General features: G+C 33.4%; 8 protein-coding genes and 2 non-coding genes across 11 annotated transcripts in view; 7 read left to right on the top strand and 3 right to left on the bottom strand.

The window, feature by feature from the left end:
- LOC114743472 (polyubiquitin) overlaps positions 1–22721 on the top strand; it is a 26936-nt gene extending 4215 nt beyond the window's left edge. The window contains exons 3-5 of one of the 2 annotated variants that reach the window (XM_028931685.1): positions 17082–17092; positions 20432–20458; positions 21141–22721. In XM_028931685.1, coding sequence (XP_028787518.1) covers positions 21141–22514 — 1374 coding nt within the window. In that variant the 5' untranslated portion in view covers positions 17082–17092; positions 20432–20458 and the 3' untranslated portion in view covers positions 22515–22721. Of the gene's footprint in view, positions 1–9424; positions 9430–17081; positions 17093–20431; positions 20459–21140 lie in introns of those variants that run through there. The other variant, XM_028931686.1, reaches the window with a different exon arrangement.
- Positions 115–937, bottom strand: LOC114743477 (NDR1/HIN1-like protein 26). The gene has a single exon (XM_028931690.1). It carries the CDS (start codon positions 836–838, stop codon positions 152–154), a length of 687 nt encoding a protein of 228 aa, XP_028787523.1. The 5' UTR covers positions 839–937; the 3' UTR covers positions 115–151.
- LOC114743470 (uncharacterized) lies at positions 8175–11823 on the top strand. The gene is made up of 5 exons (XM_028931683.1): positions 8175–8195; positions 8310–8490; positions 9116–9226; positions 11383–11605; positions 11730–11823. The coding sequence occupies exons 1-5, from the start codon at positions 8175–8177 to the stop codon at positions 11785–11787; spliced, it is 594 nt and encodes a 197-aa protein (XP_028787516.1). The 3' UTR covers positions 11788–11823.
- On the bottom strand, positions 15509–15582 carry TRNAV-CAC (transfer RNA valine (anticodon CAC)). Its single transcript has one exon. It is a non-coding gene; the product is annotated as a tRNA-Val (tRNA).
- A 1885-nt stretch (positions 22722–24606) lies between the features above and the next one.
- Positions 24607–26002, bottom strand: LOC114743476 (probable xyloglucan endotransglucosylase/hydrolase protein 8). The gene is made up of 4 exons (XM_028931689.1): positions 25664–26002; positions 25490–25590; positions 25183–25385; positions 24607–25098 (listed from the first exon to the last, which is right to left on the bottom strand). The coding sequence occupies exons 1-4, from the start codon at positions 25854–25856 to the stop codon at positions 24696–24698; spliced, it is 900 nt and encodes a 299-aa protein (XP_028787522.1). The 5' UTR covers positions 25857–26002; the 3' UTR covers positions 24607–24695.
- A 1461-nt stretch (positions 26003–27463) lies between these two features.
- On the top strand, positions 27464–27543 carry TRNAL-UAG (transfer RNA leucine (anticodon UAG)). Its single transcript has one exon. It is a non-coding gene; the product is annotated as a tRNA-Leu (tRNA).
- A 925-nt stretch (positions 27544–28468) lies between these two features.
- On the top strand, positions 28469–29963 carry LOC114743474 (thiamine thiazole synthase 2, chloroplastic-like). The gene is made up of 2 exons (XM_028931687.1): positions 28469–29434; positions 29539–29963. Exons 1-2 carry the CDS (start codon positions 28529–28531, stop codon positions 29704–29706), a joined length of 1074 nt encoding a protein of 357 aa, XP_028787520.1. The 5' UTR covers positions 28469–28528; the 3' UTR covers positions 29707–29963.
- A 4318-nt stretch (positions 29964–34281) lies between these two features.
- LOC114743475 (probable dolichyl-diphosphooligosaccharide--protein glycosyltransferase subunit 3B) lies at positions 34282–35673 on the top strand. The gene has a single exon (XM_028931688.1). The coding sequence runs from the start codon at positions 34342–34344 to the stop codon at positions 35374–35376; it is 1035 nt and encodes a 344-aa protein (XP_028787521.1). The 5' UTR covers positions 34282–34341; the 3' UTR covers positions 35377–35673.
- Positions 35674–41953: 6280 nt separating this feature from the next.
- On the top strand, positions 41954–45336 carry LOC114743480 (CRIB domain-containing protein RIC10-like). The gene is made up of 5 exons (XM_028931692.1): positions 41954–42092; positions 42263–42393; positions 42661–42758; positions 42896–42998; positions 44656–45336. The coding sequence occupies exons 2-5, from the start codon at positions 42336–42338 to the stop codon at positions 44877–44879; spliced, it is 483 nt and encodes a 160-aa protein (XP_028787525.1). The 5' UTR covers positions 41954–42092; positions 42263–42335; the 3' UTR covers positions 44880–45336.
- Positions 45337–48397: 3061 nt separating this feature from the next.
- Positions 48398–49203, top strand: LOC114743479 (late embryogenesis abundant protein At1g64065-like). Its single transcript, XM_028931691.1, has one exon. It carries the CDS (start codon positions 48529–48531, stop codon positions 49111–49113), a length of 585 nt encoding a protein of 194 aa, XP_028787524.1. The 5' UTR covers positions 48398–48528; the 3' UTR covers positions 49114–49203.
- Positions 49204–71630: the final 22427 nt, after the last annotated feature.

Below are 71630 nucleotides of genomic sequence, written 5' to 3'. Positions count from 1 at the left end.
ACAATACAAACAGACTAATGAACTGAAAATTCAAGTCAATAATCAATACATAATTACGAGCAAATGTAAAATTGACAAAATAATTTTAAAAAAATAAAAGGAAAGAAAGAAGATGCTCTCTCTCACGTGCAAACCAACGCCCCCAAACATGTCAAGAGAAATAAACGGGACATCTCTTATCTTTGTACGTACTCAATATGTTCCCGTCGGGGCCCACACCCACGTCACAATTTGCATGCATCCGATGGGTCTTACTTTGCCACGTTGCCACCTTAAACTTAATCGTGGACGTCAATTCCACACGGAAGACCACACTCCCGTGAGCCCTATCGTTCAGAAACTCCGCCCAGCGCTGGCTAGTCACCGTCAACGTTGCTCCGCTCAAAACGCCGTGCACCTCCGTCGTGTTCTTCGGCTCCTGGGAAAACGGAAACAGCAACGGCATCGTTCCGATATTCTGATCCCTGTAATACACCGTCCCGTCCATGGCCTCATACTCAATCTCCATACGCTGGTTGGAGTTTCGGGCCGTGACGAAGAACGTTATCTCGGCGTTCTGGAATCCGGATTCTTGACCCAGACCCGGAACAGAGAAGTCGTGGATATAGAATCTGGGTCGGTGCGGGCGGAGGCTTAGCCATAAGATGAAGGCGATGAGACCTACAATGGCGAGAAGGCTTAAGAAAATACTGCAGAGGACTTTGGAGACGCGCGTGGTGAGGCTGTCTTGGACGCGCTGCACGTAGTAGCGGGCCGTATGGTGGCGGCGAAGGGGTTTGGATTGGTTGGCGGGGGTTTGTTGGTAGTGAATGGGTACGTGGGTGTCGTCGCCGCGCATTGTACCTTCCGGCGAGGGGCGTCGGGAAGCTTAGAAGTTGCAATGTTGGATTGGAACAGAAGCATCTGGTGGAACATTATATTTATGTAGTGAAGATTGAAGAAGAAGAAGAAGAAGGTGGGGGAGGAGAGTGAAGATGAAGTTGAGAACTTTAAGGATGTTTGAAGAAGAAAGAAAAGAATAAGCTTTGTTGGAGATTAAAGCGGTGTATTCTGGGTAATGAGCTGCATGCTTTGCTAAGACAACTCTCTTTTCCAATCCAATAGTTGCACGAATCCACAGGGTCGGGCCTGCAAATACCAGACAGATTAGTTTGCTTTTCTGTCAAAATAGTTTTGACTAATACACTTGATTAGAAAAGATAACACATATTTATTATAAATAACTAATTTAATTTATTTTCTTAATCTCTTTAAATTTACCAACCAACTTTTATAATTAGGACTGGAGGTAGTATTATAAATTAAATCTTATATTTAAGATTGAATGGAGTATTTTTTTTTTTTTATTACTCAAGTCAAAATAAAACTTCTATCATTTTTAAAATTATGAATTTTGTCTTTCACCTAGACACTCCTAAATCCATATAGCTTTTTGGTCGCGATAATTTGATTTTAGAAAGAAGAGGTAGTTGGGGAATTCGTGTTTAGGTGTATTATTTTTCTCCCAATTATTGATATTAGTTATCCCTATTAAAGGGAGCTTTGTTTATATACCTAAATCATAGATAGGTTAACAGTAGCGACACTAGGTTATTAATTGTGACTTTATGCAATATTTATCTATTTAACTATGAACCTAGACCTACGAAAATGCTTATAGTTCTAGCTCTATAAACCCAAAAAAAAACAGAGAGAGAGAGAGAACAAAGAGAAGTAAAGTGGGATGGAATAAGGTATAAAGGTTTCGCACCATGTCTGCTGGGAAAAGCATATACGAATACTCAATAAACAGGGCATGTATTTTCTGTTTTTTTGGTGACAACAGGGCATGCACTTTTAGCATTATCGTTCATTTTTTAAACCTCATATACCACCTTGACGATTTTTTTTGTTTAAAGACACATGCACCTTTATATTAGAATTAATCTCGATAAAGACACTAAATACATGTACATCTTTTAATAAAAATTTAAATTTTAATTTGTCAAGTTGTGAAAGATTAGCTTTGAACCCAACCTTCATTAGTTTCCAACTTTACAAGTTATCACCTAAACTGGACCCAAAACTGATTGGGCTGAACCCAGCATTAAGACCCAATTCATAAAAACCCAGTCGTTTACTTCCAGTTAAAATAAAAAAAAATTATAGCCGGAAAATTGTTTAAAAAAATTTCTTGACTTGAAAGGGGAAAAAAGGAAACATATACCAGATGATAAAAAAATACTGGTTGCAAATCCTGTGTCGTGGGCGTCTTTCGACCATGTAGTTTTTTGTACTAAATATTTAATTTCTAGTAATTGAAATGATAATTAGTGAATTATAACTTAAAGTAAAAAAATTTAATTCAAATTTTAGATGGCTAAACTTGATTGAGATTTATATTTCTCAAAAAGAAAATAATTCAAAATGTATCTTTTAGGCCAATCTGTTGTGCTGGCCTGTTTAAATCTATATAAATTGAGGGTTAGGCCTCTCAAAAATATATTCTTTCGGTCCTTAATGTTGAACTTAATTGATAAGTTAATATTGGTATTACATGTAATATCTATTTTTCATATTTATTAATTTTTTAAATTATTTTAATTGATACTCTCTTAACTATAATCAAGTAGAAGTGAGAGAGAAGATCTTAAAAAAGATGGTTATGATGTTTTAAAAAAATATGCCATATTTCTTATAATTAACTAATTTATCTAACTTTCTTAATCTAATTAAATTAATTAAATAAATTTTATATTAAGGAATGGAGGAATAATATGTTTTTTTTCTCGGTCATAACAATACTAAGTAGATTTTTAGGTCCAGTCCTTTTAAAAGGCCATTAAGGGCCAACCCTCATTTAAACAGAACCAATTACAGTGCTTATCATTTTAATAAGCAATCTAAACTTATCAAATCTAGACCTTTCAGATTTCACTTGAATCATCTAGATTTAATTTTTTTTATTTTTATTCATTCAAAATAATTATTTTAATAGGTATAGAATATAAAATAAAAATAATCTCTTAACTTTCATTTTTTTTAAAAAAAAATGTTTCTATGTAAAAATAATTAATTAAAAACTTAAAACCTAGATCATTCAAATAATATGTTGTCATTTTTATAGATTATTTTATTTAAAATTGTTTTAGTTTATCAAAAACATTGTTTTAATTAATCTTTTATAAAGTACATGCAAAATTACCAAGATACATATGCAATAATAAATTATTTTTTATTGACAAGTCTTCACTAAAAAGTTATATGGAACATAGATCAATTTTCAATTCTTTCAAGAATTATAACTAGTATTATTACTATTTTAATTGATGAATAAAAAATCAGACTAAATACTAAACCGATTGAGGTATTTAAGGGTTAATTGGTCAGACTAGAATCAGTTAGGAGTCAAACTGGTCATATCAAAATAATATAATTTAATTAAAAATAACAAAATATAATAACATTAATAATCACTAATAAAATCACTAATAAAAAATACAAAGAAATATAATAATAATTTGACTGTAATAATAATAAAGTACAACAACATTGAAAACTTTGATCTTTAACATTTATCCATAACTAAATTAATAATTATTGATATTAAAATTATCATTAAAATTCATTTAAATTTACAGTGAGTAAGATATTCATCACAGGTTCATACCAATTTTTGTAGGTTCAATACCAATTTAATGACAAAACCAAACTAGTGAACCAACTAATTTGGTCCGGTTTTTTTTACTGAGATTTTAATCACTACCATATTTAATGATTAGCTTTTAACATTGTTTGATGCATCGAAGGAAGTATATAAATTCCCTTCTTCCGACTAGTATTTAGGCTATCATTTGTGCCCGTAACTAGTGGCATGATTTTACATATATGGATAATCTATATTTATTTTCTTATTACTCTTATTTATGCTTTTTTTTTTCCACAAACACATAATAATTATATTTGTTTATATTTTCAGTCTAAGATATCCGTATGACTCTTTTGTAAACAGGAAGTAATCAAAACGATAGCTGAATGTAGATGAAATATAAAATCAAACGAAAAATCTAAAATTTAAATTTAAGATACTTATTATGAATTATTTTTAAATAATTGATATCGATATTATGTTAAATTCAAGTAAGATTTAAATTTTGAAAAGGGAAGTTACTGATAACCTATCTTGTCTTTTTCATAGATTCCAGATCGTGCATTTGAGTTTGAGGATTCTAAAAATTAGACATATATAAATATATAAATATATATATCAGACCTTGCCTAAAACCTCCGAAAATTCAAGTAAGTTTTTTCTAATATTCTGCTAATTTAATTTACTATTGAAAATATTTATGTCACTTTGAAGTTTATTTGAGAAATAAATATATATTCAATAAGTCATATATTTTCAAATTAATTGCCGATCAATCCAATTTAAAAAAGCATACAATTCAGATTAATTGTTCTATCGAGATCAGTTCCAAATATATAATGGACATTGAATTTGGACGATGATCATGAACCCACAAAAATCTACCATGTAAAAGAGCAGTTCATTCAACAATCTTCTGATCAGCAAACTACATTTTTGTATGGAAATAATCAATATATGAAACCTACGGTAACCTTATAAATTCATGAAATATATTATATATACTGAACTATTTCATTTGTATTGTCATAGTATTTATTGGTGATATATATATATACTCCTTCTGTTTTTAATATAAAATCTAATTTGAGAGTTTATGCTGATCTTATATGTAAAACCTATTTCAAGTGTTTATCAATTTTTTTCAAATTAACCCCATTGATATTCCTTCAATAATAATCAAGTCAGAGAAGGAAAAAGCAAATTAAGTAGTATGATTAGGGTCTTTTATAAAAAAAAATATATTACATTAACTAATTTAATTAACTAACATCTTTAATCTACTGAGAGTAGTTAATTAGGTCTTAGATTAACAATCCAAAGAGTATATTCTATGGTTGCTTTTCCACACGAATTGAACTTTCTTTTCTTTTTGTGAAAAAAGGATTTCTCTTGTTTTGTTATTGAGACTTATTTACTTGAATGCGCAATTCAAAGAATAAGCTAAAATAGCAGCGATAAATTATAAGATTCTTCATATAAAATGACTAAATGGGTGTTTGCAATAGGAAAAAGGTATAAAAATACCATTAAATATACTAAATATCATATCAGTACCAGTGAAAAGTAAAAACCCAAATCAGAACAGGAGTACTAATTTGACATTTCCAAATGTAGCCAAAAGACAAGTTTGCCCTCATAAATTGACAAAAAGAAAAACAATACAGAAAGCAAGTTAGTGTAATTTATTTATATAAAAATGTTGTTAATTGATATGAAAGAGTTGTCAATACATCAAACAAGAGGGTAGCATGGGATTTGACTAAGTTTTCTAATTGGTTTGTTATGTAATGAAGTTCACTGATTACTTGTTGTCAATATATATAAAATTATTGTCAATCTATTTGGAAGAGCTCTCGATGGCCATAACTAGTTAGCAGCGCCAGCATGTGATATGCCTAATTATGCCAATTGGTTTGCCTTGTAATAAATTTTTCTAATTACTTATAAAAGTAGTGTTAATCTAGTTAGAAAAATTGTCAATAAATAGAAAAGTATTGTTAATGTAACTAACAAAGTTGTAATGAATTTTCCTTATTATTTATTGTCAATACATATAAAAGTAATGTTAATCTAGTTAGAAAAATTGTCAACACGACTAATTAAAATACCAACAAGTTGTTGGTTGAGGTGGTAACGGCCTCACCCTTGTAAGGAAGAGAGCACAAGTTTAAATCTCAGAAGCGTATTTGTTTGAAGGACTATTCCTTAACCGCTCTAAACCTGAAAGGAATTAGTCTCGAGTCCAATATGACCTAGGGATCCCTTGTTTCATCTAGAAAAAATAAATGAATGAGACCATTCCTTCAAAGCTATTTACAACTTTTGCTTGTTTACAATGCTGTATAACAATTCACTGCATCCCATTATTTACTCACCATCACAATCTTGCAGCTGATAAACACTTTTTCCAATTATAAAAATTGTTAAAATGAATTAATAGAGTCGCTCCTCTATTTCGGATGGTAGAAAGCCAGGTAGATTCCCCATCCATTATTGTGATACTTGGACTTTTGGTCCATTACCAGTAGCAGTGGCATGGGATGCTTGTGGGAGAGAGAAATAGAGCGGGCGATGAAAAGAGAGAATAGAAGGAAGAATCAGAGAGGACACTATAGTAATTCAACAACATTCAAAAATCCCAATTTGATATCTGGATACTGATTTGGGATAAGTGGAACTGGAGTCACTGATATGGGATGTTCATATTTTAAAATTGTTTATTTGAAATTTTCCCTTTGTAATATCCTAAAAGCATTTTAAAATATTTTCATCCAAATCAAGATAAAAATCATAATTTAGTTTCTATCCAAACACCTCTAAATTAGATAAAACTATATTTTTTAGGAGATTCTCATTAATTTTAAAAACTTAACAAATATTATGGCAAAGAAAAAAAACTTTACAAATAATTCTGCCAAACGTTTTTATGAAGATAACTTATCATTTTGAGTTATTTCGTTACTTCATTAACGGAGCATAATATATTATTAATAAAAAGGAATCCTTAAGCTTTATTTAAGGTTATATATATAAATCAATAAATAGCAAATCAATAACGAGCGAGCTATTTTCGTAGAAATATAAAAATTTAAGAGAGTATATTGTAAATTTTTTAAAAATAAAAAATTATATCCACACAGCACGAGTCAAAAGAAATATGAAGAGCCAAACAATAATACTCCTCCGGTCCTAATTATAAGACCCAATTGACTTATTTGAGGAGATTAAGGAAGTAAGTTAAGTTGGTTATTTATAATAAATAAGTGTTGTCATTCCTAAAATATCCTTGCTAATTAAGTATATTGGCTAAAACTATCATTATTAGAAGGATTATCTTGGAAAAAAATGCATAAATATAAGAGACAAAATGGATTGGGATCTTATAATTAGGACCAAATAAAAAGTCAAATGGGGTCTTATAATAAGGACCAGAGGAGTACTACCTATGGTTCTTAATATTATAAAAATTAGTTGATGGCTAAATTTGATTCTAAATATAAGATCTTAATTTACTATCTTTCTTTCTTTCTTTCTTTTCCAAAATATCTATGTTAGTTATAGGAGATTCTCATCAAAGGATATTATTCTATTGTACATGATTAAAGAGAATAGTTTAGATATACTAACCCATATTAGTAATAAATAACCAATATAACTAATTTTTTTTAATATTCTCAAATATATTATCTAATTTTTACATTAAATATAGCAGGTAATCTTCCTGTTCTTAACATGAGATCTAATTGAGAAATTGCTGTTGGTCCTATATATATAAAACATATTTCATATGTTTATCAATTTTTTTTCAATTAATCTTATTGATATTCTCCCAACAGTAATCAAGTAGAAAAATGGAGAGAAAGAATTAAGAAAGATGGTTATGTTAGCTAATTCAACTAACATCCTTAATTTATTCAAATTAGTTAATTACATTTTATATCAAGATTAAGGAGATTATTGCTTAATTATTACATAAGCTTCAAACTTCCTACGATATATGGGTATATATTTTTGCCGAATATATGGGTATCTTATCGAGAGAGAGAGAGAGAGAGAGGGGGGGGTGGTTAAGGTCAATATAATAGCTGGATTTTCTTGAGCACAGGGCTGAAAACATATCTAAAAAAATCATATAAAAGGGAAAGCCATCATCAGCATCTGAAACTTCCAACCTTGTGCCGCAGATCTTTTTGTTTCTTTGTGAACCTCACATGATGATGCTTTGCCCTCTCTTTGCCTACCTTCCATATTTCCCTCTCCTCTCTTTGTTTCTTCTGATTTGAAGACTCAGAGAGAGCAACGAAGCAGACGAAGCAGAGAGATTATCCTCTGTAAGCCCATTTTCAGTTTTATATTCCATGTTCCACTTTGATTCTAGTGTTTGTTTATTCCTATGTTAATTTCTGTCTTTCTTTTTTTGCCTGAATTTTCACAAAGCTTTGACCTTTCGGGTGGGGTCTAATCAGGTGGTGGGTAGTCTCTGCCCCATTCGGTACGCAACGACATTGGCACTAAACCCTCCAAAGACTCATCTCCTTTCTAAATGGCTGGAATTCCAGTATTGGTAAGAATTCCATTTCTGGGTTTGTTATTTTTATTCTTTCTTATTCTGGGTGGTTTAGCTTCTTCTTCTTCTTCCACTCTTCTCATCCAATCTTTCCTTTGATTTGTTTTCCAGAACATGAATTCTGGATCTGAACCATTTGATGAATCAGAACCAAAAATATCGATTTTAGACAGCGACAGCTTCGTGATAGATATGGAAGCATTTTCTTCTGCCAACACCAACAAAGATAGTAATTCAAATCCCAGAATCACAGTGAGTTCTTCCTCTTTGATTTCTCAGAAGCCAAAGTTCTGTGATTATTTTTGTTTTTGACAGATGTTCAAACAGAATTCTGTTGTGTTACAGTGAGGCAAACCTCGTCAGTTCTATTATTAGTAGCATTTATTACTGCAAACTTGAAGCTTCAGCGTCACTTCAATGGCATTTATTAAACACATACTGCACATAGAGATTTCAGAGCATGAATGAATTGATGTGGAGTATTCCATTAGGAACTGGGCCTACTTAATTATTCATAGTATCATATTTCAAGTATAATACTCCCTCCGTTCCTTATTATAAGAGACATTTGATGCTTATGGCATGTTCCTATATATAAGAGACACTTACAAGTTGTCTCTACTTTTTTGTGTTGATTTACTATTTTACCCATATTTATTATCTCCAACTCACACTCTCTCTCCCTCCCACTTCTCTTTCTTTTAATAATTTAATTGTTCTCTCTCCTTATTAATGAGGGTATTTTTGGAAAAAAAATTATACTTTCTACACATTAATTGTTCTTAACTAATTTTAACTGTTTTTTTGATCAACGTACTTCGGTTATTTGTCTCTTATAATAAGGAACGGAGGGAGTAATATATTTGTGGTAATCATTGTAATTCAGAATAAATTTGGGTTATTTACAATGAAATCAGTTGCAAGGAGTGTTTCGAGGAAAGGGTGGAGCGACAAGAAGGTTAATGTCCCAGCTGCTGCGCTTCTTGATTGGGATGCTGTCCCTTCTGCATGCTCTTCATCACCCAAAGGTTCGATTTTGCTTATGCAAACTCATAGGAGCTAATTGAAGTTTTAAATTTATTCCGTGTCTTATATTTATTATTTTTGAGATAAGGTGCTTAAATATAATTAAGGGTTAAGGTACACCCAACACCCCCAAGTATTTTGCCAGGTGCACCCAGTGGCCTAAAGTAATTTATAGTGCAAGTTTGCCCTCAAAGTAATTAAAATGGTACACTGGTATCCCATGCTAACAGATCTGTTAGTTTAACCGTTAAATTGATGAGTCAGCACAAGTTTGATCAGAAAATTTGACATGGCATGTCCAATAAGCAGGTGATGTGGAAATTTTTTCGAGGTTAAGGTGCATCCAGCACCCCCAAGTATTTTTTCAGGTGCACCCAATGGCCTAAAGTAATTTATGGTGCAATTTTGCCCTCAAGGTAATTAAAATGGTGCACCGATATCCCATGCTAACAGATCTGTTACTTTGACTGTGAAATTGATGAGTTAGCACAAGTTTGACTAAAATAATCTGACCCAGCATGTCTCATTAGCAGGTGACATGACTTTTCTTGTTAATTCTATTGTTTTGTCTGAATATTACTCCTCTGGTCTTATTTATAAGACACTTCCAGCATGTTTCACACAGACCAAGAAAAACCCTAAATTTCATTAACTCTCATTTAAATTTTAATAACTTTACAACTTTATCCCTATTTAATATACATTATACCTCATATAAACAAAGTCAATACAATAATAAATGAGGGGTAAATTTGTACATCCATACAAAAAATTTCTCTCAGTGCCTTATAAATAGGACCAAAAAATATCTTTTCTCTCTACCCTATAAATAGGACTAGAGGAGTATCTCTGAAAAAATTTCTTACTCTAAAAAAAATTCCAAGAGCCAAAGAGAGCATTTACTGAACAGAGAAAACAAAGTAGTGGCAGACGAAAAAAATTCCACATCACCTGTTTATTAGACATGCCAGGTCAGATTATTTTGGTCAAACTTGTGCTGACTCATCAATTTCACAGTCAAAGTAAGAGATCTATTAGCATAGATTACCGGTGCACCATTTTAATTACTTTGAGGGCAAAATTGCACTATAAATTACTTTAGGCCACTGGGTGCACCTGGAAAAATACTTGGGGGTGCTGGATGCACCTTAACCCCGAAAAAATTTCCACATCACCTGTTTATTAGACATGCCACGTCAAATTTTCTGGTCAAACTTGTGCTGACTCATCAATTTAACGGTCAAACTAACAGAACTATTAGCATGGGATACCGGTGCACCATTTTAATTACTTTGAGGGTAAAATTGCACCATAAATTACTTTAGGCCACTGGGTGCACCTGGCAAAATACTTGGGGGTGTTGGGTGCACCTTAACCCTATAATTAAAGTATCACGAAGGCGCATTCAAGACCTATAGGTTTTTCTCGCTCTTATTTGTCTTAAAAGTTTATATTTTTAGCATAAATACTCTAGTAGTTCTCTGCTAATAAGTTGACTATTAAATTATGTAGTTTGACTGGTATTTTTAGTGGTCAAACTTAATAGGGATAATGGTTTAAAATAAAAATGCTGGGAAATAAGATTTTTAGAATATATAAGAGTAAAAAAAAAATCCTAAATGTCTGACATTCCTTCATAAATACTTTCAGGAGATTTAAGCAATTTATCCCATTATTTTTTTGGGACTAATTTTTTTAATTTATATATAGATATATAGTCTAATGTTACATGTAGATATTTTAAAGAGATCAGGTCACATTTATTATAATTAACAAATATAATTGAATTTTTTAATCTACTTAAATTAGTTTAGTTGCCTTTGTATTATTGATGAGAAGGAGTATATTATTGTTGTTAATGTTAGTATTTGAAATTCAAGAGTAAAATGGAAGGTAGCTTGGAGAAGGAAGGAAACCTATAAGGCCAGGGCCAGGTGAGAGGCAGGTGGTTGAAGTTAGTTAGTCTGGGGTTGAAAAATAGAGAACCCAGACACTTGAACTTAAGGAAGGAACCTACCATTTGAATGTATCATTTATACAGAACAGTTTAGCTGTCTGACATTGGAATATGATCATCCACGAGCATAAATGAATTACTTTGGCGACAGTTTGGAATAGTTTATTGATATGTATCGGCTTGTAAATGTTTGTGGTATAGGGTGTTCTAATGTGGCCGGCACGCCGGAAAAGATGGTGGCTCCGGTGGTGGGGTCGGCCAATAATTACGGCAGCCCACGGTTTCATCATCAGATTACGGTAATGACGGCCACCGCCATGATGGGTGAAGCCAAAAGCAAAAGCATGGATCGCAGAAACAGTTTCAAACGCTCTTCCAACTGGGGCCTTGATCCCAAGAAGGTTCTTCTTTTCTTTGCCACTTTGTAAGTTTCAATACCTTTTGTAAGTTTTAATACCCGTGATCAATAATTAATAATTAATTAATCAATTGAGTCGTTATTAATGTTAATTATTCTGCGTGTTTAACTTAATTTCTGGAATTAATAGGTCAAGCATCGGATCAATTTTGCTGATATACTTAACCTTCATGGTGAGCTATGACTGAGATTATATGCTTAATTATGCTATGGAGCTTCTTCAACTTGAGGTGCTGCTTCTTATATTCCAACTTACAACGGTTGGGTTATTGCTAACATTCTTGTAATTATTTTGATATTTTGAGTAGGGACGTGTTAAAGCTGGTGTCAAGATCCATTATTTAACTTTTTTACAAACTTGTCTAATATTTTCTCTTTTTCTGATCTAATTATTTATATTTTTTATGTAGTAAAAGCCCTTTAATTTTCACTATGATCAACGCCGATTAATTTTTCTGATCTAATTATTATATTATATGCAACCAAATTGTAATTTCAAAAGTCAACAACAAGTGCTTTTGTGACATCAAAAATAATTAAATGAAGTTAACCCATAGGTTTTGAAAAATTCTCTGAAATGAGGAAGTTAGAACTTACAATTTAGAGCAACATGCTGAGCTAAGATTCACCTCATCTCCTCATCTAATATTTCATTAAAAATAGGAAAAGATTATGCCAATGGCCTTATAGCCTAGTCGCATATAAGCCTTCCCATCCATTTCTTACATAAAAATCAATATCCTTAAAGTGATTCTCTTCCATGTCATCTTTTTTCCATTCATATGTAGATGTTTGTTGTAGGTCTCTCCTATAAGTTGGACCTTACCTTCCATGGCCTCTGTAAATCATTGTCTTTGTATAGAACGCTTTGCTGATATATGGAGGTTTTAGGCCAAATGAAGTTATAATGAAAATATAGTGTAAGTGCCATTCATGTGGGAAAAGAAGAACCAGAATCATGAGAGAGCTATATATATATATATAGTGTAAAAAGTGATATATTGCGTAGACAATAGGCAAAAATGCATGCGTGGTTTAAAGCTTCCATTACTTTCTGCTAAAAATGGTGCAGCTAAGTCCATGAGTGCTTTCTCTAGACATCGAGTGTTACTGTGTTTGGAACCCTTTCGGAGTAGACTAGGTTTTCAAGGATTTAGGTTAATTAATTTTTCATATACACATTTCCAATGTAAAGCTGTGTTCTGTGATTGAAACCCGCAGTTTTGTTTTGGATTTCTTCCTATACCTTACTGCGTTTCAAATCTAATACAATAGTACTACCTTCCTCCTTAATATAAAAATTTGCCTGGGATCTGATTTGGTGTTAAATATAAAATCTTCGGTTTATTTTATCTCTTAAATTTATAATTTTCCCTCTCAAAATATCTCTTATTAATTTTAAGAGATACTCACGAATGAAGAGTTCTAATAAACATGATTAAATATAGTAGTTTAGTGAAGTCAACATATATTATTATAAATAACAAATTTAATTATTTTTTTAATATTCCTAAATTGTTTATTTATCTTTTATATTGAGGATCGAAAGTAGCGTTTCACGTTATAACAATTGACTTAATTTAAATTTCTAAAAGGACAGTATAATAATCTTATGGAATGAGTATATCAATATTTAATACAAAGAATTACAATTAGGTCATAAGGAAGGAATTTGATTGCTCTAAAATTCATTGACAACTAAAGAATGCAAAGACAAATTTTAGGGTAGGAAATGATAATAGGTTTATGCTGATTACTTATTATTAGGATTTCTTGATAATTAAATTTTTGGATTGGATCATGATAATTCTCCTTATTCAATACTTTTACTAGTAGCTGTGTTGTTTATATGAATATGTTTAATAAAGATTTATAAAAAGTCTCACTTACAGACACATGTTTTGATCTCCACACAAGTGCTACTATTTTGCCAGCTTACACTATTACGTAGGGTGGGCACCTCCATCTAAACTAATGTTCTAAATTTTTGTTGGAAAAGCGTCATGTTTTGGGCTCATTGAAACAAGAGGGGGCTCGAATAGAAAGAAAATTATATACCTGTTCAAATTTGTTCAAAGTAAGTGGTTAAATTATAATAAGATAAGGTGTTTAAATATTCCGAAAATATCCTTAAAAGAGTATCCAGCTCCTATAATTGTTTTTTCCCCCCTCTATGTCTTGAAATTTATTTTCACAGCATTTCTATCATGATTAAATTTGATCATTAAAAACACTAATTAATAGTTTAATTGGTGTTTTTATGATCAAATTTAATAACAAATAACGGTTCATGACAGAAATACTACAAAAATAAATTCTTAAGGCATATAAGAGCAACAAAACTTCAATTGTTGGGCGCTCCTCTGTGAATGTTTTTTAGATATTTAAGCATTTTATCCCTATTATAATTTATCTATGGTGTGTGTGTTGCATTCTATTAGGTACTTTAATTTGATTTTTAATTACGAAACAAGTTGTGGTGAATTTAATAACAGACTGACATTACATGGCACTTCGCAAACCATTGATTAAAATTAATGGTGAACATTTTGGTCAAACTACAGTACGCCAAAGTAAAATAAAAATGGAAAATTTTCGTTGGCCTCCTCTAAAAAGATTTAATTTTCAACGGCCTCATAAGATTCTGAAACTTCATTTCAACACTTTTGGCCAAAATAAAATTAAATGTCATAGGTGAAAATATAATTATACCCTTACATTATGCTTTTTCCCCAAAAAGATGAACCTTGCCAGAACTCCGATGGCTAGCCGGCCGGCTAGAGCTCCAACCCGCCAGACCTTTAGCCATTGGTGGCTAGTCACTGAGCTCCTTTGGTCAATTTTTTTTTTTATAAATAAGGTGGCTAGGGGGGTTTTGTGCCTATGACCCCTTAGCACACTAAAATAAGCCATCCAATCTATTTAGTTAAATTATATAAAAAAATATATGTAACAAAATAAATGTGAATGTCTATGGGCAAATCAACAACTGAAATAACCATAATTTGCGTTTAGCTCATCGCCATCACAAGGTTTTTGGACCACGGCTCAGAAATATGGGTATGGGCCAACGCTCTCTTATGGAAAAATCACCTCACTCCTTTTGGAAAAACTACTAATGGGCAAAATGATTAGTTACGAATCTTTGCATTGCCACCTTTCTGCAAGGCGTTGGGCCAGAAAATGAACGGAAGGAAAACTGTCCTAAACTTTGATTGCTCAAAGACTGTCCATTATTTTTCTTAGAAAGAAACATTTTCCAGCCATGATGAAACTCTATTAAAAAGGTGTTTAGATAGCATGAAAAGTATTTCTAAAAAGTATTTTTTCACAAATCGAGATAAACTCTTTCATATATTTACTTTGTATACCATAAAATGACTTTTGAAATCTTTCTATCGGAATACCTCCCAAAACTAATTGGGAACTTGGTGGTTTTGTTATCCCATGGATTCATGGCCATAAAGCCTTGATCGCTCAAAGACACGAATCATCATAACCAAGCTTTCGTTATAAAAACTCTATTAGAACCTGGTGGTTTTGTTATCTAATTAATCGTGTAATTAGCCCACTTACACCTCTCTTAATTAATCAAATTGAGGGCATCATAAATGGTCTAGAATTATGCTGGAAACTTGGTTATTAGAAACATGCAGAGGCACATATTAAGTGACAGTGACAGTTTGTCAGTTGATTAATGATGGTATCTTTTTTCATTTGTTTTTCAAAAAAGGTATTTGAAACAAGCCACCAACGTTGACTAAAACTTAGTCAGCCCAGCTTCAGTAAAGATGAGCAAAGCCTGAGATAACAAAACCCCACGGGGCAGGCTGGTTCAAGCATGTTCGAGAAGCACCAAAGTGTCAACCCAAAAATAAAAAAAAATAAAAAAAAAATGACATGGACCCTTGTCTGAGCCCGGGTTCGAACCGGGGACCTCTAGTGTGTGAGACTAGCGTGATAACCAACTACACCACCCAGACACATTGGTAAAAAATTCTTCCGAACCAAATAAGATACGAGATTATCCGGCCATTTTTTCCCCCCATCCGTTGTTTGAGTTTCTCGATTCTGTTCGAGTTATTGTTTTTTAATTAATTTAACTACGTTTATTGAATGACCAGGAATTTAATTAAGTTATTGAAAAAAAGGGAAAATAGACCAAGGTAGTATAACCATCAAGTTACGAAAATTCATTGGTTTTTTTTTTTTTTTATATTTAACATATCTTCCTCGTCGCATGAAAAGTTTGTTGAGTTAGCAATATTTTACATACATATCATGCCTAAAGCATAGACTCTCTCTCTCTCTCTCTCTAAGTAAAATTATCATGATCTTTTCCCCATAAAAAATTATCACGATATTGAAATCAATTTTACTCATCAGGGCTTTAATTTATAACTCAAATGATACTGAGCTCTATTTGGTACGAGGAAAATGGAGAGAAAGAAAGGGAAAAGAGGAAAAATTTTAATGACTTCAATTTTTTACTAAAAAGAAAATATAAGATAAAAAAGTAATTAAAATTAATAAAAAAGGTTAACTCCGCTTCTCAATTTTTTTAAAATGAGTTTATTGAAATTTTTTCTCCCCTTCTTTTCCCTCTATTTCCTTCACAACAAACACACCCTAAACATGTTTTAAAGAAATTTATTAAACGTGATATTATGAGTTTAAATTAGTGAGAAGTACGAGTTATGATTAAAAGAACATTTTTTCTGCTTCGAAGTCACTTTTATTCAACTCAAATACTACCTACAGTCTTTAATATAAGACCCTGTTTGATTTTTATTTTGATCCTAAATATAAGACCTCAATCCACTTTGCCTCTCATATTTATGCATATTTTTCCAAGATAGTCCTTTTAATAATTGTAGTCCTACCCAATATAGTTGATTAGTAAGGATATTTTAGTAAAGACAACACCTATTTATTACAAATAACTAACTTAACTTCTTTTCTTAATCTCCTTAAATTAGTCAACTGGGTGTTATAATTAGGATCGGAAGTAGTACTACTCCTCCGGTCCTAATTATAAGACCCAATTGACTTATTTGAGGAGATTAAGGAAGTAAGTTAAATTGGTTATTTATAATAAATAAGTGTTGTCATTCCTAAAATATCCTTGCTAATTAAGTATATTGGCTAAAAACTATCATTATTAGAAAGATTATCTTGGAAAAAAATGCATAAATATAAGAGACAAAATGGATTGGGTTTTATAATTAGGACCAAATAAAAAGTCAAATTGGGTCTTATAATAAGGACCGGAGGAGTATTTAATGTTTATCCAAATGTAATTTTTCTAGAGCTACAAGGTATTTAAATAATTAAAACACCCAGATGAATTTACTTTTTCTTTGTCTCCCAGTATTTGGAGGCGCATTATTTTTTTTTTTTGTCGTCTGCTGGGAATTTTTCTGGGCTTTCAGACGGCCGGTGACGTTTTCATTTTCTGTATTTAAGTTTGGCTTTCAAAAACGAGAAGGAAAAAAACCGGGGGGGGGGGGGAAGGCTGATTGATTCTATGTATATAGATATTTTAAGCTTAAATCATTCTTGCATTATTATTATATTTATTATCATCTTATGTTTAATATAAGAGTTAAATAATTTTTTTACATATATTTAAGAAAATTTATTATATCAGTCGTTTGTAATAGATATGATGTGTTTTTTTAGATTACTTTTCTTTTTCTTTTCAACAAGAAATTTCATTCCAAAAAGAAAGTAAGAAACACAGTCCCAAAAAGAACAATACAAGGGCCAATAGCAACAGAAACAAAACAAGAGCAAACAAAAAAAAAAATTCCAGCTCGGGCATTATGATTAGCATTTTATATCCTTATTAATTATATATATTAAAATTATTTTTTTATAAAGATTTTTTAACATGCACAATCACTATAAAAATTACTTTAAAAAATAAATAAACATAATAGATAAAATAAATTAAGATATTATATTTAAAATCAGTTTTTATATTAAATACCATATTGTAATACTTATTTTAAAACGATGCGTGCACGAAGCAGAACCTACCAAATAGATTTATTATTATGACTTGTTCCCATCCACACGCTCAGTGTAGGGCTAGAAGCTGCGGAGATAACGGTGCGCCAAGAAAAAAAACCAAAAAAAAGAAGAAAAGAGGAGAAAAAGATTTCCCACCTCACCCTAATTTACCCATGAATGTTTACTACCGTCCAGTGTGTGGTAATGATGTCAATTGGACGGCTGCGGTAGATTTGATCATTAAGTTTGAAATGATTATTGATTCATAAGAGAATTACAATGAAATCTTAAAAAAATAAAACAAAACGAGTTTTAGAAATTATCATTTTTTATTTTAAAACTTGTTATTAAAAACTGTTCAAGTTGTTATTAAATTTTTGTAATAATTATTTTTCTTTTTTCACATTTGATTATAATTTTTCCTTGGTTCACTGTCCGCTGGTTCTTCTCCATCTTATCAATACGTTTGGACGGTGGACACGGCTGGGTGGTCCTGGGTCACCGTCGGGAGATACAGGACATGGAGTCGGTGTCTGGGTGTTATGATTATTTTTTTGGCCAAAAAAGGTTATTATTATTTTTCTATTATTATCAATTTTTTTTGACGATACACCTAACATTTTAGTGTTATTTTCTTAATGTATTTAATATTTTGATATTATTTTTTTAATTATATTTAACACTCTAATTACCAAGTTATGGCGCACACATATATTTAACGGTCCGTCCGTCACCCTTTGTTCTGTTAAAAATTTTTTGAAGTTTTTTTTTAATACCACTCAATATTTTGAAATATTTTTTTAACAACATATTTTAAAATAATTTTTAGTCTATTTATCACGTTAAAATATTTTTTATTACTACCCAATATCTAACATCTCAAATCATAAAGTGTTTTTCAATAAAATTTAGTATCCTACACTAATTTTTAATATATCCAGCACTCAAAATATTTTTTAGTAACACTCGATATTTTAAAATAATTCATAGTGTGATATTCTAGAATACTTAATGCATTAAAAATTAATTTATGGGATAATCTCATATCAAAGTAGCTCTTAGATTGGGATCCACAAAATTGATACCAGATGGATGATGACAAGTGACTTTGGCTCACAGTGAATTTTTATTGGATGATTTTTTCCCCTTAGTAAGTGATTTCAATGGATTTGATTTTGTTTAGATATTATTTATCAAATCATTTCTAGATGTGCGATTGCCAGAAAGAGTATGCTCATAATTAGAGAGATTAAGTTAGATTTTGATGATCGCTAGAATCGGACCCATTTCATTGGAAGTGAAGGTGAATATTTATAAATGCATCATGAAATGAGAGATTTGGTTAGATTATATTGGGAGTGAATTTGAATACGTACATCAATATCATAATTAGAAAGATATGTTTAGATATTTTTTCTATTAATGAGTTAGGATTGTCTAACACAATTAGATACGTTTTTAGACTAAAATATACATTTAGTTCCTTAATTTTATAGCGAGTTTCAATTTGGTTTATTAACTTTAAAAAATATACTTTTAATCCTTTAACTCTAAAATTGTTAATAAAAAATGATGATATTGAGATTTTAAATCTTGATAAAACATTCTTAAATGCTAATAAATTAAGTTTAATATTCAAAATAACCGTAATTATTACAAAAAATATCATTTAAACCTAACAATTTTAAGATTAAGGGACTAAATGTATGTTTTTTAAAGTTAATGGACCAAATTAAAATGTTGTATACAGTTAAATGACCAAACGTATGCTTTAGTTTTGTTCTTAAATATAATATTTCAATCAATTTTTTGTCTTTTTTATTTGTCACTTGTTGCCAAATTAATTTACCTAATTTAAAATTATCATGCAATCCCACATAATTAATAGCTTTCTAAGTTTTCAATATATGCTATGGTCTATTCTCATTTATTCCAATGGATTTTGTCCTAGTGATTAATTGGATGTGGGTGACTGCATAATATTTATTTTCTAATTAGCATATTTACATTAAATAATAGTGACATAATAACAAATAAAAGAATTCAAAATCTTACATGTTTATTTTTATTAATTATTTTTTGTGTGGATTTCGGCCTAAACATACTCCTTGTGGATAAAAAAATTAAGTTACAAAATCTCTCTTCAATTAAGGAGAAGTGGAAATCATTCTCTCCCTTCCTCTGCTTTTAAAAATTGTATCTTCGTCTTTTATCTAAGATTCTTTAATTCTTTAATAGGAGTCGGCCTAAAAAATAATCCGGGGTGGGTGGACGAACTTAATAATATTTTTATAAACTAATAATGAAATCTATGGCCAAAAGATAACAACGAAATCATCATCATTAATATATAATTAAATCCTGCCATTATTATATACTTTTTTAAGGATTAGGGCTCCTAAATTCCCTCGTGTATTTTTTTAATCCCAAATTCATTGGTCAGAAAAATCGGGGAAGCAACCTGCAAGTGCAACTACCACTGGGCCATCCAATAATGGACTGTGGGCCCAGGAATGCCCGCTTGCTATTAAAATATCATTTCCCGTGGGCCCCACATGATAAAGAAGAGTCTCCGTCTCTTAAAGATAACGTCGTCCCAACGGTAACCCCGCGGAGAATGCAATGAATAGATTCCGAAAACGTTGCCGCGTCTTCAGCCACTTGTGACACGTCATTGGCACGCGTTATCATATGATTGGCCCAATGTTCACGCTCGCCGTTGCCGTAACGAAGTCGTTCACCTCCTTTTGTTATAAAAGCAGGCTCAAGCCCCCTTCTATCTTTGCATTTCAATTTCCTTCTCTTACGTTTCTTCTCTGAGAAAGCCTTCTATACTCCTTCAAGGTATTCTTCGAGTTTCCTTCTCTTTTCCGTTGTTCTTTAGTTCGGTCCTTTTTTTTTTTTTTTTTAATTTTCAGTTCCCGCGGTTGTTTGGGACTATCTTGTGTTTGTTTAATCTGTGGTGTATCTGGATCGTTTTGGTCTTTTCTTCTGAATTAGTTGACCTAGTTTTTTATATACGAGAGATCGTTTTATATATGATATTTTGAATCAATCGAGTCAAGTTTGATTCGGATTTGCCGCGGAGTACTTTCGGCGTAAGCGGATTAATGCGTTAACGCGGTTTCGATGTTTTGCCGATTATTCTGTGGTTGATTCGCGTCCTTTATTCGTGTAAAAGGTGCCCGGATCTAAAGGATGGTTATATGTGTTTACTGTCTCGCTTTCAAAGTCCTCAGTTGATCATGAGGCGGCTTCTTGTTCGAGTTCTTCATGATTGTTGGACTTAAAATTATTCTATTGCCTGAAAGCGGCATTCAGATCTGTTCCTGAAGCTATCATCTTTAGGGATTTTTCTTTATCGTTTTCCCCGTTTTGTTTGGGCAAAAAAAAAAAAAAAACAGACAGAGAAGAACTTGTTGACGGAGTTTGTTTTGTTTGAATCTGATCAATTCATAATCTTGTTTGAGGCTCTTTTGATTTTTGTTAGGACTGTTCTAATCTGTTTTGTTTTTTAATTCTGTAGATGCAAATCTTCGTTAAGACCCTCACCGGCAAGACCATCACTCTCGAGGTCGAGAGCTCTGACACCATCGACAATGTCAAGGCCAAGATCCAAGACAAGGAGGGCATTCCCCCAGACCAGCAGAGGCTGATCTTCGCCGGCAAGCAGCTCGAGGACGGCCGCACCCTTGCCGACTACAACATCCAAAAGGAATCCACCCTCCACCTCGTCCTCCGTCTCCGTGGTGGCATGCAGATCTTTGTTAAGACTCTCACCGGCAAGACCATCACCTTGGAGGTTGAGAGCTCCGACACCATCGACAACGTCAAGGCCAAGATCCAAGACAAGGAGGGGATCCCCCCAGACCAGCAGAGGTTGATCTTCGCCGGAAAGCAGCTCGAGGACGGTCGCACCCTGGCCGATTACAACATCCAAAAGGAATCCACCCTCCACCTTGTCCTCCGTCTCCGTGGTGGTATGCAGATCTTTGTCAAGACTCTCACCGGCAAGACCATCACCTTGGAGGTTGAGAGCTCCGACACCATTGACAACGTTAAGGCCAAGATCCAAGACAAGGAGGGGATCCCCCCAGACCAGCAGAGGTTGATCTTCGCCGGAAAGCAGCTCGAGGACGGCCGTACCCTCGCCGATTACAACATCCAAAAGGAATCCACCCTCCACCTCGTCCTCCGTCTCCGTGGTGGCATGCAGATCTTCGTTAAGACCCTCACGGGGAAGACCATCACCTTGGAGGTTGAGAGCTCAGACACCATCGACAACGTCAAGGCCAAAATCCAAGACAAGGAGGGTATCCCACCAGACCAACAGAGGCTGATCTTCGCTGGCAAGCAGCTTGAGGACGGTCGAACCTTGGCTGATTACAACATCCAGAAGGAGTCAACCCTCCACCTTGTCTTGCGTCTACGTGGTGGTATGCAGATTTTCGTGAAGACGCTTACAGGAAAGACCATTACTCTTGAGGTTGAGAGCTCGGACACCATTGATAATGTTAAGGCCAAGATTCAAGACAAGGAGGGTATCCCACCAGACCAGCAGAGGTTGATTTTTGCTGGAAAGCAGCTCGAAGATGGACGTACACTTGCAGACTACAACATTCAGAAGGAATCCACCCTTCACCTTGTCCTTCGCCTCAGAGGAGGCATGCAGATTTTTGTGAAGACCTTGACTGGCAAGACCATCACGTTGGAGGTGGAGAGTTCGGACACGATCGACAATGTCAAGGCCAAGATTCAGGACAAGGAGGGGATTCCACCAGACCAGCAGAGGCTTATCTTTGCAGGGAAGCAGCTTGAAGACGGAAGGACCCTAGCTGATTACAACATTCAGAAGGAGTCCACCCTTCACCTTGTGCTTCGCCTTCGTGGTGGTAACTGAAGATTGTGCGGAAGAGTTGCCTCTGTCGGTCCTTTCCTGTTGCGTTGAGTCTGTGTTTTTCATTGAGAAATTGAAGTGTCGGGGTGCATGGTTTGCCCCTTGAATAAATTTATGTTATGGTTTTTAAGCGGTGTGTATAAATTTCGTACTCTTAATGACTAGTCTCCCGCTAATGCGGGTTTATAATAATTGTGTTTCCGAGTAATCTATTGTGTGTGTGATATTTGGATCGAGTTCATATGGGAGATGTGATACAGTTTGTGCTGTATTGGATGGTTGTTCGCAATACAAAGTCCTATAGTCCTTCTGTATTGCTGTTCCCGTTGTGTTAATTAATCCTAATCCTATTATACAAGAATGTGGAAAACTTGTAGCAATCTGATGGGATGGGGAGTACTAGAATGAAGAGAGGGTTGGGGGGAAGCTGCTGGATGTATTTATCTCTCGAGTCATGCATTCATTATTGCTTCGAAAGCGCTCATCAAAGAAGGTGGAACCTACTAGGCGAGTCTTTTGAGTGCACCATCTTCTCGCAATGAGATTCTGGGGGCTTTTTGATTGATTATCTATTTTTATGTCTCCCACAGTAGCATGGTTGAGGAACGAGGGTGCTCAGACGGTATAGAATGGTTCTACTTAGTACCATATTTATTAACAAACATATTATCACTGTACACGTATCACATTAATTTTCAAAATGCCCAAAACTTAAAATAAAATGATGAGCTGCATTTTATTCTTTAGTTTAATTTTAATTTTTTCCACCAATATAAATTTAGTCTAATAGAAGGTTTTCAGTTTAAAAAGAAATTAATACATATGAGAAAAAAGTTAAATAAATTACTTTGAAGTATTATATTTATTGTCTAATACATTATAATGATATATATAAGTATTTTAAAGAGATAATTAAGTAATTTTTAAATTTTTTTTATCTGTAACAATTTTTTAATTAATCAATTGGTTTTTATATTAATGAGTAGATGTAGTATTAGAGAAATAAATGATAAATATTATTCAATTCTACTGGACTCCAAAAACAAGTAATTTGGTTTTTATTGTATAAACCATAACCATTGTCTGGAGAGCACCTGAATTTTAATTCCCCAGGGACTAAGCCCTGGAGGGCATGCGAGTAATTTGGTTTGCTTGGTGAACGATCTTCGAATTAATGCTCTGTTATGCAAATTGATTAAAATCTTGATTCTAAAGTAAGCTGAAAAGATTTAGTATTGGACGCCATCAAACATACGAAGGAAGAAAACCACAAAAGACAGCCAATTATGATTTCCTATTAAGTCCTACAGTTCTTCTGCTTATTTGTTGCCCCTCGACATCCCAGAAACCTGCAAATAACAATGTCAAATAAGTCTATTTTCAAACCCAAGTCTCATCAGCACCATCCAATCCTAATAACACAAAAAATCCCATAAAAACTATGATCAAAAGATCTGGGCTTACTGTTACTAGGAACATTCCTCGTGGGGATCGGCAGGAATGTTTGGAAGGTCCTTGACGCAAGCTTGACGAAGCTGTTGAACTCTCTGAGCAAGAATCGGAGGTTGGAACTTGGCGTCTCTGAAACAATAACACACAGCCTTCCTTATCTCAGCCGTACTACACATGGCCCTCAATTGCATACCAGCCAGACAGCATCTAGGTGAAGGCTCCTCTGATCCTCCACCCTCCAAAAACTCAAAACATGGCACCATCGCGCTCATTGCCTGGCTGCACGCAACGCAAGGTACGTCATTTCCTTCTTTAGTTACTGCTTCTGTGCTTCCACACCATACCAGAGCCATAAAAACGAAACCCCATTTTGCAGATGAAGCCATCTTCGATTCCCACACAAATCCCCTGTTCTTGAGATCATAAAACAAGCTTGGTATTTGTATAGCCATAAAAGTGATTAACTGCATCCAGAAGATCTGGTGTGTATATTCATTCATAAAGCTAAACTATATGAACATGGAATTATAATTCATAAAACCATTTCTGTCTTTTATGCTTTGGAGAAGCAAAAACTCACCATTATTACAAACAAAAGAGATAAATGCATTCATTGCAATCAATGCATGCCATTTATTATGCATCCACTTAGTATTTATGAAACATTTGCGTCCTAAACACGAACCGACTCAACAAAAAAGCAAGATTAATGGCATAGACGCCGATTCATTATTAATCCCATGGACTGAGAGAACACTCCTGTGGGGAAGTTGGGTAGCGTTGGGAGTCTTTGCAATAATCATAAACAACGAGGTTTCTGAGAACCCAACCGTGGTCTATTTTCTGGTCATCAGAGAGATGCCAAGCATCATATTGGTCCCACCAATTCTGAGTTGTGGTGGACACACATGGAGGGTAAGGTTCTTCCCATTGGCAGGCTTCAATAGTGAAGTCCTTGTAGGATGACACAAATGGAGCTAGTTTCCAATCAGTCTTCTCTAGTCCTCCTCTTGTAGCCCACTCATCTGCATTCCATATACTTGAAAATAAGTACATTGGCTTCTCTGTTGGGAAGAAATTGTTCATTTCGCCGTAGTTCTTGTACACCCTTATGGCCACTTTGTCCACGAAGAATCTGTTAAAACTGAAATGGGTGTGACTAAAAGTTTTGATTTTTAGCATGTAATTGAAAGAAAAAAGTGGTAGGTGACGAATTTACACGAGCTGGTGGTAGTTCCAGAGGATGGAGTAGGTGTGATAATCTTCAGTGGGGTCGAACCAAAGCATGTGTCTCATCTCACGTCCACCAGTTCCAGTTTTATACACATTTGTCTGAATCAAGTATGGCTCCCCTGTTCTGTTTCCCAAGAACTCAAAATCGATCTCATCTCTCTCCGGTCCTGCTCCATTCTCTGAACACATCTGCAACATCAAATCCACCCTCATGTTCTGTATCCAAAGAAAAATGCTTCACAAGATCTCATTTCTCTTCAATTTTGAAGATGATGCAGAATTCAAACACTTACGTAGAATGCTGTAACTACACCAGCAGAGTCACCACCTACCAGCTTCATCTTCAAGCTGAACCAACCAAATCTGTATCTTTGCTTTGTCTGGAAACCACATCCTATAATACATCAATTATGTATCAGAAATGTATTTAACAGAGAATGAGAAAGACTAGTTTGACGATTGTGTACCTGTGTCTTTGTCTAGGGAGAGATACCAGATCTGTCCATCTTCGGAAGTGGTGAAATGGTCTTTGGACCACATTATGTCGAAGTTGTCGTTGAAGAATGCTTTGGACTTATTAGCTGCTTCAGATGAGAAAGAAGAAGCAGCCATGAGTGCTAGAGTGAGGAGGACAACCATGGACGATGATGAGTTCAGCATCGGATTCAGAGAAAGAGAGGGACGATGGAGAAGAACAGAGAGTGGATATGTTCATTAAATGATCTGAATTTCAATTTTTATTTCACATGTTTTTGCCTTCTGACTTTTCTTTGTTTTTGGATTGAAGTTGACATTCACCTGCTTCATTAATTGCCTGGTAGGTAATTTGCCGCCACAGTAAATGAATGTTTAGACCTTGTGAACCTCACAAAAGATTTATAGGGTTTAATTTAATTTACTCTACTTCCATTCATAGATTTAATAATGTTCAATCATATATGTGTGTGTGTATTCAACACTATCTTTCTTTCCCCTTCACGTCAAAATGCTTAGTGGATGGAGAGCCGACAAGGGCATTATGGGGATCATACAATGGAACATATCTATATTTGAAATCAGAATGTGAGGAAAACAAGGAAATCCAGGCTGCAATCCAATGAAAATGTTAATGATATATTGATACGTGGGGAGCAATGGATTGAAAATGAAGGCGGAGGCTCAGGAGGAGGAAGAAGAATGGTTATTTTAGAGAGCACATTCCATGCTCATCATCATAATGATGAACATGGAATGCTCATCGCAATTTGAATCATCCAGATCGATTTTAGATGGTTTAGATTAAATTTAAATTTTTTATATATTTTAATCAACTTTTTGTTTTAATAGATATAGAATTTAAAATAAATATAATATCATAACTAACATATCTTCAAAAAAATAAATTTATAATTGAAAAAATTATATATTAAAAATTTTAAATTTAAACCATTCATATTAGATTTTGAATAGTTTAGATTGTATTACAGTAATGAGTACTAAATGAAGACCCGTTATTCCATCTCTTTTGTGAAATCTAGTATTAATGTATTATCATAAAGATTAACTATTTATTAAATAAATTCCTAAATTTTTCATCAATCCTATAAACACTGTACTGCACAGACATTATCACGTTGCTTCTCAAAATGTGGGAAAATTTCTCTTAAATGAGTTCTCATGCTGCACTATATTTTGGTTTGAAAATTTTCAGTACTATAAATTTAGGTTAATAGATGGAATTCACCCAAAAAATTATAATATATATTATTAAATACATAAAAGAATGTGTTATACATCAATTATTACACTATACTCAGAAAACCTCTACATGTGATTTCTTAAGTTTTATTCTTATTTTCTCTGTTTTTTTAAATAATAAGTATAGGGTTATTCGGAATTACAGGTCAGTTTCAAAAAGATACTCCTCCGGTCCTTATTATAAGACCCAATTTGACTTTTTATTTGGTCCTAATTATAAGACCCAATCCATTTTGTCTCTTATATTTATGCATTTTTTTCCAAGATAATCCTTCTAATAATAATAGTTTTAGCCAATATACTTAATTAGCAAGGATATTTTAGGAATGACAACACTTATTTATTATAAATAACCAACTTAACTTATTTTCTTAATCTCTTCAAATAAGTCAATTGGGTCTTATAATTAGGACCGGAGGAGTACATGTAGGCAACGATATGATTGACCAATTAGATGAGACATTTATTATATCGAGATTACCTTGGAAAATGCTCAGTTGATAAACATTCGATTCTCAACATCAGCTGAGGACAATTTGGCCGAGTGGTCTAAGGCGCCAGATTTAGGCTCTGGTCCGAAAGGGCGTGGGTTCAAATCCCACAGTTGTCACTTTAATATGATTCTAAAACATTTTTTTTAAAATTTTTCAAATGCAGTGTAAATCACTTCTAATTAACGTCTTTCGTAGGGCTCTGTTCTTGTCTTGAAAACCATATCCTCATGTTTCTTTTGTCTGCACGGTCTAGTGACAGACCCAAGCAACTCTCTAGCACACACCTTGCGTGTTTAATTTTCACATTGAATTTGATTCTTTGAAAGATTTATAAGACAAAAAAGGAGGTCTTCCACATCCATCGTAGCAGAGTAAGAATCCATGAAATGTTCATGCTGTTGCCTTCTTGCAATCCCAGGCACAGTGTGAAGACAAGTTTCTTCTGTTTTGCTCTCCTTTTTCAGTGACAAAGTGGACCCATTTCCTCCATATTTTCCCCCCTAAAGAACAGTGAATCAAAATAATAGACCTTCATTATATTCTTGTTACAGTTTTGTGGATCTACCTAGCTAGGAGCTCCCAATTAGAAGTCTGATAGGAAGGTGGAGTTTTGGATCAGCATCAACGCATTGTTCAAAATGATCCCACTGTGTGTGGTGTGTAGTTACCTCGTTTAGCCAGGTGTGGTTTTATGCTAATAACTAACGATTCAAAAGATTATTAATTATTATCGACATAAATATCTCACCCCATGTTCCCATCCACCATATTCCCAACCTCATATTTTTCTTTGTATCTTGCTCTTTTTAGGCCAGTGTTCCCCACCACTACTCCCAGGAGATCTTGGCAGTTTCTGGGGAAAAAGCAGATGCTAACTCATTAAGTATCTGAAATAATGATACCAATTGTGACTTCAAATCAAATTCCTGAACCGTTCAAATTCTATCTAAGTGACTCAAAAAGCAAGATTTTTAGTTCAGATATTCCACTGAGCTCTGCTTATAAAACCATCCCGTTACACTCTTCAATCTCACAACTGATCTCAAGCTTCCTCTTTTATATCACACGCAAATAAGCAGACTCTTTCTTCTTCTTCCTTTCATGGCAGCCATGGCCTCTGCAACCCTCACCTCCTTTCTCTCATCGAACCCTAAATCCTCCTTCACTTCCTCCTCCTTCCACGGCACACCCATTCAATCTTTTCGCTTCACACCTATCAAATCCACCACATCATCCTCCACCATCTCAATGTCCCTGACCTCACCGCCTTACGATCTTCAATCCTTCAAATTCCAACCCATCAAAGAATCCATCGTCTCTCGTGAAATGACCCGCCGGTACATGACCGACATGATCACCTACGCCGATACCGACGTCGTCATCATCGGTGCTGGCTCCGCCGGCCTCTCCTGCGCCTACGAGCTCAGCAAGAACCCATCTATCCGTGTCGCGATCCTCGAACAATCCGTCAGCCCCGGTGGCGGCGCGTGGCTCGGCGGGCAGCTCTTCTCCGCCATGGTGGTCCGCAAACCGGCCCATCTGTTCCTCGACGAGCTGGGCGTTGATTACGACGAGCAAGGGGACTACGTGGTGATAAAGCACGCCGCTGTGTTCACGTCGACCATCATGAGCAAGCTTCTAGCCCGGCCCAACGTGAAGCTGTTCAACTCAGTGGCGGCGGAGGATTTGATCGTGAAGGAAGACAGAGTGGCCGGGGTGGTGACGAACTGGGCGCTGGTGTCGATGAACCACGATACACAGTCGTGCATGGACCCGAACGTGATGGAGGCGAAGGTGGTGGTGAGCTCTTGTGGGCACGACGGGCCGTTCGGAGCCACCGGAGTGAAGAGGCTGAAGAGCATAGGGATGATCGATAGCGTTCCAGGGATGAAAGCCCTTGACATGAATGAAGCAGAAGATACGATTGTGAGGCTGACGAGAGAGGTTGTGCCCGGCATGATCGTTACTGGTATGGAAGTTGCAGAAATCGATGGAGCCCCAAGAATGGTAAGCTATCATCTTCATCCTTGCTTATATATATATATAGAGAGAGAGAGACAATATTATCAAGGTGACAATGTTTGGATGATGAATGTTGAATGAATTTGCAGGGTCCAACATTTGGGGCGATGATGATATCGGGGCAGAAGGCGGCGCATCTGGCTTTGAAGGCGTTGGGGAAGAACAATGCAATCGATGGGACTTGTGGAACAGGCACTGAACAACCTGAGCTCATTTTTGCTTCGGCTCACGCTCAAGACGACATTGTTGATACTTAATATGTGTGTCTGTATAAATTTACACACACACATGAAGGTGGAAGACAGTGAAGAAGTGGTGATGATCAGCTTAACTATATGTTTTTGTGGTTCCTTTAAAACTCAATGTTCATTACCATGTAATATCATCAGCCTTATAATAGTTTGATAGAACTCCACCTATATGTTCTTATTTATTTCATATTTAGATTAAATATGTATTTCATGTAAAAAGTTAAATCTAAAATATTTCATACTGTTAAGTTATAGATTTTAAATGACTGAAGCAAGCACTAACCAATAATTCAATTTTTAATTATATCATGAGTTTTTGAGAGAATCCCAATAAGATCTAACTGAAATACCTAAACCCAAATTAAGACATACATTTTTAACAAATTCCTAATGAGGTTATAGGGCTGCACATGGGCAGGGCTGGGCAGGGCAAGCCCCTTGCCTGATGCCCAGTCCGAAAGATGAGCGGGCTGTGTTTTGCAGCCCGTTGCCCGGCCCTGCCCAGCAGAAGCCCTAACCATTTTGGGCAGGGCAAGGGCGGGTTTTTCTGCCCAGCGTAATGACACAATGCCCTATGTCATATGTAAAAAAAAAAAAATCAATTATCATGTTCTGAGACAAATGAGAGGAAAAAAATTATCACGAATGAGTCTATCACTCATATATATATATATATATATATATATAAGGCCTATGTAGTCTTATTCTTTAGCTTTTGATTTCTTATGGGAGGTAAAAAAAATATATTTAATAATTAGAATATTTAATAATTAAGCTAAATCAGTATTTCAATTTCTTAGTTTATCCATATAGTTGGTGGATTCTTATAATCATGTGAAAGCACAAAATTTGAAAGGTGGTTTTATTTTTTTTTTTGTTTTAAAAAATTGGATGTAAGAGAAAAAGAAGAACATTTGACTTGGAGTAATTTAGCATATTGAATATTATATTTTGATATTTAGCTCTTTTATATAATTATAATTTTTATGTTCCTTTCATTTTTCTAATTTTACCTATTTTTTTTAGCTAAAATAAAAGAGATAATTGCTTGAAATAATATTATCTATATATATAATATATTTTTTCGGGCAGGGCCAAAGGGGCAGGGCAGCATACCCTGCCCGCGGCCCTACCCTGCCCGTGAATCAGCCCGGCCCGAAGATGCCCATTTTTGCTTGGGCAGCTTTTTACTGGGTTGGGCTGGGCATTTTTCTTGCGGGCTCGGGCGGGCTTATTGGGCATGCGGGCCTCATGCACACCCCTATGAGGTTATGGGGCCTAATTTAGAATTTTTAAATGTTGTCAAATGACAAAAATGGCTCCCTTTAATTAAAAATAAAAATTAATTATTTTACCCCTCCCAAGTAATCTCTCATCTCTTATAATTATTTTGCAGGAGTAAAAAACACAAGTGATTTTATAGTGTTTAAATTTTGTATGTATGACTAAAAGCTTCAAAAATATTCTAATAAAATATTTTAAATTACAACATAAATAGCCTGAAAATAAATAATTTTTATTTTTGTTGATAAATATTTATTTTAAGATTTTTCAAATATTGTAATTACAAGAAATATTTAATACTATGTTCTCATCATTTCGTTAGTTTTATTTACTTAAGCGATTCCAACCTGAAAGGTTATTTATAATAACTTAGTATTAAATATTTTCTGTAATTAAGATATTTTAAAATTTTAAAATAAATATTTACCAACAGAAAATAAAAAATATTTATTTCAAGGCTATTTATGTTGTAATTTCATATATACAAATTATAAAGTCCCAAAAAATAATCATAAGAGATGAGGGACAACTTGGAAGGATAAAATAATCAAATTTTCTTAATTAATTAGGAGCATTCTGGTTATTTAACAATATTCAAAAATTACTAATGAGGCCTCATAGCCTAATTAGAAAATCATTAAAAGTGTAGGCTTTTATTTGGATTTAGGTATTTCAGCAGGATTTTATTGAGATTCTTCTTAAGTTTTTTTAACCCGGATCAATTCCTCTCTCATCATTTTCAATCAAATTACATAAAAGTAATTACATTTAAGCGGGAAAAAAAAATACCACAGCTAATCCCATCATATAGAATAATATAACAAGACATAGTACAACTTTCCTTTTAGAATTACAATACATGATGTTAGGGAAACATACATGGTTTTATTAATATAATAAAATAGTATCTCAAATAGGATTGTATCTAATAAAATATTTGTACCCATAAAAAAATTATATCACATGGAAAAATACATACAACAACTTTTTGTGGAAAAATTAGAAAAGTTTTCACCATTATACATTCATGGCATACACAAAAATACAACCGCAAGAAACAAAAGAAGTACATAAAAATATCCCCACATCTACAAACTCTAATTTGGAAATTGTCCAAACGGGTGTTTAATAATAGGTCTGTTTAGATTAACGATTGAAAAAGCAGCTTATTATTAATTTGACTTTTGAAAAAATTAGATTGGATAAAAGATAAATTGAGTAATATGATTTATGTTGGGATCAGATTTTATAAAAGTTAGTTTGTAAAAGTAGAAGTTGTTTGAATTATGATTGAATAAGTAAGTTTAGTTTGTAAAATTACCAGAATGGGTATGACTCTTATTAAATAGTGAAAAATGATAAAAAATGAATTTACATAATATAATAAATTTAAATTATTTTAATAGGAAAAAGTGAAATTTAATGACTGAAATATATTTTAAAATTAGAAATATTATAATTTTTTTAAATATAAAGTGAAACATAATTTTGAAAAATTAAATGAAACATACAAGATCAAAACCCCCCAAAAACGTCCCCATGAAACAGAAAATGAAGATGGAAAGGATTGGGGAACAATGTAAAGTGACGAAGCAAAAGCATCTTAGAGGAGAGAGAGAGCAACGCAGAATTGGATTCTCTCCACTACTCTTCACATCCTCTTCCCTTCCACCACCCTCCTTTCTCTTCGCAACCATTGGATCAAAACTCCAATGGTCCAGATTTAATATGTTATAACATTTTATAAAAATAAATATTATGATAAAAAAATAGATAAATAAATTTAAACTGTTAAAATATAATCTGAACAGTTCATAACTACATATTGTTATTATAAACCAAATTTTTTTTAAATTTTTTATTACAATTGTAAACTGTTCAGACCAGATTTTAACAGTTTAAATTTATTTATTTATTTATTTTAATAATATTATTTTTATAAGATGTTAAATCTGGACCATTAGAATTTTGATCCAATAGTTGTGAAGAGAAAAGAAGGGTAGTGGAGGAGAAGAAGATGGGAAGGTAGTGGAGAGAATCCAAATCCAAGCAACGCACATTGGGGGGAAAAAGCAGATGGGGGTGAACAGTGATCATACTTCAGCATCGAAGGAAGAGAGACGGTCCTACCAACCCCCGTTTAGCGCAATTTGAAAAGCAACGAGTAAGATGAAAGAGTAATGAGCTTTTAGCCCATAAGTCAAATGGATTTAAAGCTTATTCAAACACAGCATAAATTGTTTAAATGTAATTAGTGTCTGTTTGGATTAGCAGTGATTTGTGTTTGGATTTTTTTTCTTATAAGTTATTTTAAGAATTGTGATTATATTGAGTTTTCATTTATTAAAATTACTTATGAATGTATAATTACTAAAAAAAGGCATGAAGTTAATATTTGAGAAGAGATTTTGGAAAGAGTGTGGGAGGGGTAGATTGGAGAAAATTTAGTTGCTGAAGATTGATTAGGATTTTTCAAACACATAAGCTACTTCTTGTTGCTTATCTTAAAAGTGCGGTAGAAAGGTAAAATCATGATTTATCGGGATTTTATAAAAATTATTCCAGCAAGACAAATATGTTTCATAATGCTCTTTTGTGCAATAAGATGCTTATAAGTAGTTTGGACTGTGAATCCAAATAGACTGAATAAGTGAAAGCACTTATAAAAAAATACTTCTATGCAAGTTAAGACAAAATTTTTTTTAAATATTTACTACGTATATCATAAAATCACTTTTACTACTACAGTTTAGTTTCGATCTAAACATGTCCTCATTATTACAAAGTCCGTGATCATTCTGAAATTAAATTTTATGAAGAAATTACATAAATATCTGTCTTAGTTATTGTCGTGATTTAAGTAATTTTATTTTTGAATTATATTGTATGTTATTTTATTTTTCAAATTTCAAATTAAAAGCAATTAGGTAATTTCATTATAAAATTAGGCCATTTTGAGATGGAACTGATATTTACATCCGAGCCACCCTCCGCCCAAATTTTTACCCGACGGAGTGTTCCGGCCTTTCACATAAGTTCAGGCAAACTTATCTCATGAAATCACTTCTAAAAAGTTGCTCGTATTTTAATAATTCTTAAAACACCGGCGAAAAAAAAAAAGGAGTAATTCTTAAAACTGAACTCCGGAAATTCCATTATTGTCCTCGTGGAAAAAGGGAATTGGTGAGCGCTACGCATCACAAGCTTACGTGGCAGAGATTGATTGGAAGTTAGAGGAGATGCTGAGGAGTGAATTTGTCAAAGTCTTTCTCCGTAGTCTTCACTTCACTCCTCTAACCCTTCCTTTCCTCTCTTTCCCTCCGGCTCTCTGTGAAACCCCCGAAATCTCAGACAGCCATGACTACCATTACCAAACCGCCATTTCTCTTGCTAGTTATCGTTCTCTTGTCCCTTATTTTCCTCACTTTCTCCTCGGAATCCGATGATGACCGAGTCAGCGAGCTTCTCACGCTTCAATCCAGATCCCAATCTGGTCTAATCCACCTCAACGACCAATCCGTCTCCCGATACCTTACCTCAGTCAAAACCCCAAGACCCTATTGGATTGTTGTCTTCTTTGACGCCTCTCAGCTCCACGAGAAACCAGAGCTTCGCCTCAAGGAGCTTCGCACTGAATTCGCACTTGTCGCTTCCTCCTACGTCGCCAACAACGATGACCCGTCGTCCCCATCTCACGGGAAATTGTTCTTCTGCGACATTGAATTCAAAGAATCGCAATCTAGTTTCGCTCTTTTCGGCGTCAATGCCTTGCCGCACATCCGCCTTATTGCGCCTCATCAAGGCCCCAAAGAGTCAGATCAGATGGACCAGGGAGATTTCTCCAGGCTCGCTGAGTCCATGGCTGAATTTCTGGAGTCGAAGACGAAGCTCGTTGTAGGTCCGATCCATCGGCCTCCGTTATTCTCGAGGGGCCAATTGATTTTGTTTGCACTCGGTTTTTTGATTACTTTACCTTTTATAGTGAAAAGAATCCTGGCTGGTCAGACTATGCTCCATGACCGGAAGTTCTGGTTATTGGGTGCTGTGTTCGTTTACTTCTTCAGCGTTTCTGGTGCGATGCATAACATCATAAGGAAGATGCCGATGTTTTTGTTGGACCGTAATGATCCTTCGAAGCTCGTATTCTTTTATCAGGGGTCTGGAATGCAGCTTGGAGCAGAGGGTTTTGCCGTGGGATTCTTGTACACCATTGTGGGTTTGCTAATGGCTTTTATGTCACATGTTCTTGTGAAGGTGAAGAATGTTAATGTGCAAAGGGTGTTTATGATTTTTGCACTGTTAGTTTCTTTCTGGGCTGTGAAGAAAGTTGTCTACTTGGATAACTGGAAGACAGGTTATGGCATCCACGGGTATTGGCCTTCAAGTTGGTAATCATAGTAGGGAGGTTTTAATTTCTTCTGTTTCCTTTGAAGTTGATTACAAACTTCAGCATGCTTAATTATAATTTGGTCAGAAGGCATATGTTACTTTTACTCTTTTGAGGAGCAAATTTTACCAGAAGTATTAGAAAATTCCACCTCTGCATATGTTCTGATTATAATCTGAATCCATTTGGTATGGATTTGTTTGTGATAGATAGCATTTTCATCTTATTTGATGTTTTAATTTGTTAAACTGATATAGCTGTAAGTTTAGGACGGTCATAATCTGAATCCATTTTCATTTCTACCCTCCATCGTAGTATGAAATCTAGATAACTAATTTGTAAATATTAAAAAAATTAGTTGAATTAGTTATTTGTAACAAATGTGAGTTGTTTTCTCTGGAATACTTTTTCTAATCATGTCATGTGCGTTGTAACTATGGCTTGACGGGAACTCTTACTGTGTGCAATGAATAGGAATAGGATGGACAAAAAATTATAAATTTGGAAGACAAAATGTATTGAGATTTTATCAAAATGAACTTTTTGTCTAGTTCTTATATCTAATACTAGAGGTAGTGTTAATCTTTAGGAATTTAAGGTATCTCTACAAATTAAACTGAAAGCTACATGGACTTTAGTTGATAGACAGGCTTTGCATAAAATTAGGCTTGCTATTTATTTTGGCAATGAGCTTCTCTCAGCCACTGGGAAGAAAGAAACTGGGAGTTTACTGGTTCTACTGATGATCAACGCGGGGATAGAATGTGGTTTTAACTTTCATCATTTTCTGAAGGGTTTATATAAACTGAGAGGGCAGGCCTTTCAATCTATGTGTGACTTAATGCATCAACACCAAAGTGGCTGGAACAAATGAAGTTTATAACTGGGTAGACCCAAAATTTTAAGAACAAATGTGTTGAAACTTCGAGATTATAAGACTGAGAAGCTCTGAGAAACAAAACTACCAAAAAACTTTTAGGCAGGGAAATCCCAATGAAATTTAGCAGAGAAATAAATAGGCTAACTGTAAATGAAGATTAAGTAAATGCAAAGTCGCCTTTTACAGCAGCTTTTGAGGAACATGTTGTATCAAGATTTCCACTAGCTTAGCTGATGGCAATTACAGGAGAAAAAACCATGTGACTTTTCGTTTGACTTGATTCAATTCAATCCTGAAAGTCTGGAGCTAAGAGCAGGCTTAAAGGCTAAGGCCTCTCGCTTTCCGTGTGCTGAATACTGAATGGGAATGGGATTTGTTTACCTGTAAGTGTTTAGCTTCTGTGTGTGTGATGGAGCAAATAAAGAATATAGTATAAAAAAGTCCAAATATTAAGCCTGTCAATTTAGTCACTCACACATCTTCAAACTAGTTAAATACGACATGTATATGATTTCATGAAGCTCAGAGAGAATTCAGAAATTACTAAATCATGAATTTACTTCCTTATTTTTTTAATTCCTTGAAGTTCGATTATTTTATGGCCTTTCTCCTGCAAGTTTAATGCTGATATGATGTTGAATTACTCTATTGATGAGCATATGTCATTAGCTCCTGACCAATAGTACACTGTGAAGCTTTTGAGCAGCATACTCGTCACTTTACCAGTATGCCACTATCACCTCCTTGTGTTTCATAGAGGCATTCTTTTGCTTCTGGAAGAATAGTCGTCCAAACAAAAATATGTTACATTACTTCTATGCGTTGGAAGATCCCAACCAATGCCTGAAATATGCATTTGAATGGCACTTCACTCACTCACACATATTCAGAATAGTTAAATACGACATGCATATGATTTCATGAAGCTCATTACTAAATCATCAATCTTTCTAGATTATTTTATGGCCTTTCTCCTGCAAGTTTAATGCTAATATTATATTGAATTAATCTATTGAGGAGTAGACGTCATTAGCCCGTGAACAATAATACGCTGTGAAGCTGTTGGGCAGCATACTCGCCACTTTACCAGTATGCCACTATCACCTCCTTGCGTTTCAAAGTGGCATTCTTTTGCTTCTGGGAGAATAGTAGTCCAGACAAAATTATGTTACGTTGCTTTTATGCGTTGAAGGACCCCAACCAATGCCAGAAATATGCATTTGAATGGCACACTCTTCAGTCTCTTTATCCTTAAATTACTAAAACGTATCACTCGGTTCAGCTCCAGATTGATGCAGAATGAATCTTGTACAAATTTTTCCTAGCCCTCCAAGCACTAAGCAACTTTTATTCGCAAGGCCGCAAACCCAGGAATTGCAGGCAGGCTGTGTTACAAATTAGGCCAGAGATAATCCCTTTGCTCCTAATTAATAAGTATAAATCAAAATTTTGGAGCGTATGGTATTCTTATATGTAAGACAATTTATAAACGTTTTGGAGTAATTAAAATATTCTCTTAATTAAAATGCTAAAGAATTGGCACACCACGGTGCTTCGTTGAGGGCCTTTAAGTTTTTATGAGCTTAGGCTTCAATGGGCCCGCTTGCTTTTAGTAATGAGCACGAGTAATGTGCACAGTACGAATGGATAATATGGTATGTAATAGATACGGGTGGTGGAGTTTAATATAAGAGTTAATTAATTAATTTAAATAAATTAAGAAGATTCAAGAGATTATTTAATTCCAACAAGTGACATGATCTTTTAAAATATTTATATGTCAATTTATAAATTGAATACATTAGTTTGGACAAAATGATAAATATAAAAAATAAAATGAGTTAAGTTGCATTTAGAATCATAACTAATTCTCTAATTAATTCTTCGGACTGGAGGAATATAAATGGATTACATCTAAATTACCCCTAACTTTACCATGTTTATTTATTAGGAACTCAATGTCCCTTGGATCACGATGCGAGTTTATATTTTGAGTTAAAAAAAAAAAAACACAGCAAAAGATGAACCCATTTGGACATCAGGTGTTCATTAAAAAAAAAAAGAAGAAGAAGAAGAAAAAGGAGAAGAAAGCATGATTTTTTTTTCTAAATACATGTATTTTCCTATTGGATGCAATCTTATTTGAAATACTGTTAGACACTAAATATGGTCACCTCCTCTTCTTCTTGAGGATTCAAATTTTGATTGGTCATATCGCATGATTTATGAAATGAAACTGTAGGCACAATACGTTTGTTTTGGTTCTTATATCTTGGGTCAACCGATCAGCTTTGACTTTTTTGTTTTCTAATTCACACACAAAAGAAGCTATTTCATCCTCAACCGCTCTTTTTAATGTTAAGTAGCATAAATTCGACCCTCATCCAAACATGATCACATCAAATCACACTAATTATACTACTGTCATAAATTATCTTAGTTTCCTTCTCTACGTTGTGAAAATATTTATGTTATATATATAAATAAATAAATATGGCTCTGTTTCATTGTAAGAAACAACTGGAACAAAAACGTGCCTCCAACCAATTTTATGAGAAATGCCAACAAAGCAAAGGAATATAAATTCAATGAAGAGGCATCTGATTATGATTGCTGCAAATCAATTTTTTTTTTTTTAATCAGAAGAACAAGAAGATTCATGCTGACAATTGCACTTCAATGTCAACAAATATTATATCTTAATAATTATTTGGCTTCACAAACTTAATTTAAAATGTATAATCATAATCAATGAATGATCTTTGGTCTGCTTTCAATGGTCTCATCTGAATTAATTCTGTGGCTCTTGGCCATTCCTTTTGGATTTTTTTTAGTTATCCCTTGTACTCTATTATTAAATAATGGTAACAAACTTCAAGCTTGCACCAGCTAAGCTCGGTTTTAAAATATTTAGGACTTTAACATACAGTTCCTTGTTCACTTAGGGAAAAAACAAGACACAAGTGTGTGAAGCTTGTAATTAATTAAAGTTCTGATAATAAAGAACTAAGGATCTATATTTGTGATCAGAATTTATGAGTGGCAGAAGCATTGAAGAGACTTACCAGAGAAGTGAATATCTATCTGCAGCTTAGAATTTATGGGTTAGCAGCATAAAGGTGGTCACTTTTCCCTGTCCAAAAATTATATCGGTTATATTTCAAAAAAAAAATCATACATATTAAAAAAGATTAAAAAAGTTTGAATAACTCATTAATTGCAGCAGCAAAAGTCACATATCCTTAAAATTATGGGGAAAAAAAGGTAATGTAACAATAGCAAGAGTAACATAACATACCTTCTAGATTAATAATTTTTTCCCTATGTTTGCATAAGGAAAACATGATTAATGCGTGAAACAACAACTAAACATTACTTATATTTTAAATTAGCATCCGTTTTTGAAACATGACTCATATTATGGATTAAAAAAGTTTATAACTCCATATAAATTCGTTTATTGCATAGAGTTTGAGGAATAAATTTTATTTCTAATACTCCTCCGATCCTTAATATAGGACCCAATTTTTGAGTTGGTTTTGGTCCTAAATATAAGACCCATTTTTTATATTTATCAGTTTTCTCTAAATTACCCCTATGGATACTTCCTCAACTATAATCAAGTAGAAGAGGGAGAGGGATATTAAGAAAGATGATTATGGTATTTTAGGAAAAATGTGTCACTTTTCTTATAATTAACTAATTTACCTAACTTCCTTAATCAAATCAAATTAGTTAAATGGGTCTTATATTAAGAACCGGAGGAGTATATGAATAATATTCTAAAATATTTTTGTGCTTTTTTAAGTGTGGGGGGATAGTGGCAACCTAGACAAGGAAACAGTGATAGCATCCAAGGATGACATTAATGTAGGGTTGATGCTGATACATCTAACCATGAATATGAATCCAATCAAATATTGTTGTTGAATTGTCTGAGCGGCAAAAAATAAATATAATGCTTTGCCCTTCCTAAAAAGTCTATATTCTTTTATAACTGAATATAAATACTCGTATAATTTTTCTCTGAAATTTTTGTTCAATGAAATCAATCATCAAAGAACATATTTAACTAATGAATGTGTTTTTTTTTGGTTGTATTTATGAGGTTATAATAATTTTTTTTAAATATTTTTCTCTCAAGGTTTTTTTTTTTAAAACTATAAGTACTAGTTTTGTTATTTAAAAATATTTCATCCTATTAACATTAATATTTATACAGGGAAAGAATTCATAATAGGATACACTATGTACAAGCTATGAAGAATATAATTTATTTTTTTGAATTCTGTTAAAAAATTACTAAATTATTTTCATCATCGTGTTAACAAGCTATGAAGTTGTGAATGTATGTCACAAAAATAAAATAAAACATTATTTTTTACTATTCCAAAATATATTTGACGTGACTTAGGCAACATACAAAATATTAATTTGAGTTACCTCTTATATACTATCTCCAGTTCTTAGTATAAGAACTAGTTTAACTTTCAATTTAGTCTTAAATATAAAATCTTAATTTACTTTGTCTCTTATATTTATTTATTTTTTTAAAGTAGTCATTGTAGTAGTACACGTTAAAAATTTCATCATATGGTACATCTAACTAATATACATGATTAACAAGGATATTTTAGGGGAGACAATACTTGTTTATCACAAAACAACTAACTTAATTAATTTTTTTAATCTACTCAAATTAATTAACTAGATCTTATATTAAAGACCGGAGGTAGTATTTTATAACATAGTAATAGATTTTGTTTAAAGTATTAATTTTTTCTCCTAATGTTCTTAACTGATTAACCAAATTTCTATTACTACTATAGTTTGGTAAAGATAATTTTATTATTTTATAAAAAATAATTAATTTAACTAATTTTTTTAATTTAAATAGAAATTGAAACTTAACGAAAACGGGAACAGAGAACAATATTAAAAGATACTCCTCCGGTCCTTAATATAAGACCCATTTAACTAATTTGATTAGATTAAGGAAGTTAGGTAAGTTGGTTAATTATAAGAAAAGTGACACATTTTTCCTAAAACACCATAATCATCTTTCTTAATACCCTATCTCCCTCTTCTATTTGATTATGGTTGAGGGAGTATCTATAGGGGTAATTTAGAGAATATTGATAAATATGAGAAATGGGTCTTATATTTAGAACCAAAACCAACTCAACAATTAGATTCTATATTAAGTAGCGGAGGAGTAACATAAAGCTGTTGAGAATTATTAAACTCCGAACACAACCCAAAATACAGCCTATGTGTCCCTGAATTTATTGACTCTGTCCGCTATTCCAGAGGTCTACACCATTTCCTTAGATGGCCATTATATGAGAGAAACAGCCTAATAAGCCTATGACATGCGAACTTTACTCGCCCCAACAACCCAACATGACATTAGAGGCACCTCTTCGTAAAACTAACTCTCTTCTTTCAAGCCATTGATATTTATTCATCCCTCCCTCCCGATTCTCTCTGCTTCTTTTTTCAAGTTTCATGGATACCCACCTTCTGTTTCTCTTTTCTTTCAAACCCTCTCTCCTTTCCTTCCTGCTTCATTAATAAAAATCTCATATTTTCATAAAACCGATTCGTTCCTGCCTTCGTTCTTCCTTTATTCTGATATACTCGCCTTCCTCTTCATAGTTTCGGTTGGATTTTTATGCCACGAGTTCAGCATAAGACTCAGGCTTTGCATGTGCCAGCATTTGCCTTACAAGTTTGTTTCAGAATGATGATGAATGGAGCCCAGAAACAATGGTCTCTGGAGAAGTCCCTTCCTCTTTAAGCTTTTTCTCGCAACATTGTTATTATCCTCTTCCTGCATTGGTATGTTATTGCCCCAAAATCTCTTACCTACATTTTCAGAATATTGTCGTTTGAAACTGAAACGTTTACTGCGCAATGATTCCGCAGCAATTAGTCATTGAAAGGGAGTAGATGTTCCTGAATCACAGACAATGAATTCTTAGCCGAAAATGTGTCTGTCTTCCTTGCAGGCAAAAGCATTATCTGTTGAGAAACTTTTGCTTTCTTCTGCTTCTTCCCATTTCAGAGCTTGCTATTTCCACCATGTCAATCAAGATGAAAGGGATCTATAAAAGTCTCAAATACATTACCAAAATCTTTGGTAATCTCTCTAAACTTTATAAAAGTCTTGGTTACTGTTTGAATTTCTTAAGAAAACTTGAGATTGTCCACCTCAAAATTGAGAAAGATGTCTGAGATTCAATCCCATCTGAATGATGTATCATACATACATTGTGTTTTTCTGTTTCTGAAATCAGCAAAACCAATAACTTTTTTAATAAATAGAGAGGATTTCAAATTCCAAAACTCCTTTCTCTTTCAGTCTTGAACTTGATTGAGCTGTGGAATATTGTTCTTGATGTTGTAGTTGTGAAGGAGCGCGAAATTGAAATTGGTCACCCCACAGACGTTAAGCATGTGGCTCACATCGGATGGGATGGCCCCTCAGGGAGTGGACCCACTTGGGTAAGGAGGAGCTATTAGGAATATGATTTCTTTCTTCTGTGCACTTTTTTGAATTTCTTCGTTTGAAATCATTTTTCCCTAGTATTAGAATGTTTCATCATTTTGTCTGTCCCTTTGTTGTTTTTTTTTTAATGCAGATGTCTGAGTTTAAAACAGCTCCTGATTTCTCAACATCGCTCGGTAATTTGGATGATCGAAGAGATCCCAATCCTTTATCTACCAGCATCATGCCTCCTCGAGGTATCCTATAATAACTTCTTGTTGACCAAATGTTTTTGCTTTCCAAAAACTTTTGTTTTGATCCATTTAGTACATAGAATGAAACGAAATAAAAAAAAAAATTCAGAAAAGTTAATTTTGCATGAGTATTGTAGCCTCCAAGTTTGGTACAATTTTCAGTTTAATCCCTATGGTTCCTCTGTCCCGTGAAACCCTTGCAAAGTGGCCAAATATTTGTCATATAAATAAAGCAGAGATAGATCATAGAGTGCAAAGTGAGAACAAATATTGTGCAGGGCATGTGATCACACCAAGATTAAGTAATTAATTTATAATCTTTAACACCAGCTTTGAACCCAACACTTGCTTTAGTCTCTGTTTGTGGTGACATAAATCCCTCCCTACAACTTATGAATTAAGAATTCTCGCAACAACAAGACAAACGTTTGAAAAGTGTGGTGCCATTGAATAATAATGACCTTTGTTCATGTGATACAGTGCAGTCTCCCAAATCTGAATAGTACAAAGAAAGGGCGTATCACAGGTCATATAGTAGAAGGGGGAAATATAATTGATAAATATCTGATTCTTTTTCTCCATAGTAAGGAGTGAACTTGGCTGTTCTTTCACGTGACAAATAATTTCTCAATGAGGGGAATCTACTGCCTCCCTTGACTTGACTTTACTGATAAAAATGGCATCTAGTGGGGTCCACGTCAAAAATTTTATTTTGGTTTATGTGATATGTCAAACCTTACATCGACTCTATGCTTTTCCATGTGATAAGCTTCCTCAAAGATGACCAATAAAGACCTATAAAAACAAAAGTATCACCTAATTCTTGTAAGATTTGCTTCTTCTGAGTCATCATCTGTGTGAAAGATGTTAGCAGGACAATCGATATCGTATCTGAAATCTGTCTGTCTTCCAAAGTTGTCTGAAATCATGCGTCAACAGCTAATTTGTGGCTGTCTAGTACATGAGTTGTTATCGTCCTCATCTAACCATGTAAAAGGCTGCAAATCACTGCCTTTGGTTGGTGAAGAATCAGATTATTCTGCATCTGCTACATTTAAACGATCTGGATTTACTGGAACCAAATGTTTCAAGAGCCATAGTTAAGTATGTATGCTTTGGGAAGTTATGTTTCAAAATGCCTAAGCATGTAAAGTTGTGCTTTTTCACACGATTCAGCGTTCCTGATTTTTGAAAAAAAAAAAAAAGAAAATTATTAAAAAAAAGAAAAAAACGAGGCATGACCTACTCTTCCTCTCTTTAAGAGTAGAGTATCCTGTTCCCTGTTGATCCTTCTTACATATGAATTAGAACAGAAGAATTCCATCCTATACAACTGTAAAATTATTTCTTTAAGGTGACTCGCCACACGGCACCTGATAACTGTTCACTGTGACTTACCCTGCACGGATCCCTCTATTATGATTGTCATGAATTTGGGCAGAAGGATTTATTTCATTCCCATGGTTGTATTTCTCTACAGATCCACGGTGAGAAGAATGATTGGGAAGCAATTTTCTGTTTTTCAATCTCATTCCATTGCATTGTCTGTTACTATCTCAGATAATATACTTCACATTTTTTCTTTTGAGCTGCTTTATCTCACTAATATCTTCTTGATCGCTAAATGATGTACCATTCATTACATGATCCCTTGAAGCAGATATGGCAGATTCAAGCCAATCATCATCAAGCAATTTCAAGGACACTCAATCTCATGAACATCCTCGTGTTCCTAAAAAGCACAAGCGGAAAAAGGCCAAGTTGGGTTCTGCTAAGTCTTCTCTAACTTCATCTTCCTCCTCCTCAAAGCATTTAAGAACTGCAAAGCCGACAACAAATACATACAACGAGATGGAAGCACCACCACCGGTTGTACAAGTCTAGCCAGGATGGAGATTCATCACGTGAACGGCAAAATCCTGGCCCTTGTTCATGCAAGTTACAAATCAGGGGGCTGCGAAATAATTCTTCCATGAACTTCTGTAAATCCTTGTCCATTGAAAGAGGGAAAACCAAAAAGAATGGTAAAGAAGAATGCTTTGTTGATCTAGGGTAACTGGAATGTGAGAGTTTATTCTTGTACTGTATTGATGGTAAAGTTTTGCAGATTAAAGGACAGAAGTAAGAACTAAGAGATGCTCATGTAACAAAATCAGTTTCCTTGTATTTCATGTGATATAAGCGGTAGAGAAGTACTTATGAGTTATGAGATTCAAATGGGGTCCGCTTGGAAAGCTAAATATCTTCCTTCTGATATATTGATACCTGCAAAGCTGCAATCTGCACCCAGCTAGTTCTCTGATCCATGGTGTTTTCTTTGTAGGATGAAATTTGTGAATCAAGTTTCTATGGTATTTATATGTGAACATTTGTTGTATGTGTGATGTGTATGAATTTGGAATGAATTCCTACAAACTGTAGCTTAAATTAATTACTAACTCTGGGTCTATTTATATGAAACAAGTTATAATGAGAGCATTCTTTCCTTGCACAATTTATTAATCTGAACGGAACATATAATTTGCAGGAAAATTGTACTATTTCTGCCCATTAATATGCTATTGAGTGGCAGTTATGCTTCCAATCCAATTTTCCCTACTCTCAGTTTTTTAAAACTTTCGTGCCAAATATGGAATCTTAATTAATATATGATAAATTAACAGGTAACATAGAAATTTTTTTTTGCTACAGAACATAGAAATTATTTTACCTGAACCGTTCCACCTATTCAACCTTCACCTAAAATAGATGAGATTTAGAAATGTTCCTCTTTAGTTTATTTGGTTTGTCATGGCTTAGTCTTTTCAACCTACCCGGTTGATAATATAAATTAGGAATATAAGCATAGCTAATATTTCCTTTGTGCCTTTTTATAAGATAAAATTACCTAAATTACACTTACCAATAAAATAATTTTTACTAATTTATGTCTTAAGAATTTTTTCCCCATCTTCCATTTTGCCTTGGATCAATATTTATGATTGTCTCAACTTTATTCCAAGATAGGCCAGGTCTTTTTATCCATTGATTAGGGGTAGTTCATGAAAAAAATTATAAATTACTTCTAAAAGGTTGTAAACTGCTATATTACACATAACAACACTGCACTTTCTAAAATATTGTCTCATAATTAGGAATGAAGGGAGTATGACCTTATGTATGTTATAATATGAGAAATAGAACAATTTGTTCAACTCAATTAAAATTTTAGACAATAATTTAACACTATTCCTATTTAAAAGAAAAAGAAAAACCTAAACAATCATTAGATAAGATATTTCTAAGATGAGTTTGAAGGTTAAATTTGGTCAAAACTAAGCAAAATGCCTTAGTCATCATCTACTTTGTGTGATAAATTTGCTCAAAAGAGGGGAAAATTGTAGGGCTTCTTCATCTTACAGGAACAGAGCCACAAAAGTAGGTGCAAAAACAAGAAGAGGACATTTCTCGATTTGTGCGTGTCATCCTCGTGGTATAACAATTGCAAAATCAGTGCTTAGTGCGATACCACTTTATCCTATGCAAGTGGCCATGCTACCAAAAAAGATTTGCTATGAAGTGGAAAGACTGCAGCGCGATTTTATCTGGAGGCAGAAAAGATCTCATGCTATAGGATGGGATCGAATCACCAGGCCGAAAAAGTATGGTGGATTGGGTTTCAAAAAAATTACTTCCTTAAATAGAGCTTGCGGAGCCAAAATAGCTTGGACTCTGATTAAAGAGGAGAAAGGTCTCTGGGCTGAAATCTTAACTCAAAAATATATGGTGAAAAATGAGGAAAACTTGTTGGAGGCGCATACTGGAGATTCTAATCTTTGGCATTTTATCAGTAATCAGAGAGACATCCTGGACAAAAGGACTAAGTGGCAGATTCGAAACGGCAGATATGTAAATTTTTTCAATGACTACTGGCTTTTCAATGATAAGAGGATAAAAGATCTTTGTATTAGACCGCTGTCTATTGAGGAAGAGGAAAGTGTAGTTGCAGATTGGGTAGAGTATGGATCCTGGACCTTACACAGCTTGAAAGGAATTGTGAATCCAACTGCCATCCAGGCTCTTATGGGTGTTTTACCACCAATGGACCTTGCTGGTGAGGATATTATGTTTTGGAACGCTTCTCCTGATGGTAATTTTACTCTGAAAAGTGCTTATTTTTTGATAGAAGAAAATCCTCCTGAATATTATAACACCCTCTTTAAAACCATTTGGAAATGGCGGGGTGCTGAGAGGATCAGAGTCTTTTTGTGGCGTATGTTCCATGGCAGATTACCTACAAATGATTGGAGGAGTCAATGGTCTGCCGATTCTCCTACTTGTTCTTGTTGCAATTCTAGCTGTGAGGATATTCTCCATGTTGTGAGAGATTGCTTTTATGCTAAACGGGTGTGGTTGAGTCTTATTTCCTCAAAATTTACGACCCAGGTTTTTAATACTAATCTTCGGGACCGGATGAGGATGAATTTGCAACAGGATTTGGGCTTCAATGCAAAAGGAGACTGGGATTTAATATGGGCAGTTGCGGTCTGGAGACTTAGGCTTTGGAGGAATAGATCCTTGTTTGAGACTAACTTTGAAAAGCCTCAGAATCCAGCGAAAATCATCTTACGGACTTGGAAGAACTACGTTCGCAAAGAGCAGGAAACTTCATTTCCCAAGGATAGAGATGATCATAGCAGAGACACCTATGCTACGGGACACCCCCACCTCATGATTGGCTCCTATTGAATGTTGATGGGGCTAAGTCTAATGCCTCCAATACAGCAGGTTTTGGAGGTTGGTTAAGGAATTTCAAAGGAGAATGGATTGCTGGATTTTGCCGTCAGATAGGTACATGCTCTGTCTTGGAAGCTGAACAATGGGCTATCTTCAAAGGATTGAATTTCGCTTGGGAATACAGTGCTAGAAAATTAATTATTCAATCAGATCCTAAACTACTGATTGACATGCTGAATTCTAATGTGGATTCATCTAGTTGGAGTCTATTAGTCTTCAACATACAGAGGATGCTGCAGCGTCCTTGGGAAGTTAAGTTACAGTATATCACCAGAAAGTGCAACAACATAGCAGATGCACTCGCGAAAAGAGGAATATCTGAATCCTCGGTTTTCCACACGTGCCCTCCTTATTTGAAGACTCTGATTGAGCGTGACCAACTGGGATCCTTTCCCCCTTGTTATTTATTTTCTGTCTAGGCATTAGCCTTCTCTTTGTACCCAAAAAAAAAAAAAAAAAAACAAGAAGAGGACAAATCCCAATGCCTGCAGCCGTCCTGTTCATCCATAGTTTTCATCTTCATTTACAAATTAAATATCACAACCAAATTTCTCATTATAATCTAAATAACTAAACCTCTCAATGCCATAGAAAATCCAAATCTTTTACCAGTGCCTGCAACTACAATAACAACTACAGTTTCGCCAAAATATTCGTAGGATCCTCCAAACTTCGGCATCATCGTCATCACCACCACCACCCATATATAATTTCATACTTCCCTTGAATTTTCCATAACCCATTTCTGAAAATCACAATGGCTCGTGTATTACGGTGTTCCAGACGCCAAAAAATATGTTGTGGGGTGACAGCTATTGTTATTATTCTTCTTGTGGTGACTTTGGTCGTCTTGTTCCTCACAGTTTTCAAGCCTAAAGAACCTATTATCATCATACAACCAGTGAAGCTTGAAAGGTTGGATTTTGTAGCGTCCCCTGATTTAAAATTAGAACTGAATGTGACATTAGGCGTAGTGGCCACAGTGAAGAATCGAAACCATGGAAGTTTTACTTACCAGGACAGTACAGCTACTGTTAGCTATAGAGGAAGTTTGGTGGGAGAAGCTCCAATCAATGGTGACACAGTACCAGATCATGGAGAGCTTAATGTGAGCACAAGTTTGGCCGTTCAGGCAGATGAATTGTTGAAGAATGGGAATTTTCTTAATGATTATTTTAATAAAGGGGTTTTGAATTTTACATCAGCAAACACTTTACAAGGTAAAGTTAAGATCTTGAAGATCATCAGGAAGAAAGCCACAAGTTTAAGCACCTGTTATATCTCTGTGTTTGTCAAGACCAACACTATTAACTCTACCTGTCAAAATAAACTGGTATTTTGACTTTACCGTTGAGCAATTTTTTTTTATATATTTAGCTGAGCACAATTCATGACGTTGCTAACTTATAATCAAATTCCTGTTACTTAATTCATGGAAATTATTGAAGTTTCTTGTGTATTCTTTTGCTTTCTGAATTTGCAACCAATTTATCTTAAGTAGCTTTATTAAGAAGAAACTTGCTATATGTTGTCACACCTTTGTTAACCTCATTTTATGGTTATCATATTTAGTCACTTAAGCCTTGTTTTTTTTCCCTCTCATTATGGCGTCCAATTCTTTTTGAGCAATAAAACTTAGGCTTCAAAAAGATCAATTTAATGACACTTAAGTCTCAAAAAATGTTGCTAGAGAAAGAGTTGTAAATATGGTAGTTTTTATTTCACATTATAAGACATTTAATTCTCATAGTATTTGCAACTCATTTTCTCATATTTGGGATTGCCACTCTCTCTAATTTTTCTTAATTAGTAAAGCTCTTGATATTCATTATTCCCCACTTTTATATAATGTTATTAGCATTCTTTCTTAACCAACTTTATACACTCAGACAGTTGAGCCTTTGCTGTTAAAGATGAACTTTCTTTTGTTAAAGAACAATGAAGGTATAACTTTTTATAATTTAAATAGGTGAGGCCTCACTTGAAGTTTGAAAAACAAGTTATAACATTCATAATTTTCAACCCATGTAACATTTCATGTATATTATATTTATATTGATAAGAGTGACATTAATACTATTGATATTTGAATTAAAAAATACAGCTGATATTAAACATTGCCAATGACAAAAACGATGACATTTTTTTTTCTTCCCTTTTTTGTGGAATGAGGGTCCGACATTGATTATTTATAGATGGCATCTTCAATATGGCCTTGTTTTTAAACCAAGCCCAATAATAGTTATGTGCAGATGGCATGTTTTGTTGGGCTAACTTGAAGAAGCGTGGCTAAATGAACGAGAGTAATGTATCCAAAGGCCACCTCATTCAATTTTTTTCAAGCTCGATATAGATATCCTTATATTAAAAATAATTCTATTTAAGGTATTATTAAGTACTAAACATAAGCACTTTCCCAATAAGAATTTGAATATTGATTCGCCCCTAGTTCAATTTGCAGCTGAGAGAGAAAATCCAAACGCATTTAAGCTGATAATATTATAATTTGATGACATGCAAGCTCGAGGTAATAAATTCAGTCTCTCTTGTAATCCTAGGCAGCTAGTGCTTACTCCTTTAATGAAAAATAAAATATTAAAGGTTCGCTAGTAGTTTGGAGTTGGCTTCTCTTAAATTTCTTTTTCCTCTACTTTTTTCACTATTCATCTCAACCATTAAATCAAATTTTGCAATAAGTTTTTAGCAGTTTAAATTTAATTATTTACTCTTTTATTCTATATTTCAATAATAATTTTGCAACATATTAAATCTGAACTAGTTAAAATTGATCTATTAGTTGAGATGAGTGATGAATGGAAAATAGGGAAAACATGATGAAAAAACAGCCTCCAAGGGTTTTGGATAACGCCGGGAAAACAGGCCAAGCCTGTTGAGCTGGCTCGTTTAAAGTGAGGGTTGGGCTTGCAATTTGGGATCTTGGACTTAAAAGGGCCAACCTTGTAGGGTTGCAAAATAAAAAAGCCAGCTTGTTTAAGCCCATAAACAGTAACTTCTTTTTTTTAAAAAAAATTTATCATAGGGGTTCAGGATGGCACCATGGCAGGACTTAAACTTAAAGAAACAAAAAACCCTAGCTTTGGCCTTTAGTTTTGCCTCTCACTCACTCTTAATCCTCCATGGTCGTCGGTCTTCACTCTCACTCTCAATCTCAATCCTCCATGGTCTTCACTCTTCAATTCTGCCTCTCACTCTCAAGTCTCAACTCATAGAGTCACAGTTCAATCTCTAAATCTCCTAAGTGGCTGAGTTCCACCGTTGTGTCACTGTTAGCCAGTAGTCAAGCAGAAGCAATCACCATCGTAGCCTCTTCGTCTTTGATCTCACCTTAGTCGCCTACCCAGCTCGTATTTTGCAGTTCGGTAGTAGTTGCTCAGCCTCTCTTTGTTAGTGACGGCATTGAGCTTCTCGTCTAGTGAGTTTGTTGGCTCCCTCTATCCCCTGGCCTATTGATCTCGCCTTGCCCTGTTGCCCACGACCATGAGTTTCATCTTTGCTTCCCCTGCCTATGTCTATGAAACTACGACAGTTGATTTGAGGCTTCACTAATTGCACGTAGTTTAAACCTAAGATTTTGAGTAAATTTGATAGCATTCATTTGTTGTTCATTCATTTGATAGCATCCCAGAGTAGCTTCTATTGGATTAACAATCATTTGATCGTGTTCATGTAGCTTCTATTAGATTAACAATCATTCATTTGTTGTTCATTCTAATATTGCGTGCTGGCCCCTGTTAGCCATTTTCATCATGGCTTTTTTTTTTTTGTGATTATTGGCAATTCTTCCTTGCAACAAGAAAAATAGAAAGCTCAAGGTACTGATGGATCATTAGCTGTAACTGTAAACCCCAAAGGTCAATCATCTTCTCTTTAAGAGATTGAAGAATCAAAGCCTAAGAAGGCTAGAACTTTGACGTCTGATGTTTGGAAATATTTTAGTAGAGTTGAGATTGATGGGGTAATGAAGGTAAAGTGTAATGGTTGTGATGGTTTATATGCATCGGGTGGGGCTAAAGGCACTTCACATTTAAATCGTCATATCAAGTATTGTAAAGGTCTAGACAAATTTCATGATGTTGGGGTGATGATGATGGACAATGAAGGCAATATTAGGTCTAGAAAACTTGATCATTATTGTGTTAGTGAGGTTATGACTATGGCCATAATTGAACATGGTCTTCCTTATTCATTTGTTGAATATAGATGGATTAGAGAACTACTTAGGATGTTGAATCCTGATGTGAGGCTCATGACTAGAAAAACAATTATTGCTGATATTATGAAGTTCTTCCGCCATCAAAAGGACAATTTGAAAGAAAAATTAAAGAAAAGTATAAGCATAATATGTTTGACTTCTGATTATTGGACTTTTGTGACATATGTTTGACAGCTCATTTTGTCAATGAAAAGTGGATTCTAAATAGTAAGATGCTTTCATTTTGTAAGATAGAGACTCTGCATTCTGGAGTACAATTGTCTAAAATGGTGTATGATTGCTTGAAAGAATGGGGGATTGAGAATAAAGTATTTTCAATTACTTTAGATAATCCATCTGCAAATGATAATATGCAAGACTTGTTGAATGAGAAATTACTTTTGTAAGAAAACATTAGCTTGATCTGTAATAGTGAATTTTTTCATATAAGATGCTGTGCCCACATCCTTAACTTGATAGTTCAAGAAGGTTTAAAAGTAACAAATACTGCTTTGTGGAAGATTCGAGAGAGCATTAAATGGTTGAAGGCTTCTGAGGCAAGGATGATTCAATTCAAGCAATCTGTTGAGCAAGTTGGTGGCATTGACACTTCTATGAGCTTGTGATTAGATGTACCCACTAGATGGAACTCTGCTTATGCAATGCCTGAGAGTTGAGAGGCACTTAAATATCATCGAGCTTTTACAAACTTTGCTATATCTAATTCAAAGTACCTAATATGTTATAATCTGACAAACGATGAGTGGAATAAAACAAAGGCAATGTGTAACTTCTTGAGGCCTTTTGAAAAGATAACAAGGTTAATTTCTGGGTCATCTTATCCAACTGCCAACTCTCACTTCATGCAAGTATCAAAAATTGAAATGTTGCTTGATACAAATGTGAAGAGCATTAATGACGTGATTAGGGAGATGTTAGGAAGAATGAAAGAAAAGTTTGACAAGTATTGGCAAAACTATAATGTCCTTCTTGCACTTGCTGTGATTTTTGATCCAAGATGGAAGTTGAATATCATCAAATATTGTTATGCAAAGATTGATCATGTCACTTCTTTTGAGAAGATTACTATTGTCAAGAGCAAGTTAAATGCTATTTTTAAAGAATACTCAACTATGGGGACATCAATCACATCATCTGTTAGACATGGAGTTGCAATTATTTCAACTTCTAAATCTCCAACATTTATGACTCATCATTCTTCTCACACTTCAAGTTTTTCAACAACAACCTCTTTTGATGATCAATTCGATGTATGTTTTATTTTGTCAATGTTTTATCTTATCAATTAATTTGTTGTTTATTTAGCTTTTTACTTATGCTTGATTCAATTTTTAAATGATGCAGGATTATCAAGATATTTATGTGATCATGGATCATTCTTCTATGGACAAGTCTGAATTGGAAACTTACTTAGAAGAACCAATACTGAAGCCTGATAATTGGAAAGATTTGGATGTCTTAAACCTGTGAAAAAACAATCAACTTTGGTTTCCAATTCTTTTGAAGATGGTAGTTGATATTTTGAGTATTCCGATCACAACAGTTGCTAGTGAATCAACTTTTAGTATTGGTTCATGTGTTTTCACAAAGTATAGTAGTTCCATTCTTCTTGCTAATCTTCAGGCTCTTATATGTACTCGCAACTGCTTGCATGGATTTGCATATCAAGGTACACTACAAAAAAATAGCTGATTAGTGACGGAAACAAATTCTGTCGCTAATTTCTGACGGAAATTCCATCGCTAATTTTTTCGATGTATTAGCGATGCAATTTTTTTTCCGCTAATATTAGTGACGTATTAGCGACGGAATTTCTGTTCGTCGCTAAATTCCGTCGCTAATCCATCAGTAAATATTTAGTCATGGAATTAGCGACGAAATGTTTTCTGTCAGAAATTTTCGTCGCTAGATTGTTTGTCACAGAAATTTTTGTCACTAATTCCGTCGCTAATTATATTCCGTCGCAATTCCGTTGCTAATCCATCACTAATTTTAAATTTTTTTATTTTAATTATAATCTTACAAGAATTATAATAATAATTAATCAGAACATATTCATAAAACAAATATTTAAAAATTATTTTTTCATTAAAATAGTTATGATTAAAATCATCATATAGTATATTTTTAGTTTTTAATAATGTACATATGTATATATAATTGTTTATGTAAAATGATGATGAAGAAATCATTGATATTTTTAGAAGTCAAGAAGAGCTTGTTACCAGTGAAGTACAATGAAATGTCCTTGCAGTTGATGATAGCGAAGATGAAGTTTCAAAACATTGATGAATGTGTTTATCTACGATTTTTTGGGATAAAAGTGTTTATCTAACTTTGATGGAACTTTGGAGTGTTATTGACTTGTTATGGATTTTAGATATTTTGGTATGTTTATGGACATGAAAATATGATGTTGTTTTGTATTTGTGACTTTATTTTATTTATATTTAAAGCACGTGTGAGAAATATTTAAAAAAAAAAGGGTTAAGATGCATCCAATACCCCGAAGTATTTTCTTAGGTGCAACCAGCACCCTAAAGTATTTTGTGGTGCATCCAGTACCCTGAAGTATTTTTTAGGGACACCCAGCACTCTGAAGTATTTTTTTTGCCTGAGTGCTGGAAGCACTAAAAAATATTTTTGGGTGCTGGACGCACCTAAAAAAAATACTTTGATATGCTGGATGCACCAAAAATTTTTTTATGATGCTAGATGCACATAAAAAAAATATTTCAGGGTACTAGATGCACCACAAAATACTTTAGGGTGTTGGATGTATTTGAGAAAATACTTTAGGGTGCTGGATGTACTTGAGAAAATACTTTAGGGTGCTTGATGCACCTTAACCCCAAAAAAAAGAGGACATTTTTCATTAAATGGGCCGAATGCTCGCGGATCAGCCTTGAGCCCACCAACTGAAGGGCCGGGTCTAGCAAATTAGGATACTTTTGATATTTCAACCCTGTAGGGTGAGCCCTAATTCCCAACTCTAGTTTTTGGTCATGAGAGCTTAGCCCATACTAAATCGTGTAAGAATGCCATTGAAATTCCATAGTCAACACAGTGACTATGTGGTTTAGAAGCTGTTCATAGTAGTTTCAAAAAGCATATTTACATTTTACGAAACAAAAAAAGAAAAATGGCAAATAAAGACCCCTAATATATGAAATTATGATTTGGAACCCTCAATTTGAAAAATGACAAATAAAGACCTAACCCCAAATTGTAAATATAAATCTTAGTGAAATGTCTGAAATGCCCCTCAACCAAATGACAAGTTCACTTTAGCGAATGACAATTTCAGTAAACCAAATCACAATTTGGCTGAGGGACATTTCAGACATTTCACCAAGATTTCATATTTATAATATGGGACTAGGTCTTTATTTAATTTTTCATTTTTCAAATTGAGAGTCCCAAATCGCAATCTCACACATTGAGGGTCTTTATTTGCCATTTTCCCAAACAAAAATTCTTTTTATATATTTATTTTGTGTAGCAGATTATTAAAAAAACACTTCATAATCAACGAATTTCTTTAACATATTTGTTTTATGTTACCCAAAACCAATTCTTCCTAGTTAATTCAAAACCAAAGACAAAATGATAAATAGGTATTATCTTCTTTAAAATATCCTTGTTAATCGTGTGTATTAGAATAAAAATCATTTGACATATGTAATCATCATATAAGGACTACTAGTACCTTGAAATAAATAAATAAATATAGGAGACAAAGTGAATTGAGATCTTATATTTAAGATTTAATTGAATTTTTAACTAGCTTTTATATTTAGGAATGGAGGTAGTATTTTTGTTAGTGTTTTTCGAATTATGAAATTTTCGATGCCCTTATTAAGGTTCCAAGATCTACCTGATCAAAATCTTCTTTAACGAAATGTATATGCATATATATAATACCTCCAATCCTTAATATAAGAATTAGTTTGACATTTAATTTAGTGTTAAATATAGAACTTCAATCCACTTTGTTTCTTATATCTATTCAATTTTTCTAAGGTAGTCCTTGTAACAATTGCACATGTTAAAAGTTTAATCAAATGGTAGTTATGACTAAGACACATGATTAGCAAGGGTATTTTAAGAAAGACAACACTTATTTATTGTAAATAACTAAACTAATTTTCTTAATCTGTTTAACTTAGTCAACTAGCTTTTATATTAAATATTGGAGGTAGTATATTATATTTAAACATGTCTAATTCAAATAAAATACTAAAACACTGTTTTCATAATTAATCGTATGCCATTGTAGTTATATTCACATACTCCGTCTTACTGTAAATAACGAAAAGCCGATGGCAAAGAGAAAAATCTTAGATTGCGTTTGGTAAAAAGCATTAAAAATTAGGGATATGATTAAGATTGGGATTGAGAAAATCTATTAAAAGAGTGTTTAGCTTAAGAAATTATTTGTCATATGGAATTAGTCAAACCCATGTATGTGGGATTAGGGAATACCATGGAGGGAAGTGGTATTTCCTAATTCCCTCTCTATGGATTTGCCTAATCCCATGTAATAAGTTATTACTCATGTCAAATATTATTTTAATAATTTTTTCAGTTGTAATCCCAATCTCTATTTCTCATTTTCAATGCTTCGTACCAAATAGACTATTAAAGTAATCAATTGGCTTTTGTCATTTTTTATTATGAAAAATGCTCACCTGTGCCTCACTTGCAACTCCTATTAATTATAAATAAACTCTTATTAATTATAAATAACTAATTTAACTAATTTTTTTTAATATTAACTAATTAATTATCTAGTTCTTATCTTACATTAAAGATAAGAGGTAATAATTGATATGTGCATATATATTTATAAAAATATAAGATTCAAATATATTTTTATATCCCAAATTATGGTTTTATACCTTCAAAAGGAAAAAAAAAAAAGAAAAAAAAAAGTCACTTCATGAAAATCCATGATTTTATATTCCAAATCATGGTTTTCAATTCAAAAATGATTTTATAAAAAATTACAGCGTTTGACTTTTCTTTTTTTTTCCCAAACCGTGATTTTCAGTCAAAAAGTAATTTTACAAAAAAAGTTGGCATATTCGGATGGTAAGATCCGCAAACTATGATTTTGTATCCAAAATTTGCTTTCCTCCCAAGAACATCCTGTGGGAAACACATACATTTAGGATCTAGCAGCGTTCTATCCTTTCACTTGTGCTTTATTGAAAAAGAAAAATGGCCTGGGCTCCAACAATAATAAATAGGTAACCCAATAGGAATCAAACCTTGAAAAAAGCTTGATCAATCATTAATGTCTGTTTTACTTTTTGTTCCCTCTATTTTCCCTTCCCCCGCCCCTGGATACCATGATATCCACAAATAAATTATCTTTAGTCGAAATATGAACTGTCGTAGCTTGGAGTGGAACAAGAAATTAATTCAAGTTTGGCACGCCAAACTCGCTAGAGATAGAAACTGGAAGGTAATGAGAGTTGATTGTTATATTAGATGCTCACAATCACAAACAAGGCTTGATTGTTATGTTACTTTAAATTGGAACGAGATATTAAATTTCAGTTTGGCACAACAAATGCTTGAGATGTAAAGTGAAAGGTAATGAAAATAGATTTTTGTTAAACGAACTGCTCACAACCACAAGCAAAACTTGATCATAAGCTAGCAAAAGATTAAATTTGATTTTAAATATAAGATTTCAATTCATTTTGTCTTTAAAATATCCTAATGATTGTAAGAATTCCCATCAAGAGATAGTTTTAATGTACATAATTAACAATGATAATTTATGAAAGTCAACACTTATTTGTTACACTTAAACAAGTTAACTAATTTTCTTAATCTTTCCAAATTAGTTATTAAGCTCCTATATTGAGAACTAGAAGTAGTATTATCATAAATTTATTGAACTACTCTTAATTGGAATTCACCAAAGTATTAATTTAAATTTGGCACACCTAATGCCAGAGATAGAAAGTGGAAGGTAATAAAAGTAGTTTTTTGTTATACTTGATGCTCACATGGTAGACCCCATGAAATAAATTCTGGTTTTATAGCCATATCTGGCTAATAATACTACGATAATTATTACAGTCATCAAGTTGTGAGATGTTATACGACGAAGCAGTCAATATCTAACTCCCTCTCTGCCATGTGCACACATTTAATGCTTATTGCAGTATTTGAGGTTTCCTGGCAACAAAATTGTCAAAACAAAAAAACCCTCCATTAAAACTTCTGCTGTGTCGTTAGCTTCATATTCTACAGCAAGCAGATGGGTTCACTGCCATAATGACAACATTTAATGGTCAATTGTTGATACTGTTTAAGTTAAACCGCAGTATATAATACTCCTCCAGTTCTTAATATAAGACCTATTTAACTAATTTGATTAAATTAAAGAAGTTAGGTTAGTTAGTTAATTATAAAAAATATGATATGTTTTTCTAAAACACTATAATCATCTTTCTTAATATTCTCTCCCCCTCTTTTACTTGATTATGGTTGAGGGAGATCAATAGGGGCAATTTAGAAAAAATTGATAAATATGAGAAATAGGTCTTATATTTAAGACTAGAATCAACTCAATAATTAGGTCATATATTAAGGAACGGAGGAATATAATATAATAGTTGGCTGATGGAACAAGCCGATCAAAGTTAGGTTTGGGACCATCCACATGATACATGCAGAAGAAGCGATATTTATATCATTCGAAGGGGAATGCTCAGGTTAGGCAACAATCACTACAAAAAAAAAATGACTTTCAGTGGTGACAAAAAGTCGCTGTTGAAAAGTTACCACTGAAAAGTCGTTGCTATAGCGACTGTAGTTGAAAACTTTTAGTGGCGACAAAAAAGGTCATCACTCAAAGACACTTTTAGCGGCGACCTTATTATTGCCGTTGAAAGAACTTTTGTTGTTGCTTCCAAATGAAAGTGACTTTTAGCAAAGACTTTTTTGTTGTTGCTGAAAGTGATGCCTATGAAAAATTAGCTTTAATGACACCACATCATCACCACCGAAGCCACATCATCACTGGCCACCCCCACCTCATTACTATCGGTCGCCACATCATCACTGACCGGACGTCATGTCATCACTAGCACCTCCACGTCGTTGCCACATCACCACTCTCATGACATGTCACCCCTCCTTGTCACGTCACCGCCCAAATATTTTCACCTTAAATGTGTCTTCTTCAAGGTTCAAACTTGTGGCCACTTCCTTTCATGTCCAAACTTCTTACTGTTGAGCTGGGTTGAATTTGTTTATTATTATTTTAAAATAAAATATATATTATTAGATTATACTTTCAGTGGCGACATTAGAAAGCCGCCACTAAAAGTCGGACATTTAGCAGTGACACTAATATCACCGCCAAAAGTAGATTTTCAGTGGTGACTTTTTTTGTTGCCATTAAAAGTTATCGCCTAAAGTCTTGTTTTTGGTAATGAATATTACCATTGAGATTAAATTTGGGAGATGAAAACTGGCTAATATTGACTTGATCGAAGAATATCACAAACAAGACTTGATCGTCATGTTACATTTTGTTAACATTATACATAAATTTTTTGAACTCTAAATTGGAACTCACCAAAAATTGACGCAACGATAAGTACTTTTTTCAATCAGTAATAAGCCTAGCTATTGCAAAATATAGATATCATGTTGTCCGATGTATACAGATATCATGCATCTAAATTGTCAAATAAAGTATATAGATAAATTAATTAATATCCTCGGTTAGCTTAACGATCAGTATTCATTTGCACTTATTGGCACTAGAGTAGTACTCCAAAATTAAAGTGAAATTTATAGACCATTTGATGTGAATAATGAAAAATAATATAAAATTGTTTTATATATTAAAAAACTAATTTCCAGAGTCTTACCCCAAAAAAAAGCAAAAATGTGATGAATAATATTGATTAACATCATAAAAACATTAAAAAAAAATTTAAACTAATGATAATAATATTTATCTACTTTTCTGGAATAAAAGGTCATGGGAGAAGCCACATGTAAAAGAAACGACACAATCAAATCATATCAGAACCTAGCAAAATTTTTTAGCTCAAGAGATGAATCTTAAAAAATGCTATTGTTAAAGTTTTCATGCTTGGCGTGAAAGGCAAGCTAATCCATGCACATATTAGCGTTTCTCCCTCTGTTTTTATTTTTTTCAATCAGAGGAGAAAAAAGTAGTAACGACATGAAATTACAAATATACAGAATCGAATTCGCGACTTCTCACTGGGTGAAAATGCCAATAGCACCTTCTCTAAACATATGGATAAAATAAATAATGGTTTAATTCTACATCAAAAGGTCAAATATATAAGAGAATTCGATATAAACAAGTGTAGGGACTTCAATGAGTCATTGAAGATATCAAGGTTAGGATATTTTTCTCATACTACTACAAAAAGCTCTAATTGTAGCGCTTATTTTTTAATTTTTGTAGCATTTTTGAAACGCTACATTAACTCCTGCTACGAAAGACCCTGGGTATAAGCTGTAGCGCCTTGAAAACGCTATGTTAGGAGGACTTCCCACAGTGCTTTCTCAACAAAGCACTACTGGATTATTGTCAGAGAAAGCACTACAAAATTTTTTTCCATAAAAAAAAATCAGTATTGTGTTTCCAAAACCACATTTACAGAATTAACAGCCAACAAAATTCAGAGATCAAACAAATATATACAATAAAATTCTCAGAACATTACCATTATATATATTGACAACAGTTGTAAACATAATGAAACTAATTCTAATTCTACAACTAAAGCCAAATCATAAAAGAGAAGCAGCTACCCACTTTAGATAAAGAATTGTTCGAACACATATCTACACCACTCTTCAATGACTTCATTTACTTGGTTGTCAGTGTAGTTTGTGCAACGTGCATCTTCATAATACTACTCAATAATTTAACATAGCCAATTAAAATCACAAAAAATTAAGTATTAGACAATAATTAGTTATTATACAATATAAAGTGAAAATAAAACTACTTACATTCTCAAGAATAAAAATTTGATCATGAGTAATAATTTTCTTCATGAATCATAATATAATAACCACAGTCATTATTATTGGGTTGGAAAGGGTACTGCAATAATATCATCAAATAGTTAAATCAATTTATGAATGCAAATAATTTATTTTCAAAACTTAAGAATTGAAATAAATACCTGAATTTTCTTCCACATATAGCTTTTTGAGGTGTCAGCAGCTTTAGAATAACTCAATCCAGTAGAACTTTGATAGCTAATCAATGCACTAATAAAATGAAGTTGAGATTAAATTGGTTATTCAATCATATTATCTCTAATCCTTAATAACATAATAATCCTCTAATAAAAATAAAATAGCATAACAATTATATAATTAAACGAAAATTCAGAAATATTCTTATATGAACTTATACGAAATATCAAAAAATTCAGAAATAAAATAGCATAACAATTATATAAGTAAAAGAAAATTCAGAAATAAAATAGCATAACTCTAGGAAACAATATTACTATAAAATATACAAAATATAGAAACTTGCATTCACAAACTGTGCTTTGTCTTTTTTAAGTTTTATACACACATATATATATGAACTTATAAATTCTAATATGTAATATAGCTACTCCAAACACAGGCTGCATATATATATATATATATATATATATAATATCATACAAATATACACATGCACACAAGTATGGGTAGACACTTTACCTATTGAATAACCACATCATATCAGGACGGTTCTTGGTTGACCATGCTCTAAGGATCCAAATAGTAAATAAGGGGACCTAAAGGTGCCACTGGATTGATCACAATCAATATCCAATGTTGCCTAAAATTTTTTAAAAATTATTTAATTAAATCAAAAGTAGCAAAATGATTAACAAATATCATAACTCATAAGAGTACAGCCAATGACTTACTCGACATTGAACGGTACTAGAAATAACATATTACTAGTTGCTTTTGCTGAGAAATACTCTTTAACCATGTTATATTGAAAATCAATGTCTTTTTTTCCAGTATGTTGGCCTATCATATAGGGATTGATAAATGAGAACTGTACTGATCTCTCAGTGTCCATCAATACGTCATGGTACAAGTGCCTTCATGTAAAAAACAAATAATTAGTACCCAAAATAATAACATTAAATGATAAATAATAAGAATGATGAAATACCTAATCCATATGTTAATAGTCGTAGCACCAACCCATCTACGATGAAGTATGTCATTCAGCACATGCCAATCAATATTATCAAATATATCATTTGTGCTGTAGATGTGCCTATCAAACTCCACTTGAATACCATTTCCTTCCTGAAAAAAATTAGGTGCGTCAATTCCAATTGATTACGATATGAGGTAATTTTTTTTTGACCTATTTGACTTGCTGATCGTGAGCCTTTCTTTTTCGATACACTTGTTGAACCCTTAGAGTGGTTGCCAACCAATTGAATTTGGTTGCTCTTTGTTGTGTAACCTATAAAAATCATCAAACTACATCAAATATTTCTAATAAGATATAGGAAAAAGTAATTAAAAAAAAGGTAAATTTATTACCTTTTGAAATGGCTCAATAAGACCTATAGGCCATGTAACATAAGCACCCACAACATCTTTCATTATTGTTTGCTCATCTAGAGTAGGAAATGGTAATTGAGCATCTTCATTAATGCAAACATCAATCCTTACACGGAGTGTGTTCTGAGGCAATGGTGAATTTTGCAGAATTTCATTACTATTGTTGTAAACAACACCCATAGCAACTGCATGCTTAAAAGATTGATCTAAACACAACTTGCAATTTGAGTTTCCCTACAAAAAAAAGAAAGTCAATAAAAAAGAAATTATAAAGAAATTAAAAATTAAGTGGAAAAAAAAACTTGAAATGAGCCAAGTATACATCTATATCATTCCCAGGCTGTCTCGGCCCTGAAATTAACATGGACAGCATCATAAACTTACATTTCATGATTAAGCGTGGCAGAAGGTTATATATCATCTATATCACAAGCCATGTGCTATGAGTACTACTTTGAACACTGTGAGGATTAATTCCATCAGTTGCCAATGCAAGTCGTAAGTTCTTGTCTTCCTCCTTGAAGTTTAGGTACTCATAATCAATTTTTTTCCATTATGGAGAATCTGCAGAGTGCCTAAGCTTCGTGTCTTCAATCCTCTCATTTGCATGCCATGTCAACTGCTTAACAATTTTTGCATTACTGTACATGCGCCGAAATCTTGGAATAATGGGAAAATACCAAAGGACCTTCAAAAGGATTTTTGCCTTTCTTCCCATATCGTGATGCATTACATATAGGGCACTTCTCCAACGATGCATACTGATTTTGAAATAAAATGCAGTCATTAGGACATGCGTGAATCTTTTCATAACCTATCCCAGTAGAGCAAAGAATTTGCTTAGCCTCATATGTTTTGGTAGGAAGTTCATTTTTCTCTGGAAGCATGTCTTGCAAAAGTGTAAGCAATATAGTAAAACTCAAATCACTCCATCCATGACACGCTTTCAAGTTATACAATTTTAATACCACTAACAATCTTGTGTATTTTGTGTATCCAGCATACAATGGTTTTTCTGCATCACTTTTCAACCTCTCAAATAAATTAGGATAATCACGAAGATCCTCTTCAACTGCAGTCAGCATTTCTTCAAGACCATCGTCTTCATCACATATGCTTGTGCCAAACTCATTTGAAGTGCCACTTATGCTATGAACTTGATCACTACATGTATCATAAGTCTTACCGTGCCTTGTCTATTGTGTATAAGATTGATTAATTCCATGACACACCAAATGATCTAACAAATCAGGTGGACTAATTCGCTTTTCATAGCAACATGATAAGCATGGACAAACAATTTTTTCAGGATCTTTTGCATGCCTCATTGCAAAACTAATGAACTCTTTCACACTGTTTATATATTCCATTGAACACCGATTAGATGACATCCATTTTTGATCCATGTCTTCAACCTATTATAAATAAATAGTTAAGTACATAATTATTATTATACCTCCTAATACCTTTAATATTTTTTTTATTTATCTAAAAATAAAATGGGCAGCATAACGGCTTAAAAATGCAAGTTTCTGGGTTCAACACATCTCTTTTAACTATAATCAACCAATTAATCCAACACAACTAATGATTTTTCACAACTATAAACAACAACAACAAAAAAATCATATTTGCCAACATATATCAAATCTAAAATAAAAAGCATTAAAAGCTAACAAATTAAATATTTAGACCATTCTAACTTCCATATCTCACAAAACCAAATCACATACAAAACTATGTAAATAGTTGTTTAAACAATGTTTTTTACCTTAAAATTTTAGCAGCATAACAAGCTAAAAATTTCATGGTCCTAAAATCCTTTTTTAAGTTAATTAAACAATTCAAATAGCAAATTTTGTTAATTTTTCACAGCCCATAACAATAGCAATCATATTTGCCAACATATGATTCAACCTAAAATAGAAAACAGAAAAATAAAACTATCACATATTTCCACATGTAATAACAAACTTAAATTTGTAAGCTTTTAAATAATTTAGCTGAAAAACATACTTACAGTGTATTGTAGACTGACTTGAATTATATTAAGAGTCCTGCAAAAAATGAAGTGTGAAGGGGGAAGAGGGGTAAGGATAAAGGGAATGGGAATGGGGATGAATTGGGAATGTGGGTACGAGAAAGGGATAGGGACAGGGGGTGGGGATCGTCGGTGTGGGTGGGAGTTGGGATGGGCAAGGGGTGGGGGTGGGGGTGGGGATCGTGGTGGGGACGAAAGGTGGGGTTGGCAACAGAGAAGGAAAAGAGAAGTGGGGAGCTTAGGGGAACATTTAGTGGTGGGGACGCATGGGGGAAAGGGGCATGGCGGGAAACTATGGGGAAAAAGAGAGCTGAAAATGGCGTAGTTGAAGGACAGAGGTCGACTTGGAGCTATGGGTTTAGAAAGAGACAGGGAGAGTGAACTAGAGCTGTGGGGTCATGGGAGTGGAGGCGAGCTATGGGTTAGAAAAAGAGAGGGAAAATGGGAAAAAAATGGAGGGAGCCGGGGAAGGCAAAAACGCGAACTGCTATAGCGTTTTGTGCACAAAACGCTACAGCATCTAATCTAATGTAGCATTTTGTAGAGAAAACGCTACAAAAGGTTATTACTTTTAAATTTTTCTATAGCGTTTTAAATTAAAACGCTACAGAAGATTTTTTTTAATTTTTTTTTAAAATTGAATTTGGCTTTCTTTGTTTTTTAAAAAAAAATTTAACAAAGGAAAATAAAAAAAGGAGGGAAATGTCATTAGTAGGAGATTTTTATAACTTAAAAAACAAAATTCTTTAAGCTATTTTTAAAATTAAATAGGAAAAATGAAAAAAAATGAGGGAAATGCTATAATCAAAATGCTACACCAGGTTATTTATATAATTTTTTTTAAAAAAAATACGTTACCTTTATTTTTAAACTTATCAATGGAAAATGAAAAAAAAAATGGAGGAAAATGTATCATTAGCAGGGGATTTTTTTTTAACTTTAGAAAAAAATTGTTTTAGCTTTCTTCTTTAAATTTTGAAAATGAAAAAAAAGTTGGGAAATATCATTAGAAGAGGATTTTTATATTTTTTAAAAATAAATTTTAGCATTTTTCTAACCCAAATTTAAAATGAAAAAATTTGGACTTCTGTAGCGTTTTAAATTAAAACACTGCAAAAAGTAGGCTTCTGTAACGTTTTATTCAGAAAACGCTACATAAGGTATTTTAAAGTAAATTGTGAAAATAAATAAAAAAGGGAGGGAAAATGGGAAATCTAATTACCAAGGGATTTTTATAATTTTTGAAAACTGTGAGTTTAGCTTTTATTTTAACTTAAATAAAAAAAAATGAAAAAAGGACTTCTATAGCGTTTTTGTAATAAAACGCTATATCAAGTTTCTCTAATTTTTTAAAAAAATTTAGAGGCCTTATGTAGAAAGCGCTACAGAAAGTCATATAAAACTTTCTGGAGCACTTTACAGAATTTTTTTTAATATTCTTTTTAAAAGATAAATGGAATGCTGTAGTGCTTTCTTGAGAGAGTGCTACAACAAGTATTATACATGCTATTTAAATAAGTGTAACACTTATTTAAATAAGTACTACAGAATATATCTTTTTTTAAATAAATTATTAACTATTAGCTGTAGCGTTTTGGTTTTAAATGCTACGAAACATGCGTTACAAATCAATTATTTTGTAGTAATGTCGGTAAAGAGAAAAGGCCATCAATGGCAGCAACTACAATCATATCAAAGGCTCATCACCACATTTTTAATATCTGTCCTTTCTGGGCCCAAAAGAGAAAAAAAAATATCGTCCTTTGATTTGACTCAATATGCAACCAGAAACGTTTGAAATGTGAATTTCTCTTCCTTTTTCTTCCAAAAGTGTGAGGGGGGGTGTTTTGCAGGGATGCAGTTTTCCAAATTTGACTGCGACCAAGTTAATTTAGTGTCTGTTTGTGATAACATTGGGAAGCTTCGGGACAAAAAAAGAATAATTAGATTAAAAGATCATGTTTAATTAACATAGAAATTAAGTAAGATCAATTAAACTCACAAGCTAATACCACTAAGAATGAGCATCATATCATTAGGCCTAAGGATCCTTGGCCAACGGTACACACTCGCGACTTCTCAGTAATAGATAAACTTGCATGCCACTAGGTGAAAATGCCAATAGCAACTTCTCTAAACATATGGCTAAAATAAATAATGGTTCAATTCTACACCGAAAGGTCAAATATATGAGAGAATTCGATACAAACAAGTGTGAGGACTTCAATGAGTCATTGAAGATATTAAGGTTAGGATATTTTTCTCAGCAAGGGGAAAAGGCCATTAATGGCGGCAACTACAATCATGTCAAAGGCTCGTCACCACATTTTTTATATCCGTCCTTTCTGGGCCCAAAAGAGAAAACAAAATATCATCCTTTGATTTGACTCAATATGCAACCAGAAACGTTTGAAATGTGAATTTTTCTTCCTTTTTCTTCCAAAAGTGTGAGGGGGTGTTTTGCAGGGATGCAGTTTTCCAAATTTGACTGGGACCAAGTTAATTTAGTGTCTGTTTGTGATAACATTGAGAAGCTTCAGGACAAAAAAGAATAATTAGATTAAGCGATCATGTTTAATTAACATAGAAATTAAGTAAGATCAATTAAACTCACAAGCTAATACCACTAAGAATGAGCATCATATCATTAGGCCTAAGGATCCTTGGCCAACGGTACACACTCGCGACTTCTCAGTAATAGATAAACTTGCATGCCACTAGGTGAAAATGCCAATAGCAACTTCTCTAAACATATGGCTAAAATAAATAATGGTTCAATTCTACACCGAAAGGTCAAATATATGAGAGAATTCGATACAAACAAGTGTGAGGACTTCAATGAGTCATTGAAGATATTAAGGTTAGGATATTTTTCTCAGCAAGGGGAAAAGGCCATTAATGGCGGCAACTACAATCATGTCAAAGGCTCGTCACCACATTTTTTATATCCGTCCTTTCTGGGCCCAAAAGAGAAAACAAAATATCATCCTTTGATTTGACTCAATATGCAACCAGAAACGTTTGAAATGTGAATTTTTCTTCCTTTTTCTTCCAAAAGTATGAGGGGGTGTTTTGCAGGGATGCAGTTTTCCAAATTTGACTGCGACCAAGTTAATTTAGTGTCTGTTTGTGATAACATTGGGAAGCTTCGGGACAAAAAAAGAATAATTAGATTAAAAGATCATGTTTAATTAACATAGAAATTAAGTAAGATCAATTAAACTCACAAGCTAATACCACTAAGAATGAGCATCATATCATTAGGCCTAAGGATCCTTGGCCAACGGTACACACTCGCGACTTCTCAGTAATAGATAAACTTGCATGCCACTAGGTGAAAATGCCAATAGCAACTTCTCTAAACATATGGCTAAAATAAATAATGGTTCAATTCTACACCGAAAGGTCAAATATATGAGAGAATTCGATACAAACAAGTGTGAGGACTTCAATGAGTCATTGAAGATATTAAGGTTAGGATATTTTTCTCAGCAAGGGGAAAAGGCCATTAATGGCGGCAACTACAATCATGTCAAAGGCTCGTCACCACATGTTTTATATCCGTCCTTTCTGGGCCCAAAAGAGAAAACAAAATATCATCCTTTGATTTGACTCAATATGCAACCAGAAACGTTTGAAATGTGAATTTTTCTTCCTTTTTCTTCCAAAAGTATGAGGGGGTGTTTTGCAGGGATGCAGTTTTCCAAATTTGACTGCGACCAAGTTAATTTAGTGTCTGTTTGTGATAACATTGGGAAGCTTCGGGACAAAAAAAGAATAATTAGATTAAAAGATCATGTTTAATTAACATAGAAATTAAGTAAGATCAATTAAACTCACAAGCTAATACCACTAAGAATGAGCATCATATCATTAGGCCTAAGGATCCTTGGCCAACGGTATACACTCGCGACTTCTCAGTAATAGATAAACTTGCATGCCACTAGGTGAAAATGCCAATAGCAACTTCTCTAAACATATGGCTAAAATAAATAATGGTTCAATTCTACACCGAAAGGTCAAATATATGAGAGAATTCGATACAAACAAGTGTGAGGACTTCAATGAGTCATTGAAGATATTAAGGTTAGGATATTTTTCTCAGCAAAGAGAAAAGGCCATCAATGGCGGCAACTACAATCATGTCAAAGGCTCATCACCACATTTTTTATATCTGTCCTTTTTGGGCCCAAAAGAGAAAACAAAATATCGTCCTTTGATTTGACTCAATATAATATGCAACCAGAAGATCAGAAACGCTTGAAATGTGAATTTTTCTTTCTTTTTCTTCCAAAAGTGTTGGGGGGGTTGTTTTGCAGGGATGCAGTTTTCCAAATTTGACTGCGACCAAGTTAATTTAGTGTCTGTTTGTGATAACATTGGGAAGCTTCGGGACAAAAAAAGAATAATTAGATTAAGCGATCATGTTTAATTAACATAGAAATTAAGTAAGATCAATTAAACTCACAAGCTAATGCCACTAAGAATCAGCATCATGTCATTAGGGCTAAGGATCCTTGGCTAACGGTATACACTGCTTTTGATCCTGAATGTAGGGTCTAGATTAATTAGTTTATAAAAATTAAAAAAAATTAGTTTAGTTATATTTATAATAAATATGTGTTGCTTTTTTTTTTTAAATATCTTTTAATATTTTGTATGAGAAACATTACTATCCTCACTAATATGTGCAATATACAAGGTTGTTTAAGAAAAGAATGACCACTCTAGTCCTTGTTATAAGTTACTCGTAGAGTAAATTTTTGACCCTAAATATAAGTTACTTATAGAGTATTTAATGATTGTTTTTCAATCTCACCCTTATTTAATTCTCATGAGGAAAAGTACAAAAGAAAGGACAAAGGTGAGTATGCTTTGTCAGCAAGAAAAGAAAAAACTTTAATAAGGATAAATTCAAAAAAATTAATCAATTTAATGCATTCTTTGATATATGAGAATAAGTGAGTTACAAATAACGCATAAAGATGACTGTAGTGGTATAAATTTGTAAAATAAAATGAATTAAAATCTTTCATTTAGAACTAAAATAAACTCTTTTACTAACTTAGATCTCGGGTAATTCCTTGTTCTTATATGTTGGAATGGCCAAGGGGCATGATAGATCAATAATTCGAAGGAAAAATTATTGTATGTTCTTGGAATGCCATGTCATCCATGTTCTAGCTTCTTTTTTTTTTCCTTCCGTGGATGATTTCTATCATAATGGATCATGGTGAGGAAAAAAAATCGATCAAGAGAAATTTTTGCGCCATGAGAATTGTGAAAAAAAATACGTATAAGATTTTAATTGGACAGAGCATGGATTACGTGACAATACAAAAGTATACAAGAATTTCTCTTACTAGAAGTGAAGTTGTTGCCATTTGTTTGATAGCCTCAATATCAGTCAAAGGTAGGCGTATAGTGCCGCCATTCACGTTTTACTCAGTTTCCTAGTTCACAAATTAAGAAGGAGAACTATAATGAGGTTTAAAGAAAAAAAATTTAATTACCAAAAATCTTACTAATAAATGAGCAGTATAAACTAATTGTCATTTTTTACACTAAAACTTGTTATTTCATACTTCTCAATTATCAATAGATTTTAGAGTAATTAAATCTTTCATCGAGATCTAATTGCAATTCTCCCAAATTAAAATCACATGAGCTATATATGTTTCGGTGCAGTCCAAATAATGAGACCTTCTCATCATGGTGCCAACTCTTAATATAAAAAACTTATCTCTATTGTCTATTTCATTTGTCTCCCAAAGAAACAGAAACCTTCAATTTTCACGAAAGAGGATACCCCATCTTTTGTTGTTTTCATCTTCTTTTCCATAGTAATTTAACGTTCTCAGTTTCTTGATAGATGTCACCTTATCAACAACTGCCGCCACAACCTTCATTGGACATATTCATGGGGTATCAACATTACATTCTTGCCAGCTTGTTTTGAGATTTATAGATTAATTTCAAAATATCCAGCTGGAGTATTCTTTGAGACATTTCATTCCAACAACCGAGTCTCCCTGTTTGGTTTCTTATTTTCAGCATTTTTGTGTTTTAAAAAGCAGAAGAAATAGAAAAACTTGTGTGAAAATGTATTTTTAGTTAACAAAAACATCTTTTTGATAAAAAAAAATAAAACAGTTTATATGAGTTGGATTTCATAGGTCCATCAAAATCAGGACATACCTTAAGGCTCAAAAAACTCATATTTATAAAAATAATTACAATCTTACAGATCATCACATCGGCAAGTTATACTCAAGATCTTATAGATTATAAGTTAACTCCTTATCGATTGGACTAACCTTTGCTAGCAACATCTTTTTGATATTTTGTTACATTTTGTTCAACAAAATTAGAGAATAGGTAGAGAACTTTATGTTCTATTAAGGGCAATTATGTAAACATTGAAAAAAAAATTCTTTCACCCTTTGTTTCACTATATTATACTACCTTTTGTTCTTAATATAAAAGCTGGTAAGAGGTTTAGATTTTGATTCTAAATATTAGACCTCAATTCACTTTGTCTTCTATTTTTTCCCAAAACATCTTTATTGATTGCAGTGGATTCCCACCAAAGGATAAATTTAATCATCCAATTCACATGGTTAAACAAGATAGTTTAGGGAGGCCAATATACATTTCTGAAAAATAACCTATTTAACTAATTTTTTTGATATCTCTAGATTAGTTATTTAACTCTTATATTAAGAACTGGAGGTATTATATGTTTTCCAAAGTAATGATTCAAATATTTCTTTCCTCAAAACTTATCACTACCAAAAAAAATCTGATTAGCGACAGAATTTACTGACAGAATTTTTATTTAGTTATGGAATTAGCGACGGAATCATATTACCGACAGAATTAGCGACGGGATTGGTTCCGTCACTAATTTTTTCTTCACTAATTGAAATTCTGTCGGTAATTACCGAGGGAATTAGCGACGACATCGGTT

The sequence above is a fragment of the Neltuma alba genome, unplaced genomic scaffold (genome assembly GCF_004799145.2).
Source record: "Neltuma alba isolate B1F8T4 unplaced genomic scaffold, ASM479914v2 tig00004037_pilon, whole genome shotgun sequence".
NCBI lineage: Eukaryota > Viridiplantae > Streptophyta > Magnoliopsida > Fabales > Fabaceae > Neltuma > Neltuma alba.
The sequence above is the reverse complement of the archived record's forward strand: the minus strand, read 5'-3'. Positions and strand labels throughout refer to the sequence as shown.

Coding starts and splice junctions, on each gene's coding strand:
- LOC114743477 (XM_028931690.1), bottom strand. CDS start 838: ATGCGCGGCGACGACACCCACGTACCCATTCACTACCAACAAACCCCC.
- LOC114743470 (XM_028931683.1), top strand. CDS start 8,175: ATGGCTGGAATTCCAGTATTG. Junction 8,196..8,309: donor TGGCTGGAATTCCAGTATTG/GTAAGAATTCCA, acceptor TTTGTTTTCCAG/AACATGAATTCTGGATCTGA. Junction 11,606..11,729: donor CTTCTTTTCTTTGCCACTTT/GTAAGTTTCAAT, acceptor TGGAATTAATAG/GTCAAGCATCGGATCAATTT.
- LOC114743476 (XM_028931689.1), bottom strand. CDS start 25,856: ATGCTGAACTCATCATCGTCCATGGTTGTCCTCCTCACTCTAGCACTC. Junction 25,591..25,663: donor CTCCCTAGACAAAGACACAG/GTACACAATCGT, acceptor GATGTATTATAG/GATGTGGTTTCCAGACAAAG. Junction 25,099..25,182: donor TGGAACTACCACCAGCTCGT/GTAAATTCGTCA, acceptor CAGTTTTAACAG/ATTCTTCGTGGACAAAGTGG.
- LOC114743474 (XM_028931687.1), top strand. CDS start 28,529: ATGGCAGCCATGGCCTCTGCAACCCTCACCTCCTTTCTCTCATCGAAC. Junction 29,435..29,538: donor TCGATGGAGCCCCAAGAATG/GTAAGCTATCAT, acceptor ATGAATTTGCAG/GGTCCAACATTTGGGGCGAT.
- LOC114743475 (XM_028931688.1), top strand. CDS start 34,342: ATGACTACCATTACCAAACCGCCATTTCTCTTGCTAGTTATCGTTCTC.
- LOC114743480 (XM_028931692.1), top strand. CDS start 42,336: ATGTCAATCAAGATGAAAGGGATCTATAAAAGTCTCAAATACATTACC. Junction 42,394..42,660: donor ATACATTACCAAAATCTTTG/GTAATCTCTCTA, acceptor TTGATGTTGTAG/TTGTGAAGGAGCGCGAAATT. Junction 42,759..42,895: donor CAGGGAGTGGACCCACTTGG/GTAAGGAGGAGC, acceptor TTTTTAATGCAG/ATGTCTGAGTTTAAAACAGC.
- LOC114743479 (XM_028931691.1), top strand. CDS start 48,529: ATGGCTCGTGTATTACGGTGTTCCAGACGCCAAAAAATATGTTGTGGG.